The sequence below is a fragment of the Myotis nattereri genome (genome assembly GCF_964212035.1).
Source record: "Myotis nattereri genome assembly, chromosome: 3".
NCBI lineage: Eukaryota > Metazoa > Chordata > Mammalia > Chiroptera > Vespertilionidae > Myotis > Myotis nattereri.
The window spans coordinates 215,468,052-215,534,520 of record NC_138077.1 but is presented as its reverse complement, the minus strand read 5'-3'; the positions used below and the strand labels follow the sequence as shown (position 1 = coordinate 215,534,520).

Genomic DNA, 66,469 nt, shown 5'->3' with positions numbered 1-66,469 from the left:
GAAGGGTCCTGGCGCCGCAGGTGGGGCTGAGGGATGGGGGGGCCCTTGTGCCAGCGCCTCCCCTGGGGCTGAGTGTGCTGAGACTGAGCCTGCTGAGCCCGGGACGGGACCCCTGGGACGGGACCCCTGGGACGGGACCCCCGGAGATGGGACGGTCCCCCTGGCTGGGGGCGCAGGAGGGGCAGGGTCGGCCGGGCTTCAGGGAGGTGCCGTGGACACGCAGCAGCGCCTGGCTGGGCACGGTGTCTGGGCAGCAGGTGCCACTGCTGGCCTCAGGCCCGGCTCCGGCAGCACAGCGGGCAGGGGTTCCGGGGGCACTGAGGGCAGGCGGGACCCGGCCAGGCTGCAGGGTGCTGGCGGGGGCACCGCTCCCCGGGGCTCGGGCATCCTCTAGGGGACACGGGCACTCTGGACCTGGGAAGGGGAGACTCCATGGAAACAGGAGGCCGCCCCCCGCCCCCGGCCCAGTGACCCCTGGGGTGGACAGAGGGACCGCTGCCGCCCCTCCCAGGCTGGCCTTCCTCCTGTGGCCTCCCTACGTTTTGCCCGTGACGACGGGCCTGGGCTGTCTCCTCGAACCCTCGCTGCCCTGATGACTGAGGGTGACAATCAGCTGTCGGGCGCCTGGGCCATGGCACCCAGTGCTTCTGTCTCCAGGAGCCCACGGGCGCCCTGCCAGGCCCTCTGAGCCCACAGGCTCCATCAGAGCCAGGGGAGGGGCAGACCGGAGGTCGAAGGTCACTGTCCCCTCTCCGGGTTGACCAGTGGGCCTGTCTCTGGGCCGTAGCCCTGAGGTGACAGAGGGAACTGACGCTGAGGACCCCCAGCCGCCCCCATCCCATCGGACCCCGGCCCAGCCCTGTAGCCACGGCCTCTGCGCGGTCCGAGGGCAGGTGCTGGGGGCTCCCGGAAGGGTGGGGCGGCAGGCGTGCGGCAGGTGGGGTGTGTGCTTGTCCAGGTGTGGAGGGTCCCCACAGCCTCCTGCCCCTGAGGCCCGGGTGCCGGTGGCCCCGGCCCGTCTGCGCCCGGCCCCAGGAGGCGAGAGCTGGCCTGCCCCGGGCTCCCCAGGGCCTGGTCTGTGCCCTGACTTCTTGGATCCCGGCCCACCCAGGGCCTGCGGTGAGCAGGAGGCTAGAGCGGGGCGGGCAGGGGTCACGCCTGTCACCCAGCCAGCCCCCCCGACCCCCCGCACAGGAGGCTGTCCATCAGGCGGCAGTGGTCCCTCCTGTGGGTGACCAGGCAGGACCTACCCCCTCAGCTGGGTCCCCAGGAGCCAGAGGGGCTGGTGGGTGGGAGAGGACCCCCCCATAGGCCCTCCAGGGGGGCTTTGAGGGGCAGGAGGCCCTCGGGCCCGCGGCCGAGAGTTGGGGTTACGTAACCCTGCCCGGCACGCGGATTGCCGTCGTAAGCAGCGCAGCAGGCCCGACAATACGGGTTGTAATTGGATTTTAATGTTTAATGTCCGCAGCAGATGAAGAGCTGCGGCCGTTTGTACAGATTCTGTTACTCTGCGCGAACAGAACTCCTTCATTAGCTGGGAACCACCCCAGGAGGGGGCGTCGGGCCGGGAGGCCTGGGCTGCCTGCCCCCTGCTCCCCGGGGGGCCGGGCCAGGGGTGGGCTGCCAGCGGGCACTCCTGTTTCTGCCAGGCCAGCCGCCCCTCCCCCGCCCTCGCCCCTCGTCCACCCAGCCCCTGGCCCTGTGTGCGGGGGGCGGGAGGCCTGTGTCAGTGACCTCTGGGAGGGGCAGCATTGGGGACCGGGCCCCCTGAAAACCCAGCTTCCGTGGCTGCTGCTCTCGGGCCATTCAAGGCCCAGCCAGGACTTTTGACCCCGGGGCCACTGGGCACAGACGGCCCAGGACCTTCTGGGGCTCCACCCGCTGCTGCCCACCGCACGCCAGCCCCTGGGAGCCAGGCGGGATCAGGACTCCGCAGACCCGGCGTCCAGGTGCGGGAGGTGGCACCCGGGACCCTCTGCCTCTAGCTGGTCCCGGCCCAGGCAGGAGCAGGACGTGTGCGTGTGTGTGTGTGTGCGTGTGTGTGTGTGTGTGTGCGTGTGTGTGTGTGTGTGTGCGCCGCTGGCCCATTGCGCCTCCTCCCCGCCCCCCCTCGCCCCCCCCACCCAGCGCCAGGGCCCAGGAGGCAGGACGCCCGCTCCCCGCTGCCGCCCTCGGCTTATTCTTAGGTCTGTTGTGTAACACCCGCATCTCGCATCTCGCATCTCGCATCTCGCAGGGAGGAAGGGCTCCTGGAGACGTTCGTCTCCGCAGCTGCTGCCGGCGGGGCTTTGTCCCTCCCGCTGCCCAGCACAAAGGGACAAAGGAGGCCACCTGGTCACCCGCCCAGCCAAGCGCTGCCCGGCCCGGGCTGTGGAGGGGCCGGGGCCGGCGGGGCTCCTGGCACTGGCTCCCAGGGGCTGCGTCCAGCGGGGGCTCCTCCGGCCGCTGGCCCCTGCCGTGGGGTGTGTGTGTCCTCCCTCCTCCGGGCACGGCGGCCCTGTCCTGCCCCCCGCTGTGCTCCTTCCTGCGTCTCTGCTCCCTTCTGTGCTCCCAGCAGCCTCCGCACTGACTCAGGGGTCTCCACCCCCACAGATCGGCGCACACTCCTCACACCTGTTTTCTCAGCTCCTGCTGCGCCTCAGGCCCTGGGGTGTGGGGTGGGGGCCCCCGGGAGGCCGGGTGATGGCTAAGAAGCCAGGCCTGGGGCGGTCGGGCTGGCCATCCACTTTCCGGCGTCCACGGGTCAGCACCCACCTCACCGCCCCCCGGGACCCTGCAGGGGTGCGCGCGGGCTCCTGCCTTCCCCGAGATTCCAGATGCTCAGAGGGGCCGATGGGACCGGCAGCCGGGACAGTGTGAGGAGTCGGGAGGCGGCCAGGCCTGTGGCTCCAGGTGACGCGCCTCCATTTATGGCCCATGAGCGCCTGAGCCACCGACCTGGGGGCAGGAAGGCAGGTCTCTGCCCGGTCCCTCTGCTCAGCCCTGGCCTCTCAGGCAGGACGCAGGGAGCCTCCCAGCTGAGCTGGGCGCCTGGCTCTCCCCTCCCCTCCCCTCCCCTTTCCCCCAGCGGCTGTGGGACTTCCGCCGGTCAGCCGCCTGCTGCCCTCCCTGCCCTCCGGTCTGACCAGGTCACGGAGCGAAGTGGGGCTCCCTGCAGCCTGGGGAGGCTCCGGGCCATAGTCCTTCTCCCGGCCGCCCCTGGGCATCCAGCCCCGGGCACAGCACCACCTTTTCAGGAGGCGCCCCTCTTCCTGACCCCACGTGCCCACCGCCCAGCCCTGCCTCCCGGTGCTGGGGTGGCCGGGCCCACAGTCAGGGCCTCACAGTCCGGAGGCCAGCGCCCGAGGTGCCGGGGTGGGCAGGGCCGGCCCTCGCAGACTGCGGCGGGGAGCCTCCCGCAGCTCCAGCGGCTGGCGGCCCGTGGTCCCTGCCCACGGCGCCCGTGTGTCCCCGCCACCCCTCTTCCCGTGAGGACACTGGTCAGGCCCCTGAGTGGCCCCGGATGAGCTCCCCGCGGGACCCTTGGCGACATCTGCAAAGACCTGTTTCCAAGTGCGGTCGCATTTGCAAGCTCGGTGCGGAGGCACCTCCGGGGCAACCACGCGCCCCGACAATGGCCATGTCCCTGCCCACCTCACCCTCCGCCTCAGCCCCTGGGAGCCAGAGGCAGGGACCCCACCTCACACCGCAGGGCCCACGGTGACTGGTGATCGGCTGGTCTGCCTCCCCCCCCCCGCCCCCCGTCTCTCCTGGGACCAGGCAGGTCCCGGGGGTCCCCCCGCTCGGTGATGTCTGCTCCCAGATCCTGCAGCCGCTAGTGACCGCCCCCCCAGGAAGGCAGGCAGGGGTCTCCCTACCCCCCCCCCATGAAGCAGGCGCCTTGCTGGGGGGAGCGGGGCGGGGGGGGGGCGCAGGGGCAGACCAGCCGCAGCCTCGGAGCCGCAGGCCCTGGCCCGGCTCTGACGGTCCTTCCCACCCGGCCCGTGGCCCTGAGCAGCGCGGAGCTTGGCGCTGGCCGTGTCCGGGGCACGGAGAGCGAGCTGGGTGGAGGCTGGGCTGTTTGTAGAAACGGCCTTCCTGACAGGCCCCCGGGCAGAGCCGCTCTCCGGGGAGAGCCCCTTGGAGCGAAGTCAGGTTCAGCGTTTGGAGAGCGGACAGCTCAGGGCTCCAGACAGGCCCTGGGTGAGCCCGGAGCCAGCCCGGCACCCTGTCCTCGACCAGGGGCCTGAGCAGTCGGGTGGCACTGTGCGGGGCCGGGGTGTGGGGGGTGTGCAGGGCCGGGTGTGTGGGGGGTGTGCGGGGCCGGGGGGAGGGGGAGCCCAACAAGAGGCCTCCCTCCCTGAACACTGGGCCCATCCATCTGTTCTAAGCTGCACCCCCCCCCCCCAGTCCTGCATCCGGGCTGAGCAGGGGCTCCTGAGGGTCCGCCTCCCGGAGCCGACTCCCCCCCCCTCCCCCCCAGCAAGGAAGCCAGCCTCATGGGGCCCACGCCCTCCGCACGCGGCTCCCCGTCTCTGCTGTCACTCACTCTCTCACAACCACCATCACCCCTTCACAGATGAGGTCACTGACTCGGGGAGGCTGGTCTCTGGTCCAGGCCCCACGTCTGAGGCTCGCGGGGTGGGCAGCAGGGGGTGTGGGAGCCCAGGCCCCGCGGCTCAAGCTCAGGGCCCGCTGCAGAGGCCGCCCCGCCTCTCAGGCCGCTGGGACGTTCCGGAGAAGCAGGTGGCCGCTGGGAATGGGGCCTGATGGCCGACCCCAGGCTTCCTGGCCGGATGCTGGGGTATAGGGCCCAGCAGGACCCTGGGGCTCCCCTGTCCCACGACGCCCCTGGATTGGGGGAGGGAGGATGTGGGCGCCGTGGGCTTCTCCAGGGGTTCGGGGTCAGGCTGGCCTCGGCGGTGTCTGGACCCTGCCCGGCTGTTAGTCCCATTTCTTGGGCACCCGCTGCTGTGGGGGGCGGGGAGCAGCCCGGCCCCAGGGTCTCTGAGTGGAGCGAGGCCAGCGGGCACCTGGACCCGAGTTCAGGCCACTCTGCCCCATCCACCTGCCCTGGCCCGGACCCACGCCCCGGCCTGGGAGAGGCCCGAACTGGGGGACACGGGCTCCCACCACCCCTCCACCGAGCCCGACAGCCCCACCTGCCTCCCGGGGGGCGGGGGGGAGGGGTCCCCACGCTTCAGTAGTTCACAGGCTGTTTGCAGGGCTGGGCGGGAGCACAGGTGAGCAGGAGAGGGGGCCTGGGGGGGGGGGGGAGTGGGCAGGTGCAGCCTGGTGCCCCCCCTGCAGAGGCAGCTCCCCCGGCCCACCCACTGGGAGAACGCTCCTTTCTGAGGTCTGGGGGGATGGGGAGGAGGACTTCGCTGCAGAGGGGGTGCAATGCGAAGGGCAGAGGCCTGAGGGCTTTCGGGGCACCCGCCCCCCTCCCCCCCTGTGCCCCCTCCTCCACCCCACACCTGAGAACAGCTGGGTGGGGGCGGCCTGGTGGGCGGGGCTGTTTGTGTGCTTTTGAAGCGACTGCAGCTGTGCATGCCTGTTCCGCTCTCCGGTGGGTGCAGTGGGGCGCTGTGTGAGGCTGTTTGGACTTGGGGTGCTCTGTGTCTGTGAGAAAAGGCACCCCCCGATCAGCAGACTGAGTTGGGACAGCGGGGCCCAGAGGGGGGAGCCCGGGGCTCTCTCTCCCTGGGGCTGCCCCCCCCCCTGTCGCTGGCCTGACTTACAGGGGGTGCCCATAGAGACCTGGGGCTGGAGCTGGGGGCCCCCCAAGGAGCTGGGCCAGGACAGGCTCAGCAGTGCCTGCTCTTGGGGGCTTTCTCAGGAGAGCGCACGGGCAGACAGAGAATGGGGACTGATGGAGACCCAGGGAGAGTGAGGCACAGCCACTGGGGGCGTCGGGCACAGGGAGCCTCCACCCCCGCTCACTCCCCTTGGGGTCACCAGCCACCGGAGCAGAGCCTCGGGAAGCCCAGGTGGGGCTCAGCCATCACCACGGGCGGGCGCTGCGTCGGGGACCAGGGAGGCACTGGGTGGCGTGGCCGGGTGGGACCCAGCAGCCTGGCAGGGCCTCCCTGTGCTCACTCTGGCTTCTTGGGCCCCGTCAGTGGCTGAGTCTACTTGGCTGGGGGGTTGCCAGGGCAGCACCCCTCCCCGCGCTGGCCCTCCCTGCCACCTGGGTCTGGATCCCGGGGCCACTCAGTAAACGCAGAACAGAGCGAGCCGGGTGCGGGCGGGGCCTGGGCACCGGGTGGCAGTGACGGCTCGGCCCTGTCCCCAGAGGGGCCCCAGCCCCGACCTGAGCCCACAGACTGGCTGCAGGCCTGGTCCTGAGGCCGCGTTTAGCTCCCGTTGCCCGCCCTGCGCTCGAGTCTCGCTGGCTTTTAATATCTGCGCTTATGCAACCGGCGCTCCTCTGGCGCCAAAGTGATTAGATCCGACGTGGCGAGCGCGGTGTGTGCGCCTCTCCCGGCCGCTTGGCAGGACCACACGGCACCGGGTCCGGGGTGCGGGGAGCACCACCACCCCAGCGGCGGCCCCTTCGCCAAGTCAGCCTCACACTCCCTCCTGGGCTCCTGGTCCCTCCTGGTCCCTCCTGGGCTCCTGGTCCCTCCTGGGTGCACACGTTTGGAACCTCGCAGGTGCCGGCCGCTTAGAGCAGCCCCTTCACTGCCCAGACGTCCACTGGGGCTAAACCGTGGGCCGTGCCCCCATGGCCCGTCCCAGGGCGCCTGCCCCGCATGCGTCCTGGTGACAGAGTCTATGAAGCACAGCCCGTCTGATGCTGACCCCGTTCTGTTGTTGGAGACGCACGCACCCCGGGTCTGAAGGTGTTTTCCGTGTGAGCACCGTGTGAGTGGCAGCCAAGCCCAGTGCATTTAGGAGTAATTTTTACACAAAACTGCGTCGTCACGGGAGACCAGGCCGGCAGCGGGGGAGGACGGTGTCAGGTGGACACCATGGGCCATCCCGTTGTTACCGTGAGCGGGGCCGGTGCTGACATCCAGGGAGGGGTCTGGCGGACAGCCCCTGACCTTTGCCCTTCTCTCCTCCGGCTCCTTCCCAGGCCGGCAGATGGGCCCCAGCTGGCACGCTCCCACCCTGCCCGGGACCCTTGGTGCCCTCAGCCCCTCACCCCCTACCGGCCCAGCCTGAGGAAGGGGTCCGCACCCCAGGCCGAGGCCCCCAGCTCCCCAGCCCTGGTCTCCGGTGCAGTGGTCTGGTCTTTCCCGGGCTTTGCAGGTACTGGGACCCCCAGAACCCCGCCTCTGCCCACCCCCACCCAGGGCTCCCCAGAGCCAGCGGCAGGGGCTGATTGGGTACATCTGCATGCGCGCTTCTGGTGTCAGGATTTATGCATTTTAATCAGTGCAATGGCCCAGCGGCTTCCCACCCGGTGCCCGGGGGGCATAGCACGCAGGTCAGCGAGGCTGCTGTGGGCCCAGGCTGTGGGAAGGGGTGGGGCCAGGTCACGGGCAGCTCCCGACTGACCTTGCAGGGGGCGCTGAGGGGAGGGTGTCCCAGGCTGGGCGGGGCTGGTAGCTTGGGGCTGCGCTTGCCCTGGAATCGGGCCTGCCTGTCTCGGTGCCAGGCTGGCTGTGGTTCTGCCTGGCTGCTGCCCGTGGTGTGGAATCTAGGTCAGGCTGGCACAGGGCAGCGGGGCCAGGCGGTACAGGCAGGGCCTGCTCCCGAGGGCTCCCAGCAATGAGGTCAGAGCGGCCAGGGGCTGGGCCCTGATCCTGTGACCTGGCCAGGCCCCTTCGATGGAGCAGGGGCCTCAGGGCCGGGCTGTGGGGAGGGAGGAGGGAGGGGAGTGACGAGAGTTATGGCTGAGAGTTATGGCAGGGTCTGTCCCCATGGCGACCAGGCCCCTGGACACCAGGGGGAATGGACATGGGGGCTGTGACCATTCAGGCAGAACCTTCCAGAAGCCCGATCCCTCTGGCTGACTGTGGCCTCCATTCCCTGACCTTTGTTATCCGAATTGCCCCATTTTCCCGTCCTCCTCCCGTCCTCCTCTGGCCTCCTCTGGCCTCCTCTCAGCGGTCTGGCTGGGGCCTGGGTCTCTGGGACGAGTCAGTCACCACGGTGGGGCCTCAGCTCCCCTCTGCCCTGGGCCACCCTCAGGGCGATGACCATCCTGGCCAGTGGGACTCCACCTCCCCTGCTGCCCCCTGCCCCCCACTCCACGGACCCAAATCCAACCATTCCTTCTTCTTGTGTCTTCTTTTTAAAAATACTTTTATTGATTTCAGCGAGGAAGGGAGAGGGAGAGAGAGATAAAAACATCAGTGATGAGAGAGAATCATGGATCGGCTGCCTCCTGCACGCCCCCCACTGGGGATGGAGCCCGCAACCCGGGCCTGTGCCCTGACGGGAACCCAACGGTGACCTCCTGGTTCAAGGTCGACGCTCCACCCTGAGCCCCGCCCGCCGGGCCTTCTTACTTGTGTCTTGACTGCGTTCTCTGGGGAATTTAGCCATTTGTTTAAGCTGCTCTGTGGGGTGTGGGGACCCCGGGAGGCAGGTTCATGCGCCGTGTGAGGCTGGCCCGGGTCCTGGGGGTGGTCTGGGGTGAGAATGCCCCGAGCAGCACCCCTCCCGCCACCCGTGGCCTCCGTGTGGGGGGTCCCGCGGCCGTTCGCCCAGCGCCGTGTCTGTCCAGTATCTGGGGTTCGCTTCGGTCCCACTTTCCGAGGGGCAGGCCCGGCGGCTGGGGCGGTCAGGGGCCCCCGTGCTGCCACTGAGACCGGGCAGCCCCTGCCTCTCGGGGCCTCAGTCCCGCCTGTGGAGCAGGAAAGCCCCCCCCCCCCCCCGGCTGAGACAGAACCCGATGGACATGCTGGGGGGGCGGGGGGGGGCACAGCGGCGCCGGCGTGAGGCCAGCGTGGGCAACGAGGGAGGTTCCCGGAGAGGGACCCTCAGCTCAGCTCTGGGTGGGAGGTCTGGGTGGGGAGCTCTGGGTGGGAGCTCTGGGTGGGGAGGGACGTCTCGGCAGCCCACGTGGTCATGGCTGTTGGGAGCCGTGCTCCCATTGCACAGGCCAGCACATGAGGCAGGAGGGGGACAGGCTTTGCCCACTTGCAGGCCTGGCCAGGAACCCAGGGCTCTGGGCCCAAGGTCCAGGCTGGCCGCATGTCTTGGGGCACCGTCTCCTCTGGGCAATGCCCGGGCACCCAGGACCAGCCCCCACAGAGCTCAGGCCAGACGCGGCCCCAGGCTGGCCCTGCCCAGGCTCAGTTTAGACGTGGAGGGTGAGGGCTCAGGCCCAGGAAGGGGACCAGGGACCACAGCTCTGGGCGCCCTCTGCCTTGGGCACACCCATCCCGCTCACCCCGGTGTCCAGGCCTGAGCTCCGTCCCCAGGGGTGGGACGTCCCTTCCCTATAACCCGGGCTCTGCGCTGTCGCCCTGAGGCAGGAAACGGGTCTGGTCGGTGCAGAGGTGAGGGCACCTGGGAGGGAGGCAGGGGAGAGGTGGCCGCTGCGGAGGGGCAGCGCGCCTGGCGGACGGAGCAGGGCCTGGAGGGCAGCGCTGGGGCTCCAGGGCACGGGCACCCCCCCCCCCCCGCCCGCAGTGAGGGGCTCTCTCCCCCTGCACCTGGCAGGGTCTGTCATGCCTCTTCCAACAGGAAAAGCATCGACCCCCTGGGGCCCAGCACAGACGCGCGGCCCCGCCCACCGCCCGCGGCCCCGCCCACCGCCCGCGGCCCCGCCCACCGCCCGCCCCGCCAAATGCTCGCAAAGACAGAATTTTGCTTAAATGCCCAAAGAGGAGATTTAGGAGATGAGAGTCTTAAGCAAATTAACCGTGCGGCAGGCGGTTTTTAATCACCGCCTTTAATCGCCGCCGTGGTAACGGAAGTCCTCTCGCGGGGCCTCGGGCGGTGAGCGGGGCCGCGGGCGGTGGGCGGGGCCGCGGCCGGGGCGGTGGGCGGGGCCGCGGGCGGTGGGCGGGGCCGCGGGCGGTGGGCGGTGGCGGGGCCGCGGGCGGTGGGCGGGGCCGCGGCACATGGATTATTCATCGGAACTTGAACTCGAGTCTCACCGCGGAGGAATGTGGGGCTTCTGTCCACCCCGAGGACACGGGGCAGGGCCCACCATCCTCACTCTCCCCGTCCGTCTGGTTGCACCTCGCAGCTCCTCTCCCGCCTGGCTCCCTGCCTCAGTTTCCCTCTCCTGGCCCTTTCCCAGAGGGGCCTGCCCGAGGGGTCTCCCTGACCCCCGGCTCCCTCTCGGCCTGGCAGACCCCACCTCGGCCTCCCGCTCAGCAGGGAAGTCAGGCACACGGGGTGCCCTCCCTTCTAGGACTGAGCGGACAGGTGACCAGAGTGGACACGAGAGTCACAGGTCAGTCACGAGGGCAGGTCCCTGAGCCCGGGCAGTGGACGCTCTGACCCAGGGGCCAGGCCTCCGCTAGTGGCAGTGAAAGCCACCGACCAGAACAGCTGCCCCTTTAAGGGAGCTGGGCAGCAGGCGCTGGGCATTCCCAGGGCAGGACCCAGGTGTGGTGCTGACGGCTGACCCGGCCCCCTCCCTCTCCACACCTGGGGCCTCACCAGGTAGGAGGTGGTCATAACTCGGGGTGACACCGCCTTCCCACTCATCTCAAACTCTGACTCCGGGTCCCCACAAACCTCCTAGCTGCCCTCTGGCTGCAGGTCCGGCTCGTCGGCAGCTGTGGGCAGAGGTCGGCGCTCACAGTGGCCCCGGGGCGGCCATCTCTGCCTGGACCTGGGAGATGCTCTGACCCTTGGATACCAGAGCGGTAGGGCCGCCCAGAACAGCTCCCCGAGGAGGCCGGTGGGGCTGGGGGCTACTCAGCACACGCTCCCCCCACCGTTTGGCCAGACAGGGAGCTGGGCCAGGGGCTCCCCTGCACCCGTTGGGACCCCAGGACCTTGTGGGGGGACTGGAGGAAGCAGGGAGGGGGCACAGGAGGAATGTGGGCTCCTGGACCCTGCTTTCCTGCCCTGTGCACCCTGACAGGCAGCGGGGGGCTGTCGCCCTAACCACCTGACGTGCTGGGCTGGGGTGACTTGTCCTGGATCCAGCCCATGGGGTCTGGGGTGACTGTAAGGATAGAAGGGCCTGCGGTTGAGTGGGGGCTGCCAGCACGGGGGCCGGGGGGCATGCAGCTCTGGGGGGCCGTGCAGCAGGCAGGGAGACCCGGAAGGCAGGAGCGGGGGGCGGGGTTGTCCCAAGAGCCACAACAGGGACAGTGGCAAGGCCCCCAGGCTGTCCTCCTAGTGCCCCCCCAGCCCCCTTGGGCAGAGCACCGGAGCGGGCGGGGAAGGGTTAAGGAGGGCGGGGCTCCCGAGGGAGGGGCGGGCCCAGCCGCTCAGGCAGCCTGGGGAGTTGACGGGCATGGGCACAGGCAGGGCCAGCCTGCCGCCTGGGCCCCCTCGGGCAGTGCCAGCAGCGGCAGGGGTGGCACCCACAGGCCATGGGAGAGCCGGGGGACCCTGGTGGGTTCAGCCGGGACCAAGGTAAAGGGGAGGGGAGGGGCTCAAGGAAGGGGGCTGTGGCCACCCCTGCGGGGAGCCCGGGGCGGCCGCTGAGCTGCCCATGGTGACCCACTGAGCCCGCGGGCGGAGCTCGGCCCCTCCGCAGGGGCCTCGGGAGGACCCGTCCGCCTGTGCGGGCCTCTCCCTGTGACGGGCGGGGACAGTCCTGACGGGCAGCGGGAGGAGGTGCCCGAGGCCAGCTCACAAGGCGCCTGACCTCCAGCCGCCCCAGCGACACCAGCCTCAGCCGGGGGTCAGATATGGGGTGTCCTGACCTGGGGGACCCTGGGGGCTCGCCTGGTCCAACCTCCCCTCCCCCTAATTCCTGGCGGTGGAGGTGTGGTGGCTGAGCCCCGGTCAGCACCACGGACAGGGCAGCAGCCGCCCGTCCAGAGGGGACCGTGGGTGTCTGCCGAGGCTCAGGTCTGGCCCCGGCCCTTAGAGGGGCTTACTGCTCGGATCTGTCCTGCTGTCCTGGCCTGGGCCCAGCACCGCCCGGGAGGACAGCACAGACCAGCAGGGAGCCCGCTGAGCTGCCCAGGGCTGCCTGGCGCCAAGGAGCTCGGGCACTGGGAGGGCAATGGGTGGTGCCAGGCTGGTCCTGCAGGGACCCCATGGGACAGCTTCCCTGAGGCAGGGCCTCTGCCTGCCCTCGATGCCCGAGTGGGGGTGGGGGCGGTGAGGGCAGGGGCCAGCGTCGCGGCTGCAGCGGGAGTGACTTGGGCCAGACAGCGGAGGGCCCTCCTGGTTAAGGGCTGGGGTCCAGGCGAGCAGGAGCTGGCCTGGCGATTCGTGTGGATCCCGGTTGTCCTGGACCCGATTCTGATGCCCTCTGATTGGCGTGGCACGGGGAGGGGCTAGGAGGCTTGGGAGCGTGTGTAGGGCGCAGGGGCGGAGCGCCCAGGGGCGGTGTGGCCTCGAGCAAGGCACCGGCCCTCTCTGAGCCTGTCGTGGAGGAGAGGACAGCATGGGCAGCCCTCACGGGGGTGGGAGCCTTCAGAGCGAGCCCCTTGCCTGTGCGCTGACCCCTCCCCCCACCCCGGCTGAGCTGCCCTCTGTGACCGGGGCGGCGTGGCTGCTGGGGGTGGGCTGCCCGTGCAGACACCCCTGGCTCGGCTGGTGCCGGGAGGCGCGTCCGCCCGCTCCCGGGAGGGATGGTCTTGGCTGTGCGGCTGAGGACAAGCAGATGGCCCGAGTCCTGTCCGGCCTCCATCTGCCCAGCTAATGAGCTGATGACGACAGTCCCTGCTCCTGGCACCGTCTCCGGAGCCTGTGGACGGAAGCGCTGCTCTCCGGGGCTGGGCGTGTGTCCGGGGGCCGCAGGGGGCCGCCTGGGTGCCAGCGGCTCTGTGCACACGGCCCGCGGGGAGGGGCTCGGGAAGGGGCTGAGTAATCAGAGTGTTTCTCCCTGGGTCTGCGTGCCCAGCTGGCACACGTGGGCTCCCGCTGGCCGGACCGCTTCCTGTGTGGGCTTCCGTGGGCGTGGCCTCCGGCAGGGCAATGAGCACCCCCCAGCGGGCAGAGGAGGTCGCTGACTTGGACAGCCCCCCACGGGGCCCCCCGCCAGCAGTGCGTTGGGCTGGGAGGTGGGCAGAGGGAGAGGGAAGTCCACCTGCTCGAGCCGCCCAGTGGCCCGAGGACCCTCTGTGTCTCGAGGGTGGGGACCCAGGGGGCGCCCAAGGAAGGCTCCATCCGCGGGCGGGTCCTGGGCGCCACCCATCCTGTGGGTCCGTCAGGGCACCCAGCTCAGGGACCGACAGGCTCACCCCCAGGGACTCAGGGCCTGGCCCAAGGCCCAGCCGGCCGGCAGCTGTGCTGCTGTTCACGGAGATTCTCGCCGGCCTTCAGGCCCCGGGGTGCACACCTGAGCTCCCTCCGGGTCAGTGGTGGGCGTGGGGGGCGTGGCACAGAGGAGTCTCAAGTGAGACCCGAGGAGGCCCCCTGGGGGCAGGAGGTAGGGACGGCTGCAGGCCGGGGCCCTGCAGGGGGACGGGGTCAACAGGGAGTCAGACTTGGAGGCCTGGCCCATCCTCTCCCCGCGAGGCCCGGGCTCTCCAGGTAGCTGCTCTGCGGCCGCTGCCCTGGAGGGAGGAGCTGAGGCTGCGGACAGGGACGGAGGGTTCCGCCCTCTCCTGCTTTCTGTCTCCACGAGGCTCTACCGGCTCTGCCAGGCCAGCTGCTGCCCGAGGGCCCGGTGGGGTGCGGTGGGGGCAGGGCTGGCTCCCCCGGAGCCTGGAGGCCCCTCCCTGGCACTGCCCCTTCCCTCGCGGCGGGAGCTTCCTCTGCTCCCGACAGGCTCCATCTGGTGACTTTTCAGGAACGCGCCCCCGCCCTGGCCGCCGCTGAGCCTGGCTTCCTTTCCCGGGGCTCCTGGGGCTCCCTGGGCCGTTCCCACAGGGGGGCAGCTCCCTGAGGGGCTCTGGCCGAGGTGGGTGCCTGTGGGCCCTCCCAGCCTCTGAACCCACAGACCAGGGCACCTGCGAGGGCAGAGGCCGGGGAGCTGTTAATCATCCTCCCTGCAGGACTGTCACCTGTGATTAATGCCATGGGGGTAGTGGGGGGGGGCATGGAGGGGCCAGGGGGCCAGGCAGGGGCTCTGAGGGGGCCCTGCTGAGGCCAGCCTGCCCCTGGTGGGGTGCAGGGAGAGAGCCTGTGGGGAAGGCCAGGTGGGGGGCCTGCTCGCTGGGCCCCGGACCCCAAGGCACCCGCAGGCCTGGTGCCGGCACTGGGAGGGGCTTCTCCGGGGGAGGCCCGGGCACTGACCCTGCAGCCTTAGAGTGTCCCGGCCACTCGTGCCCACGGCCACGGGAGTCCAGACGCTGTGCACGGCCGTGCCCATCAGGAACACTTTCTTCCTCTCCGGGTGACGCCGGGACAGTCCCTCCCCCCTCCCTGGGGCTGATGGAGGCACCAGGAACCCCGCCCGGAGCACAGGTGCCCGGGGGGCTCTGTGGGGCTGGCCCGCTGGCCTGGGGACAGCGAGGTTGGCCATGGAGCCAGTTCCCACCCACGCACACTCCCTGCATCTGTGCTCAGGCCACGAAAGGGCAGGTGTCCCGGGAGCCTGAGGCCTGCCCCTCGGAGAGGCTCCCTGGAAGGCAGAGGGCAAGTCTGGGGCATCGAAGTGGCCAGGTGTCCTCTCTCCCAGCTGCCCCCCTCAGCCTTCCCCAGGCCGGGCTTTGCAGACCTGCCAATCTCCCCCAGGCCTCACTGCCCCTGGCCGGCTGGGCCGGATTAGCACAGGGATCCGACAGAGGCTGGGCGGGCCAATGGAGGCTCCCCATCCGCGGACCCTGAGTCTCAGCTCTTTTAAATCTGTCCATAGTCCTGGGCGGGGGGTCTGGCCTGGGGGCCTTCGGACAGCAGGTGACAGGCAGGCCAAGGCCGGAGAGGCTTAGGAGCAGCCCCACGAAGCCTCTGGGGGCGCTGACAGGAGAGAGGGGGGCCTCGGGGAACCCCTGACCTGCCGCTGAGGTGCGCTGGAGTGCCGGCCGGCCTGCCCTGGGCACCCACCCCTGGCCATCACCTGGGCATGTCCATCCCCGGTCATCAACCTCCAGCCAGATGACGGGAGCCTGGCCTGCCTGGCGGAGGCCGTCCTCTGGGCCGGAGGGAGCGTGGCCGTGTCCTCGCCGTGGCAGCTCGGCCCAGTAGATAAGGGGGCAGGGACCGCCTGCCCCGCCGTGGCCAGAGCCCCCCTCAGTCCAGGGCCAGCGGGGCCAGGAGGCGCTGACAGGCCTGGGCGTGCCCCCAGCCTTAGCCTCGTACCCTCAGGCTCCTCGGGGCCGGGCTCCAGCTGTGCCCCTTCTGCTGCCCCGGGGCCTGGAGGCTGAGTGCAGGCAGGTGGGGGGAAGGGGGGGCAGGGGACATGCTGGCCAGGCACTCGGGCAGCTCTGAAGCTTTGGCTCAGGGCGGCGGCGGCAGTGCCTGCAGCCTGGGTGCTGGTGCCGGAGCCATGGCCTTAGGGTGCCCCTCTCTTCCGGCCGCCTCCCAACCCCAGAGGCCGTGTCCAGGCAGCAACCCTGCCCTGGTCCTGGGAGGTGCAAGCAGCATCCGGGCGCGCAGGGGGAGGGTGCGCAAAGGTTTGGATCTGGAGCCGGACCTGTGCAGGCGGTGGCCTCCACGGGAGCAGCGACACCCACTCCACGCAGGAGAGCGGCTACACCCACTCCACGCAGGAGGGCGGCTTTCCTGAACATGCCAGGCAGGGCGCAGGCGGCGGGGAGCCAGCTGGGCGTCGGGAGGGGCGCCTGCCTGTGCCGGCACCGAGGCTCCTGCCGGGAGCTCAGCCACTGAGTCTGTGTGTCTCCTGCGCAGTAGCTTTGGGGAGGCCATGGCCGCTGGGGCCGGGCCAGGTGGTGGACGGGACGGGCAGGTCCTGTCTGAGGCCTCGCTGGGACCGCCGGGAGGGCAGCTGCTGCAGTACCGCCGTTTCTCCGAGGGCTCTGGCCGCTGAGCAGGGTCCCAGGTGGGATCGGCAACGGGCACCAGCCCCTGGGTCACAGCAGCCCTGGGCGTCGAGCTCGGCCCCTGGTGGGCAGGTGGGGGGTGGAGGGTGGTCTCGCACCCACCTGAGCGCGTGGGGGTGGGGACGGGCTGTGCGGGTGCTCATGGCGCCCTGTCCGTCCGTCTCCGCCCCGCCCGTCCGTCCCTGCGGCCGCGTCCAGTGGAGCGCTGCATGAGCGCCATGCAGGCCGGGACCCAGATGGTGAAGCTCCGTGGCAGCGCCAAGGGCCTCGTGCGCTTCTACTTCCTGGACGAGCACCGCTCCTGCATCCGCTGGCGGCCCTCGCGCAAGAACGAGAAGGCCAAGAGTGAGTGTTGGGGGCTCCCGGAGCAGCTGGGGGGGCGCCCGCCCGGGAGGCTGTGACGCCCGCCCGCAGTCTCCATCGACTCCATCCAGGAGGTGAGCGAGGGCCGGCAGTCGGAGATCTTCCAGCGCTACCCCGACGGCAGCTTCGACCCCAACTGCTGCTTCAGCATCTACCACGGCAGCCACCGCCAGTCGCTGGACCTGGTCTCGCCCAGCAGCGACGAGGCGCGCACCTGGGTCACGGGCCTGCGCTACCTCCTGGCCGGCATCAGCGACGAGGACAGCCTGGCCCGCCGCCAGCGCACCCGGGACCAATATCCTGGCAGGGCCGGCCGGGGGCGTCCATCTGCGTGGGGCCTCCCGCCCCGGCTGGGCCGCGCACGTGGGGGCGGGAGAGGGAGGGGTGCGGGGCTGGGGGCTGGGCCCTGAGAGACCGTGTTGCCCCCTAACTCGGCCCCAAAGTGGCTGAAGCAGACGTTCGACGAGGCCGACAAGAACGGGGACGGCAGCCTGAGCATCAGCGAGGTCCTGCAGCTGCTGCACAAGCTGAACGTGAACCTGCCCCGGCAGAGGGTGAAGCAGATGTTCAAGGTGAGGGCTCGGCCGGGGCTGTGGCCGAGGGAGGGCTGCAGGGCCGCAGCGGGTATCTGGGCAGGGGCGTGTCTGGGCAGGGGCATGTCTGGGCAGGGGCGTGTCTGGGGCAGGGGTGTGTCTGGGCAGGGGTGTGTCTGGGCAGAGGCGTGTCTGGGCAGGGGCGTGTCTGGGGCAGAGGCGTGTCTGGGGCAGGGGCGTGTCTGGGCAGGGGTGTGTCAGGGCAGGGGTGTGTCAAGGGCAGGGGCGTGTTGGGGGCAGGCCAGCTCTGGGGCTGCAGCAAATGGCAGAGGACACAGCTTGGCCAGCGGAGCTGGGCACTCGGGGCCGGGGCTGGTCAGTGAGGAGACCACCCATAGGAGGCTGCACCCCCTTTCCCACATGATGTGGTGCACTTTTCCTGCTGGGGTTCCGGTGCCACATGCCCCTGATGGGCAGCAGGCCTGGCCACCTGCCCTGCGCAGCCTCCTGGTCCCCAACCACCTGGTGAGAAGCTGGGAAAACACACCCTCAGCTGAGCAGAGCCTGTGCTGGCTAATTAGGGCCTCATCCTCACTGCAGCCGGGAGAGCCAACACAACCCACACGCAGACACACGTGCACACACATACCCACACAGAGACACATGCTTGCACACACAAGCATATATGCGCATGTGCGCACAGGCACACATATGTGCACACAGAGATGCACATGCATGCAGGTGCACATACACGTGTGCACACCTAGGCCCTTGCTGGCACATACATGCACACACATGTACACACGTAGACACACACATGCACACCCACTCACGCAGCCTGACCGCTCTGCCAGGTGCAGCCCCTGGCGCCCCTGCTGGGCTCTCATGACAGATGGTGGTCACGCTCAGCTGGAGCCAGGGGAGCAGCCGTCTCAGGGTCTGTGCGTGAATGGAGGGCGGAGAGCAGCATGCTCTCAGGCTGCTGGCTGGGACTGGGGGGCTTACAGGCCCCTCCTGGGGGCCCCGGCGGGGACAGAGCCGTAGGAGCGGGTGGACAGCTCAGGCCTCGGATCAGCCGCACCTGCTCCCTGCCTGCCCACTTCCAGGGGCAGCTCTATGGTCAGCAGGCCTCCCAGTACAGCGAGGCTATGTCGGGGCCAGCAGCAGCCTGGCTTAGGACGTGGGGTTCAGATCGGCCACTGAGGCAGGAGAGGAAGCCCCCTATGGATTGGGGTGCGAGTGAGCCCAGGCTCTAGCCCTAAAGGTGCAGCACAAAGTCCTGGCTTGAAAAGGCCCCTTGGGGGCTCCCAGCAGCCCATCCCTGTGTCCCCCCTGTAAGGACACCGGCAACCGAGGGGCTCCCCTCGGCTCACCCCAGGCCTGGATGCGTCCAGGCTTCCACTGGTCACCCGAGGAAGCCCTGAGCGTGGGGACCCTGCGGCCTGGGTCTGATTCTGGAGAGAAGTGAGTGGGGGCTGTGGCCTGGACCTCAGACCCCAGACCCTGGGCAGCTCAGACCCAAGTGGCCACGGTCCACGGTGGTCGGGCCGTGGAGACAGCCCGGATTCCTGAGTGGCAGGGCCTCCTGCCCATCGGCCAGCTGCCCTCAGCCGCCTGGAGCCGGGGAGGGAGGCCGAGCTCCGCCAGCCCGGGCAGCTCTGCTTGGCAGTGTCGGCATTGCAATGCCCCGTCCGCCCCGCAGCCGCCCGATCAGAGGGGAGACCATGCGGAGGGCTCAGAGTGGCTGGGACGTCATGTCACTGTGTCTGAGGCGACCGTGGGCGAGGGCCAGCGAGCCCTCAGGCCTCAGGGCCTAAGAAGCACCAGCCAGCTCCGGGCGGGTCCTGGGCAGCTCCCAGCCCGGCTGCTGGCCCGTTTGTGGGAAGCAAAGCAGCTGCCTGACCCCGTGGGGGTGGGGGCTCTTTCTGGGGCTGGGGAGTCGCTCTGCCCTTTCAGGTCTTGCGGAGCATTTTTATTTAAAAAAAAGTGTTTTTATTGACTTTTTAGAGAAAGAGGAAGGGAGAGGGATAGAGAGAGAAAAACATGAGTGAGAGAGAAGCATCATTGACCAGCTGCCTCCTGCACGCCCCCAGTGGGGATCGAGCCCACAACCCCAGGCCTGTGCCCTGATGGGGAATTGAGCCGTGACCTCCTGGTTCATACGTCGATGCTCAACCACTGAGCCACACGGGCCGGGCTCGTAGAGCGTTTGTATTCACTGCCGGGGGCAGCAGCTGGGTGGCGAGCAGGCAGCTGCCCACCCCCTCCCCCATATCCGGCCGTGCTGCTCAGTCAGAGCCCAGTGGACACACGGCCGCCCTGTGCCCCAGACAGACGGGCCCCTGTGCTCAGCTCCAGCCGCCCCTGGAGGGCTACCAGACCGGCCCTGCCCGGAGCGGCCTCTGACCTGCTCTGAGTGTCCTGGCCCCGCCTGTCCTGGCAGCTCTCAGACACCGGGCTGCCCTCAAACCCACGCCAGGCCCTTGGCATCTGCTGGGCCCCATCGCACGTGGCTCTGGCCCGTCCCAGCCTTGGCATGGGCGCCCGGCCTGGGCACTCGGGTCCTGGAGTGAGACCCTGGGGCCCTGCCGGGCGCCCGCCTCAGTGCCAAGCCACAGTGCCAGGGAGGCAGCCGCCAGGAGCACTGGCCGGGACCCAGCTTTCCCGGGAGCCAGACTCTCTTTGGGGGCGGGATGTGGGGGTGGCTGTGAGCTCCGGGCTCATCGGTGGTGCTCTTGATTCAGAGAGGCCTCGGGGACCTGGCCCCACCCGGCCACCCCGCCCGCCTGTGCGGCCACATAAGGCAGCACCAGCCAGCGGGTCGGGCCTGGCGAGCGCCGCTGTCCATGGTGCTGCCGCCCCTCCTGACTGGTCACCTCCGGCCGGTCATGTTCCCGTCTGTCCCCACTGCACCCCCGGGGGGCAAAGCATCATTTTCAGGACTCAGGGTATTTTAAAAAATATATTTTTATTGATTTCAGGGAGGAAGGGAAAGGGGAGGGAGGGTGTGATAGAATCATCAATGATGAGAGGGAATCATTGATCGGCTGCCTCCTGCACGCCACTTACCGGGTCGAGCCCAGGACCCGGGCATGTGCTCTGAGCGCGAACCGAACTGTGACCTCCTGGTTCATAGGTCGATGCTCAAACACTGAGCCCCGCGGCCGGCAGCTCTCAGGGTCTGAGCAGCACCTTCTAAGGGTCCAGTTCTCGCCCACAGCAGGGACTCCCAGCCTCGCAGCACCTCAGGTCCGGGCAGCCCGGCCTGTCGCTGGGCACCCTTGTCCTCTGGTCTGTCCCTGGCCTTGAGCCCTGGGGCAGGGCAGCACCTGGGCCCCGGCGTCCCCAGGGCCTGGCACCTCAGAGATGCCCCCTGAGCCCGTGCCTTCATGAGGGGCCCACGGGCTTGCTGAGGTCCCGGTGGCCTTGCCCCTGGGGGTTCCCATGGGGGCTGTGTGAGCCAGTCTCTGCGAAAGGCCAACAGTGGCCAAGACCAGCGGCCTCTGGCCTCTGCTGTGGAGCCGGGAACTGTGCATGCCATGGCCTGGTGCCCATCTGCTGGGCGGGCATCCATCGTCAGGACAGGTGCCCACGCCAGGGTGGGTGCTGACCTGGGGGCTGCTGGCTGTCAGCGTGGGTCCTGAGCTGGCTCAGCTGCAGGTTCACCTTGAAAGGCTGGAGGCGGGAGGGTGAGAGGCGCACTCAGTGGTCTCGGTGCTGAGTCAGAGGGGAGCTGGGGAGCAATCACGGCCGTGACATGGGCAGTGGTGTTGGAGTGCGGAGGGTGGATTTGCGGGGACAACGGAGAAGTGGGGGTGGGGCCCTGGCTGGTTGGCTCGGTGGACAGAGCGTTGGCCTGCGGACTGAAGGGACCTGGGTTCGATTCTGGTCAAGGACACGGACCTCAGTTGCAGGCTCCTCCCTGGCCCGGGACCGGTCGGGGCGCGTGCAGGAGGCAACCCATCAATGTGTGTCTCTCACATGGATGTTTCTGCCTTTCCCTCTCTCTCTTCCTCTCTCTCTAAAAATCGATGGAAAGGTCCTCAGGGGAGGATTAAAAGAAAAGAAGTGGGGTGGGGCCGGGGGAGCCCTGTGGGTGGGGCCGGGGGAGCCCTGTGGGTGGGGCCCGGGAAGTCCTGTGGGTGGGCCCGGGGGAGCCCTGTGGGTGGGCCCGGGGGAGCCCTGTGGGTGGGGCTGGGGTGGGCGCCGCGACCCGCAGGCCTCGCATTGCAGGAGGCGGACACGGACGACCAGCAGGGCACACTGGGCTTCGAGGAGTTCTGCGCCTTCTACAAGATGATGTCCACCCGCCGGGACCTCTACCTGCTCCTGCTGGCCTACAGCGGCCACAAGGACCACCTGGCCGCCGCCGACCTGCAGCGCTTCCTGGAGGTGGAGCAGAAGGTGGGGCCCGCGGGGGGGGGGGGGTCCTGGCAGCGGGCACCCCGGCTTCCAGAGGGAGCCCCCGTGACCACGGCACGGTCTCCAGTGTGGGGCCCCATGGGACTGGGCTTCCCTGTCCAGCCTTCCCACCTGGTCCTGTTCCCGCCACAGGGGTCTGGCTGGCTCTGGGAGGACTTGGGTAGCAGCAGGGGGGCAGGGGAAGGGCAGGATCCTTGGGCCCCGGGCTCCTCCCAGTGGGGTGTGGGCAGGCTCTGCTGGACCTTCTCACCCTCGTGTCCTGCCCGCAGCCAAGCCCACCCCGTCCACAGCACTCAGGGCCCCCAACGCGGCCATGGGGGTGGCCATGGGGGTGGCCCAGCCGAGGGGGCCCAAGAGCCCTTCTCTGCTTGAAGGATCCTCAGAGCCAAAGCCACGTGACCACCTGGTCTGCTGGCCACAGTCCCGTCATGTGATGCTGGAGGTGGCCAGAGCCCCGGGCAGAGGAGCCCAGGGCAGGGCCCGAGCCACGCCCGCTGCGGGCAGCCCTGACCTGGCGTCAGTTCCAGGCGGGAGGCGGAGGCCCAGAGAGTGACAGGCTGGCCCGGCTCTGCCCTTTCTCTGGCCCAGATGACGGGGGTGACGCTCGAAAGCTGCCAGGACATCATCGAGCAGTTCGAGCCCTGCCCCGAGAACAAGAGTAAGGGGGTGCTGGGCATCGACGGTGAGTGGGCGCCCCTGTCCCTCGGCCACCCCAGGCGGCCATGGGTGTGGGGGCGCCGAGGGCAGCCCGTGGGCCCGGCCGGCAGCCTGAGCAGCTGCTCCCTGCTCTCGGAGGGGGGGGGGGACTGGGGGGCCGGGGGATCCCGAGACGGCCCAGCACCAGGGCTGAGCCCCCCCACATCCCCAGGCTTCACCAACTACACGCGCAGCCCGGCCGGCGACATCTTCAACCCCGAGCACCACCGCGTGCACCAGGACATGACGCGGCCCCTGAGCCACTACTTCATCACCTCCTCCCACAACACCTACCTCGTGGGCGACCAGCTCATGTCCCAGTCGCGGGCGGACATGTACGCCTGGGTGCTGCAGGCCGGCTGCCGCTGCGTGGAGGGTGCGTGCGGGGCTCGGGGTGCCCCAGGTTGGGGTGCACACCCAGCGGAGGGGTGTTCGTGTGGGGGTGGCCCCAGGAGCCCTGGGGTCTGGGCAGGGTGTCTGCCCTCGGCCCCGCAGGCGCCGGGGAAGGCTCGGCAGGTCGGTGACGGAGCCAGGGGCCCCCTCTGTCGGAGTTCACGGCCGCGGGGCTCGGGCAGGGCGGCCGGGAGCTGACCGGGTCTCCTGCCCGCAGTGGACTGCTGGGACGGGCCCGACGGGGAGCCCATCGTGCACCACGGCTACACCCTGACCTCCAAGATCCTCTTCAAAGACGTCATCGAGACCATCAACAGATACGCCTTCGCCAAGAACGAGTGAGTGGCCCCGGCCGGCGTGGCTCGGTGGGTAGAGCGTCGGCCTGCGGACTGAAGGGTCCCGGGTTCGATTCCGGTCAAGGGCACGTACCTGGGGCGCAGGCTCCTTCCCGGCTCAGGCCCTGGACGAGGCTCTGGCGGGAGGCAGCCCATCGATGTGTTTCTCTCACATCCGTGTTTCTCTGTCTTTCCCTCTCTCTTCCACTCTCTCTAAAATCAATGGAAAAATATCCTCGGGTGAGGATTAACCAAAAATAATAATAATAACAAGAAGAAGAAGGAGTGAGTGGCAGAGACTGGCCCCGGGGGTAGGCCTCGAGGGCTCCCCCGCCCCTGCCCTGCCCTGCCCACCCCTTTCCGGGCTGAGGTTGGAATAGCTGAGCAGCTGCTCCAGGGTCTCTGGCTGAGGATGGGCTGGGCCGGGAGTGGCCCCGGAGAGAGGCCTGTGTGCGGGTGGGGCTGTGTGGGTAGTGCACACGCACACATACATGCACACACACGCACACACACATACACGGGGACTGTCAGCGCCCACAGCCGCCTGTCTCCGCACTAATTAGCCCAGCCCTGTGTCCAGACTCCATTCGCTGTCACTCAGCGGCAGCCACAGACACTGTTGACAAAATCCCATTTCATTTCTGGAATAGCGGCCGCCTCCCGGTGCCCTTAGCGTTACCTCTGAGTCTAGGCCACGGAGGCTGACAGCGGGGGGAGGAGGGGTGGCCCCTGGATTGCAGGGAAGGGCGTCTCAGGCGGAGATGGACACTCAGGGGCCCTGAGGCTGCCCAGGAGCCGGTGCCGTGGGGTCTCAGGACCGAGCTCGCTCCCCACGGGCCGGCAGCCTCTTTGCAGACACAGGTTCTCCCCCTGCCCCGGGTGCAGCCCCCTCCTGGCCTGAGAAACGGGGCGATGCGCACCTTCCCCTCAAGACCTGTGGCCGTCTCCACATCGCAGGGCCGGCCCACCTCCCGCTCTGCCTCGCGTCCTCCCGGTCTGCGTGACCTACATTTTCTGAAAGGACTGTGTTGTTTTTCTGGCAAAAATCCAAGTAGAATGTGTGCTTGGTTTAAAAAAAAAATCAAACAACGGAAGAACAGAACGAGCAGCCTGCTGCGCCCGCAGCCCGTGTTCTCCCAGACGCTGCTCTAAGGGGGCCAGTGGGTCCGTCTCCCCGCGGCCGCCCTCGCCCGGCGCCCTTGCCTCCTCCGCTCCGTGTAGAGCCCGACGGCGACCTGGGGCACCGCGGCCTCCTGCTTCCTGGAGTCCCAGCGCCTTCGTCTTCTCCTGGGGCAGGAGCGCGTGCCTTCTCTTTTCTTCCTTATTTTAAAACGTATTTTTATTGATTTCAGAGAAGAAGAGAGAGAGAGAGAGAGAGAGAGAGAGAGAGAGAGAGAGAGAGAGAGAATCACCAATGATGAGAGAGAATCATGGACCGGCTGCCTCCTGCACACCCCCTACTGGGGAGGGAGCCCGCAACCCGGGCCTGTGCCCTGACGGGAATCGGACCCCGACCTCCTGGTTCGTAGGTCGGCGCTCAACCCCTGAGCCTCGAGGGCCGGGCCAGTGTGCCTTCTCCACCCTCAGGCCTCCCAGGTCCTCTCACACCTGCCAGGTGCTTTTCAGAGCTGCCGGTGGGCCTCCCGGAGCTGCCGGTGGGCCTCCCGGAGCTGCCGGTGGGCCTCCCGGAGCTGCCGGTGGGCCTCCCTGAGCTGCCGGTGGGCCTCCCGGAGCTGCCAGCAGCCCCGCGCAGCCCGGGCTCCCGGGGAGACCCCCTCACTCCGCGCAGCAGGGCCCCTGGGTCTGCATGGGGGGCCCGGTGCTCCCGCCTCACCTGCCCCTCCCGCCTGGGCCGCAGGTACCCGGTGATCCTGTCCATCGAGAACCACTGCAGCGTGGCCCAGCAGAAGAAGATGGCCCAGTACCTGACCGACATCCTCGGGGACAAGCTGGACTTGTCGTCCGTGAGCAGCGAGGACGCCTCCCTGCTGCCCTCACCACAGGCGCTCAAGGGCAAGGTCCTGGTGAAGGTGAGCCCCGCCTGCCTCCTGGGCGGGGGGGGGGGGGGGGGGGGGGTGCATCTTGCTGGGCCGACTCAGGGCAGGGGGGCAGGGTGGGGGCAGGGCGGGGGCAGGGCGGGGACAGGGCGGGGACAGGGCGAGGGAAGGGCAGGGGGGCAGGGCGAGGGCGGGGCCTCACTCCACGGGCTGGGGCTCTGTGCACCTGCCCCTGGCCTGGCTCACTCTCCCCATGGTGGCCACACCGTCTGCTCCGCATGCACACACAGGCGTCCCCTCCCACATGGCTGCCCGGCCGGCCCAGCCCCACTGCCTGGGGCCCCGCACACGCTTGCGAAGCCCTCCCCGTGCCCCTGCGGCTGAACCAGCCCCCACGACCCCCCTCCCCCAGGGCAAGAAGCTGCCCCCCAACATCAGCGAGGACGCGGAGGAGGGCGAGGTGTCGGACGAGGACAGCGCGGACGAGATGGACGAGGACTGCAAGCTCCTCAATGGGGATGTGAGTGGGGGGTGGGCGGCCAGGAGAGAGGTGCTGGGCAGGTGCCCAGGGGCGTGTGCTGGCCACTGGCTGCTGGGCACACGCACGGCCGAGGCCTCGGAGGCCCCTCCAACCGCACTGGAGCCGGGCCCCCAGCCTGTGACCGCTGGGCTGGCCGCGCCGTGGCCTGACCTGGTTCCCGTTTCTGAGCCACGTCTGAGGCGCTGTCCGCGCAGCCTGCGCCCTCGGGCTGCCCTCAGCAGGTGGGGGTGGGGCGCTGGGAGCACCCATCCCCTCACCGCTCCCCCCCGCACCTGCACCTGCCTGGGCTCCGCCCCGGACGCCCCTCCTCGCCTCTCTCCAGCCAACCGCAGCGCCCGCCTGGGTGCCCGGGGTCCTGCCCGCCTCCGGGCAGCGCCAGCCCCAGTGCTGAGAACTGAGCGGGAAGAGCCAGTCCACCCAGCGGGCGCCGGCGGTCACCCCCACGGGCGCTGCCCCTCCTCACGGCAGTGCCGCCGCCGGCTCAGGGCAGCGCTGGGCGGGGTTGGGCCGAGAGGCGGGGGCTGAGGAGCCCGGAGGCTGTGCTGTGCCCTCCCGCCCCCCAGCCTCTAATGAGCACCTCCTGTCCCTGGGCCCTTCCAGGCCACTCAGGGCTCCCAGCGGCCACCGCGGGTGTGAGGTCGGCCTGGCATCCAGCCCACCTGTGCCCAGAGGCCCACAGCCCAGGCCCTGCCCTGGGGGTCAGAGCTCATCAGGGCCCCTGGGGACTGCCGGCCCCGGGCTCCGTCATCGCTGCTGCCCGAGGGGCTGGGCTGATGCCAGGCTGGCCTCTGGCTGCTGCAGGCCTCCCCCAACCGGAAGCGGGTGGAGCACATGGCCAAGCGGAAGCTGGACTCCCTGATCAAGGAGTCGCGGATCCGGGACCGCGAGGACCTGAACGACTTCGCGGTCTCCGCGCTGCCACTGCCAGGGAGGCCCGGGCACAGGGCCGCGCGCAAGAAGGTGAGCGCCTGCCGGTGTCAGCGGCACGTGCAGACACCGTGTGTATCCGTGCACACCTGCACACACGTGTGTATACACACACACACACACACACACACACTGTGCACACCTGCACACACCTGCACATCACCGCACTCACACCTGCACACACACACACTGTGCACACCTGCACACACCTGCACACACCTGCACATCACCGCACTCACACCTGCACACTCACACACATGCACACATGCTCACCTGCATAGGACCACAGCCTTCCCCATGTTACAGTGGGTAGCTGAGTGCCAGTTTGCCCCGTTTGTGTGGCTGCTCTGTCCCCCTGCCCCCTGCCCCCTGCCCCCGGCCGCTCCTGGGGGAGCCATTTGAGCGTCGCCTGGGGCTGGGGGCAGGCCCTCCCACTGAAGGGCCTCCTGAGTGACAGGGAGGGACCGGCCAATCTCAGGGCCCAGCCCATCCCGGGGGGCAGGGCTGCCCAGACCCCCACAGCCTCGTGGGAAGGGCAGCTGGGCTCGGAGGAGTATCCTCGGTGACAAAACAGGGGAGGGCTGTCACAGCAGGCACGCGGTGCGGGGGTGCCAGCCTGGGTCAGTGAGGCTGAGCCGTCGGGGTCCCTGGGGGGTGCGAGCACTGAAGCAGCAGCGAGCCCCTCCGGCCCTGTGGGCAGGGCGCTGGCCTCGGGCAGGTGGGGTGCAGACCTGTCTCAGGGAGCCCTGCCCACCCCGTCTCAGACCCCACTGCCCTGCAAGCCCGGCAGGGAGGGAAGGCAGCTCCCCGCCACGGTGAGGAGGGCCGGCCCCTTGGGAATGTTCAGATGCGGGTGCGCATCCCACCCCCAGGTGCAGGGGGCTGAAGGTGGCACCTACCGACTTGAGGGCGCCCCATGCTGGGGGCTGACAGGTGGCATCTATTTTCAGTCTCAAGATGCCCAGGCAGAGGAGACAGTGCCTGAGATCCAGGGGGCGGCGGGCAGTGAGCCCAGCTGGGCAGTGATGTGAGGTCCCTGCCGTTCCTCAGCTGGGCAGCCCCTGGGGGTACCGGGGGGCACAGGAGGGCACAGGAGGGCAGGGGCCCTGGGGCCTTGGTCTGAGCAGCTTCCCCGTGGGGGGAGGGGAGGCATTCAGGGAAGGCTTCCTGGAGGAGGCGAGGGGAAGCTCAGGCTGAGCCTCCAGGTGTGAGGATGGGGGGCGGCAGCACCTGCTCTCTCCTGCTGGGGTGACCAGGTAGAGCCACAGAGAATCAGGGGGACCCAGGTGGTGGGTGGGCATCTGGCCAGTGGGTCACGGACACGCCTCCATGTGCTTGTCCATCACGGACCCCTTGGCCTCAGGTGCACCCCCACCTGGACGCAGATGAGTCAGGATGGGGTCCCGCGGCCCGAGCAGAGCTGGACCCGTCTGTCAGCCTCTGGAGGGGCTGAGGGCGGGGCCGGGGGGCCGGCAGAGGCTCCCAGGAGCGCTGGGCCTGTGCGTGAGCTTCGGGAGGGAAGGGCCGGCTGTGCCTGGGGCGGGGGCCTGGCAGGGAGGGGGCCCTGTCAACGGTGCGGCTCAGTCCTGCGGAGCCGGGTTCACGGCCGAGGCGAGCAGAGCAGCTGTGGGGAGCGGGGCCGGCAGCACCAGAGGCGCGGGGCTGCCCTGGGGGTCGCATAAGCCGGCTTCCCCGAGGGCTGTCCCCCCACAGATGGCATTGGTTACGCGGCCGCCACCTGCGAACGGGGGACGTAATGAGTGTCAGGCAGCCCCCCAGGAAGGGGCCAGCCAGCTCACCTGCTACCCCCTCCCTCAGCCCCCTCCTCCAGGAAGGCCGCCTGGCTCCCTGGAGAAGCTGCCTGCCCACCCGCCTGCCTGGTGCTGGGCTCACCTGTCCCCTGTCTGTCCCCCCCCCCCCCACCCCCACCACCAGGCTGAGGAGGACGTGGAGACCGGGGAGGATGCTGGGGCCAGCAGACGGAACAGCCGGCTGCTCATGCACAGCCTCTCCAAGCGCAAGGTGGGGGGGTGCGGGCTGGGGTCCTCCCTGCCCCCCTGTGCCCGGCTGTCCCTCCTCCAGCCCCCGGGGCCCCCAGCTCACCTCCCAGCACCTCCCTTTAGCTCTTGGCGGCCTCACCCGCGGCAGGTGTTGGGCCCGGACCCCTGGCCAGGGCTGATGGAGCAGGGGCCTCCGTGGCCGTCCCCTGACCCCCAGTGGCCAGTGGCCCGAGCTCGGGTCACCCTGCCCCGGCTGACAGGGCCCTGCAGGGGCGGAGCAGGCCCAGCACGCCCTCCCGCACCTCCCGCAGGGCCCGGCCCGGCCCTGACTCTGCCTCCCTCCACAGAAGAGCAGCAAGCTGAAGAAGGTGGCCAGCGTGGAAGAGGCGGACGAGGACCTGGACCCGCAGGGCGCCCAGAACCGAGGGTCAGGGCCCGCCCCCAGACCCTCGAATAGACAGTGGCCCTTGTCCTGGCCACGGCCAAAGGCAGATGTGCAGCCAGGGAGGGCTCAGGGCAGGCAGAGGGGCGGGCAGTGGGGCCCGGGTGTGGCCGGGAGGAAGGGGGGCTGGCCAGGCAGGCCCGGCGCTTGCTCCAGGAGCGCCATCCGGGTCAGAGGTCAGAGAGGTGTCCTCTGGGGGCCCAGTGCTGCCCTCCCCCAATGTCGCCTCCCAGCGTGTCTGCTGTGTGTCCACTGCACGTCCTGGCGCCTGGAACCGGGCCGAACGGACGCTGGGTGGACCTTCTCCGTGAACCAGTGAACCTGGCGGAACCTCAGGTCCTGACCGCCCCCCCCCCCGTCCCCCGCAGGGCCGCCCGGCAGAAGAAGACCATGCAGCTGTCGCGGGCCCTGTCGGACCTGGTGAAGTACACGAAGTCCGTGGGCTCCCACGACGTGGACACGGAGGGTGAGGGGCGCCCGGGCTCGGGGCCGGGGGTGGGGGGCCGGGCCGACAGGGCCCTGACGCCGCCGTGGCGCCCGCAGTGGCGTCCAGCTGGCAGGTGTCGTCTTTCAGCGAGACGAGGGCGCAGCAGGTCCTGCAGCAGAAGCCGGAGCAGTACCTGCGCTTCAACCAGCGCCAGCTGTCCCGCATCTACCCCTCCTCCTACCGCATGGACTCCAGCAACTACAACCCGCAGCCCTTCTGGAACGCCGGCTGCCAGATGGGTGGGTGCGCAGAGCCGCCCGGGGTGCGGAGGCCAAGGGGCGCCGAGGTCAGGGGGCAGGGAGGCCAAGGGCGCCGAGGTCAGGGGGCAGGGAGGCCAAGGGTGCCGAGGTCAGGGGGCAGGGAGGCCGGGGGGCATGGAGGCCGAAGGGGTGCGGCCTGGGCTCTGAGGTCCTCTGCTTGCCTTTCTCTGCGGCTCTGAACCTGCGCAGTCTCCTGCCAACTTCCCCCGCCAGGCGAGGGGATGGGGTCCTTGTCCTCGGGCGCCTGAGGGCTGGGGGGCCGTCTGCCTGGACGGATGGGACACGTGGCCCTGGCTGTGTGCACCTGTGAGCCCCAGGGCCCCCGCTGTGTCAGCGACCGCCGGGCTCAGGGGCACCGTGCAGGGCCGGGGGAGATCATGGCAAAGACCCGCCCGCTCTCGTCCTGCCTGCAGTTGCCCTGAACTACCAGACGGAGGGGCGGATGCTGCAGCTGAACCGGGCCAAGTTCAGCGCCAACGGCAACTGCGGCTACGTGCTCAAGCCCCAGTGCATGTGCCAGGGTGAGGGACCGGGCACCCGGGGGGGACGGGCTGCAGGGCAGGGGTCCCGCTGGCACCTGCGCCCCGGCCTTCGCAGGAGCCGCCCTCCTCCGACACCTCGGCATTCTCCCGACTTCCTCCGTGCGACCCTCGCCACCCCCACACCCTCCTGGCGCCTCTCGCACCCACATTCTCAGCCGGCCCAGGCCTCACTGCCCTGTCACCGGGACCCCCCCCCCCCGCCCCCCCCACTCCCCTGCAGAGGCGGGTGGCCTTGCCCACATGCTCAGCCCTTCACTCACTGATGCGAGGGGACGGCACCAGGCGGCACAGGGCCCGGCGTGCAGGTGCCAGGGCGGGCGCTGCGAGGCTGACCCTCCCTCCTGGGCTGGGCGCCTCCCGTAGGTGGGGGGGGCGGGGCGCCGTGCAGCCCGTGCTGGGGGGTCTGCCCTGCCGGTCAGCCTCCTGCCCCCCCTCAGGCATCTTCAACCCCAACTCGGAGGACCCCCTGCCCGGGCAGCTCAAGAAGCAGCTGGTGCTTCGCATCATCAGCGGGCAGCAGCTCCCCAAGCCGCGCGACTCCATGCTGGGGGACCGCGGGGAGGTAGGACGGCGCCGGGCGCGGGGCGGGGGCGGGCTGGCCCGGCCCGGCGTCACCCGGTCCTCCGCGCAGATCATCGACCCCTTCGTGGAGGTGGAGGTCATCGGGCTCCCGGTGGACTGCAGCAAGGAGCAGACCCGCGTGGTGGACGACAACGGTGAGGGCATGCGGCCCCCGTGCAGGTGCCCGGCCGCACACAGCTGCCACGCTGGCAAGGCCGGGCTGACTGGGAACGCAGGGCCAGGGCCGCCTCCTGTCACCTAAGTAACCATCCAGCCGGGCCCCCAGCCCCCGGCCCCAGTGTTGCTCCCCTCAGCAAGCGGCCCAGTCCAGGAGGAAGGTGTGGGCCCAGGTGGCCTCCGGGCTGGAGCTGGGGCCGAGGTGACACCTCCTCCCGGTGGCCTCCAGGGTTCAACCCCATGTGGGAGGAGACCCTGGTGTTCGTGGTGCACATGCCCGACATCGCACTGGTGCGCTTCCTCGTCTGGGATCACGACCCCATCGGGCGCGACTTCATCGGCCAGAGGACGCTGGCCTTCAGCAGCATGATGCCAGGTGGGCAAGGGTGCCAGGAGGGCGGGGGAGGGCAGAGCCCGGCCCAGGTCCCCACGGAGACCAGCGTCCTCCACGGAGACCAGCGTCCCTGCAGCCGCGGAGGGACTGGGCCGGGTGGGGCTCAGCTGCCCCCGCGAGTTGGCTTCGGCCACGGGTGGGCCTGGCCAGAGGGCGCCGTGGGAAAGGCCGCGGGAGCTTTGCGGACAGGGTCGAGGAGGAAGAGGCCCCTGTGGGCGGGCCATTCCCAGCGGCTTCCCCAGGAGCCGGAGCCCAGGACCGGGCTGGGGGTTGTAGCCAGGACCTCGGGGCCTGGAGTGGAGTGTTGGGGCGGGGCCAGCCTGACCCGGCCGTTTCAGGCTATCGGCACGTGTACCTGGAGGGCATGGAGGAGGCCTCCATCTTTGTCCACGTGGCCATCAGCGACGTCAGTGGTAAGGTGAGTCCCACCGCAGGGCCGCCCGCGCACCCCAGCAGGGACCGGCCCTGAGGTCGAGGAGTGACCTGCGGGGCCGTTCCTCCACCTGTGACGGGGGATGAGGGCACCTGAGCTCCGGGCCCCGGCGGCCACGGGCACCAGGAGAGGGACGTCCTGGCCCTCCGAGGGCCCCGCCACCCTCCCTCTGTCTCCTGAGCCCCCACTCCTCCTCGGGGTCCCGGCTCTTCACCCCCCCAGAGGGCGTGGCCTGGCTCTGCCCCCTCCCCCAGCACACCGCCTCTGCCGGCGGCCTGGCTTCACTTTCCCAGTCATCAGGGCCCGGCAGCTCCCGCACTAACCATCTCTCTCCCACCACGCTCCATGGGCGAGCTGCCGGCCGGACGTGGGCTCCGCAGGCCTCCCAGCGCTCCGCCGTCTGTCGTCCGTCCGTCCGTCCGTCCATCCGTGTGTCGTGTGTCCGCGGCCCACGCCCGCTGTCCGTGCCTCACCGCTGCCGCTCTGTCTCTTGGTCTTGCAGTGCGCTCTCTAGGCCCCAGCCCACCGTTAGGAGCAAAGCCCCTTAGAAGCTCGCAGGTACCCGGCGTGGGGCGCGGGGCGCAGCGCCCACCCGCATGCTCGGGCGGCCATTAGCATCCGCGACTCCTGGCAGCCTGTGGGGACTGCCCGCTCATGTGACATGGATCGTGGTGGGGACTGGGTTCCAGGTGCCTCGGGCCATCGTCAGCCGCAGAGCAGCATTTAGAAGCAGGTCCAGGACTGGCCAGGCCTCCCGTGGGCCCCTCCGCTCGCCCGTGTCCCGTCATAGCTGCAAGCTCTCCCCGCACCGCACCCTCTCCGCCTCCCCGCTCCGCACCCCTCATGTGTCCCCCGTGTGCTCCTGACTCCTGGTGTCGGGTGGGGCGGTCCCAGGGACCAGTGCTCCGAGCTCGAATCCTGGACCTTCTTCTAAATGGCTTCCCAGCCGCCGTGGACCCACTGCTTTGCGTTTGGAACCTTGAATCCGGAAGCTGATTCAAGTGCTGGCCGCTCCAGCGCCGCTGCCCGAGGGGCCCGTGTCCTGGGTCTGCATGTGAGGACCCTCCGGCCTCTGTGCCCGCGAGCTGCAGCCGCTGGCCTCGCTGGCACTCGCCCGCCGGTCCCGGGGGCCCCGCTGCCCTCCTCAGGCGGGGAGGCTGCTGGGAGAGGCCTTGCCCTGACCCTCCGGGCTGGCTGTCCAGGGCACCGAGCTGGTGTGAGCCCTGCCCTTGGGCCATGTGCGTAGGGGGCAGGGTGAGGCTGGGAAAGGCTGCCTGGCGGCGGCAGCACCCCCAGGCGGGTGGGCGGGGCCCGGTGAGCTGGGCCGGGCCTGCTTCACCTGGGTCTCAGCCCGTCTTCTCTCCACATCAGCACCGCCCTGTGGGCACCCCCCGGGCAGTCGGGGTCGGGGGCCTGAGGCAGGTGCACCGCGAGGTGGCAGGTGTCCCGGTTCCGAGGCCTTTGCTTGGGGGAGCCCTGGGGTCCTGTCTGCCCTCAGACCTGCGGACCCCACCAGCGCCAGCTGGCTCACCGGTGCCGGCCTGGTCAGCGCCGAGCCACAGCAGCCTCAGTCCCCGGTGGAGGCGCCCGGAGACCCCTCCCTGCGCAGCCTGAGCGGCCCGAGGCTGGCCTGCCCACGGGGCCTGCGAGCTGACCCTCCGCCTGCCCGAGGGCAGCTGGGCTGGCGGGGCGTCCCTGCCCAGGGCCTGGCCGCCGGCTACGTGGGCTCCTTCTCTTGCAGGTCAAGCAGGCTCTGGGCCTAAAAGGTCTGTTCCTCCGAGGCCCAAAGCCCGGCTCCCTGGACAGTCATGCTGCTGGGCGGCCCGCGCCCCGGCCCTCCGTCAGCCAGCGGCTCCTGCGGCGCACGGCCAGCGCCCCCGCCAAGAGCCAGAAGCCCGGCCACAGGGCCTTCCCTGAGCTGGTCCTGGGCACGCAGGACGCGGGCTCCGAGGGGGAGGCCCTGGATGTGGCCCCGCCCAGCCCCGGCCTGGCCCCCGGGGCCCTGGCCCGGGAGGAGCCTGGTGGCCCCAGCCCCCGAGGTAAGGCGCCCGCCGAGAGGAGCCCTGGGCAGGGGCGGCCGCTGCGTGGCCCCGAGGGCCCCGGGCCCGCCGGGATGGCCGCCTCCTGCATGAAGTGCGTGGTGGGCTCCTGCGCCGGCGAGGACTCCGAGAGCCTGCGGAGGGGGCGGGCCCCCAGCCCGGGGCCCCAGGACGGGCACCAGGCCATCGACCAGCAGCCCCGTGGCCGGGTGGACTTGCTGGGGGCCCCCCATGCGGCCCCAGGCAGAGGCGGCAGAGGGTCCCCCCCGGGGCCGGGGGGCGGCTGCTCGGTGTCGGGCTCAGGCAGCCCCGGCAGCCCCGAGGGGGCCCCCCGCTGGCCCGAGGGCGCCCGCAGGCAGCCGGGGGCCCTGCAGAGGGAGATGAATGCCCTGTTCGTTCAAAAGCTGGAGGAGATTAGGAGTAAATCCCCCATGTTCTCCACCGGTAAGACCAGGAGCGCCCCGGCTTCCCCGTGGGGTGCCCTCCGCATGGCCTGGCCGGACCCCGCCCGCTGTGCTTCCTGTCCGACTGCCGCGCACGCCCCCTGCTCCGCTGGCTTCCCCGCGGCCCCACCCCCACTCCTGCCTGACCCAGCCTGACCCCAGGCCTCTTGCTCTTGGGGGCTCCCCACCCCCGAGGGCCCAGGGGAGAGAGAGCAGGTGCAGCCCCGGCGCCCTCACCCCGGAATGTCCCCTGGGTGGGGACTGAAGCCAGGCTGTGCCCACGGAGGCCTGCAGCCGGAGCAATGCCGCTGGGGCCGGCCCTGTGCCCCTGCTGCTCCCCTCCCTGGCCTGGGGCCTTCCTAGGAGTTGGGCAGCGTCCAGCCACACACCCGCCCCAGCCCCGGCCTCCCTCCAGGGAAGGCTGAGGTGTCCTGCCCCTGCCCCTGCCCCACAGTCCTCTGGGGAGTGGGCCCAATGCCCCTGACTCCTGGCCGGGCTCCGAGCCCCAGGTCGCAGCTTCCACGCGCACCCGGCCCCGGGGTGCATTCAGGCCTGGAGCCCCTCCCGCCGGCTGGCGACTGGGGAGGGGGAAGCTGAGCCGTCCTGCTCCCCGCCCTGCACCCCGCCCTGCTGTCCCTCTGCCCACTGGCCAGCCCCGCCCCTACGCTGACCACCCTATTCTTTCTGTTCCCACGCGGCCTCCGTAGTTAGGAACTGAGAGCAGCCAAGTGCCAGGTAACGGGGCAGCCCCCGTGTGCCCTGTGCGGCCCCCGTGTGCCCTGTGCGGCCCCGTGTGCCCTGTGTGGCCCCCGTGTGCCCTGTGTGGCCCCCGTGTGCCCTGTGCGGGCCCCCGTGTGCCCTGTGCGGGCCCCCGTGTGCCCTGTGTGGCCCCCGTGTGCCCTGTGTGGCCCCCGTGTGCCCTGTGCGGGCCCCCGTGTGCCCTGTGTGGCCCCCGTGTGCCCTGTGCGGGCCCCCGTGTGCCCTGTGCGGCCCCCGTGTGCCCTGTGCGGGCCCCCGTGTGCCCTGTGCGGGCCCCCGTGTGCCCTGTGCGGGCCCCCGTGTGCCCTGTGTGGGCCCCCGTGTGCCCTGTGCGGCCCCGTGTGCCCTGTGCGGCCCCCGTGTGCCCTGTGCGGCCCCCGTGTGCCCTGTGCGGGCCCCGTGTGCCCTGTGTGGCCCCCGTGTGCCCTGTGCGGCCCCCGTGTGCCCTGTGCGGGCCCCGTGTGCCCTGTGTGGCCCCCGTGTGCCCTGTACGGCCCCCGTGTGCCCTGTGCGGCCCCCGTGTGCCCTGTGCGGGCCCCCGTGTGCCCTGTGCGGGCCCCCGTGTGCCCTGTGTGGCCCCCGTGTGCCCTGTGTGGGCCCCCGTGTGCCCTGTGCGGCCCCGTGTGCCCTGTGTGGCCCCCGTGTGCCCTGTGCGGCCCCCGTGTGCCCTGTGCGGGCCCCGTGTGCCCTGTGCGGGCCCCGTGTGCCCTGTGTGGCCCCCGTGTGCCCTGTGCGGGCCCCGTGTGCCCTGTGCGGGCCCCGTGTGCCCTGTGCGGCCCCCGTGTGCCCTGTGCGGGCCCCGTGTGCCCTGTGTGGCCCCCGTGTGCCCTGTGCGGCCCCGTGTGCCCTGTGTGGCCCCCGTGTGCCCTGTGTGGCCCCCGTGTGCCCTGTACGGCCCCTGCCTGGAGGGCCCAGCGGCAGCGGAGTGGAGGGCAGGGTGCAGCCCCCGTGTGGCCTGGAGGGGCCTGGTCACTGGGGCCTGGGGCACAGGCTGCGCCCGACACCCTCCTCTCCCTCTCTCCGCAGATCCCCGCCCCTTCTCCATGCAGAGGTCGGTCTCCTCGCTGTGCAGCCTGGAGACCATAGCTGAGGAGCCAGCGCTGGGCCCCGGGCCCCCGCCTCCGCCAGCCACCCCACCCCGCCCCGCCCAGGGGGGACCCTGGTGCACCACGGGCCCCGCAGTCCAGGCTGAGCGCCCCCCAGCGGTGCCCCACCAGCTCAGGACCGGGAGCCAGGGGGACACAGGACTAGCTCCCCACAGCAGGTGGCAGGCGTGCCATGGTGGGGGCCCCAGTGGAGCATGTGAGGGGGCACCCGGCAGCCAGACGGACAGCAGGGGCCACCCCCGGGCCCTGGGCCATCTGCCCTTGGTCAGAAGGGCCAAGAGTGAGGGGCAGGTGCCCTCGGAGCCCCTGAGTGGACGCCGGTCCCTGGCTGGGCCCTCCCCGGCCCTGTACTCGGACGCCACGGCCGGAGACCGGCTCTGGCAGCGGCTGGAGCCCGGCAGCCACCGAGACAGCGTGTCCTCGTCCTCCAGCCTGTCGTCCGGCGACACCGTCATCGACCTCTCGCTGCCGGGCCTGGGCCTGGGGCGGGAGAGCCTCCTGGGGGCCCCGGCTGGACGCCTGCCCCTACGGCCCTGCTCAGCCTCGGCCGCCCGCCTGGACTTCCTCTCGGTGACCAAGAGCAAATCCAACCCCAACCTGCGGGCTGCGGGCCAGTTCCCTGTGGCCCCCGACGAGCTGCGGCCCCGGCCCCTGGCCCCCCGGGCCCGCCTCCCCACGGCCGGCCTCAGGGACGGCCCCACGTCCACCAAGTCCAAGAGCCTGGGGGACCTGACCGCCGACGACTTCGCCCCCCGCGTCGAGGGCCGGGGCAGAAGCCTGGGCCACAGCCTGGGCCCAGCCGGGGAGGGGCCAGCGGGGCGGGCGGCCCAGCGGGACCCCCTGACGCAGCAGCTGCTCTGGCTGACGGGCTTCCAGCAGGCGGGGGACATCACCTCGCCCACCAGCCTGGGCCCGGCCGGGGAGGGGGCGGCGAGTGGCCCCGGCTTCCAGCGCCGCTCCTCCCGCAGCCAGAGCCGCGTGCGCGCCATCGCCAGCCGGGCACGCCAGGCCCAGGAGCGGCAGCAGCGGCTGCAGGGCCCGCGGGGACTCCCCGAGGAGGAGCGGGGTGCCCCAGAGGGCGCCTGCTCTGCGGGCCAAGAGGGCTGCGGGGACTTGCCCGCCCCCAAGGGCGCCGCTGGCCTGCTCAGGCTGTGACCAGCCCCCGCGCGGACTCCTGCCCTCCCGCGCCCAGTGGCCACCAGCCAGCGGCCAGGCAGGGTCCCGTGTTTGCTCAGGACACGGCGCGTGCTGGCCCCGGAGCTGTGTGCCCCTTGGCGCTCGTCCTCTGCCCAGGCCTCTCCTCCGGGGGAGGGAAGGCAGCCCCACCCCTGGCACCGTTGTCACGGCGCTTTGCGATGTGCACAGAGAGATTTACATTTTGAGACAAAGCTTCTACGACATTAAAATGGGGCTGAGTCCTTCCTGTTTCCCAGGTCTTTGCCGTGTGTGTGTGTGTGTGTGTGTGTGCGCGCGTATGTGTGTGTGTGTGCGTGTGTGCCCAGCCCCTGTGAGTGCTGAGCCGCCTGCCTGGCATGCTCTGCAGGGTCCCTGCTCTGTGCGGACATTCTAGACCAGCGGTTCTCAGCCTGTGGGTCGCGACCCCTTTGGGGGTCAAACGACCCTTTCACCGGGGTCACCTAAATACATCCTGCATATCAGATATTTACGTTATGATTCATAACAGTAGCAACATTACCGTTATGAAGTAGCAACGACAATAATTTTATGGTTGGGGGTCACCACAGCATGAGGAGCTGCATTAAAGGGTCGCGGCGTGAGGAAGGTTGAGAACCACCGTTCTAGCCTGTAAATTCCCAAACACGACTCAACCAGCACGTTCCCTCACGGTGGGGCTGCCCGCCGCAGCCTCTGTGGCCTCCGCTAAGCGTCCGGGTGTGCAGCGTCCGGGTGTGCAGCGTCCGGAGCAGCCTGACCTCTGCTCCCGGGCTGAGCTGACTGGCTGCGCCCTGTGCCCTGGGGCCGTGCAGGAGCCAGACTGCCCAGCAGAGCCACCTGTAGGGCCCAGGGCCCCGGCCTCGGTGCGGGGCAGGGACTGGGGGTCTCAGTGGACAGGAGAGGGTGGGCAGAAAGGTGGACACACTCATGGCCCTGCAGGAACCGCCAGGTGACCTTGCCCCATGCCCACCCAGCCCGTGTGTCTGGTTCCTCCAGGGTTGGGGGGCCCAGGGACCACGGTGACAGGCCCCCAGCAGCCGTCTGGCAGGCTCCCCGCCATCCTAGGGAACACGCTGTAGGCTCAGCCCTCCTGCCTGCCGCACACGCAGGCCTTGTGGGTCCCTCCAAAGGGAGTCGTGCGTGATGGCTCCAGCCTGCACCCCAAGGACACGTCCCGTCGGGGGAGCAGCCAGGGCTGGGCCCAGGGAGCCCCCACCCGCCCCGGGAGGGCTGTGGGCACAGGCTCAGGCCACGGCGACAAAACCCACAGGTCTGATCGGCTCTGAAGAGCACACTGCTGCCCCGAGAGCCCTCAAGGGTCCTCGAGCCTCCGCTCGGCCTGCTCTCGAGCAGGAGCCCTGCCGGCGCCCCGTCTGTCCCTCCCCGCACAGCAGGCCTGGACGGAGCCGTGTGTGTGTGGGGGGGGTGGGGGGGGCAGCCACGCCCACAGGCCCAGGGGCCCTAGAGCTGGGACCGAGGGAGGAGCGTTGGCAGCACCCTGGTGGGAGGGCCGCAGGGCTCCGGCGACCGCGCAGCGAAGGCACAGGCCCCAGTCTCGCTCTAGAAATTCTATTTGGTGCGTGCCTCGCGCCTGCGCCCTGTCAGACACAGGCATATAGATATTTAACATATATAAAAGGTTATTTAACAGTTAAATACATTCCAATACGAACGTCCCGGGCGGGCAGCGCCTCCCAGCACGGACACCGCAGCGTGAGGAACGGCCCGCCGCCGGAACAGGCCCGCCGCGCCCGCCTGAGTCACAGAAGCACAACATAAATATCGGACGCGGCGTCCCTGTCGCCGTCCCCGTCCATCCCTGACGCCTGTCGGCCGCGGCCGGGCCTCACTCGGCCGGGACCTCGAACTTGAAGATGACGCTGAAGAGCCGGCCGCCCAGGCGCGCGGCCAGCCAGGGGTTCTTGAGCACGGCCAGCTTCAGGCTCTCGCAGCGCAGCGCCGCGTGGTAGTTGGTGTGCACGGCCCGGCCCATGCCCTCGATCACCACCAGGTCCGTCCCGCGCTCCCGCACCAGCACGGCCAGCCCCTCGTCCAGGCGGCTGTGGGAGGAGGGCAGTGAGGCGGGCTCGGCTGCCCCGCCTGCCCCGGGGCACAGAGACCCCCTCGGACTGGGCTCGTCCACCAGCGGGCAGCCCGTCTGGAAGCGGCCGCAGCAACGCCTCCTACTCTGAACTTTGAAGGACCTGGTCCCACCCCGGCCGGTGTGCTCAGTGGGTAGAGCGTCGGCCTGCAGCCTGAAGCATCCTGGGTTCGATTTCCATCAAGGGCATGTGCCTGGGTTACAGGCTCCATCCCCAGTGTGGGGGGCAGGCAGGGGGCAGCCGATCAATGATTCTCATCATTGATATTTCCATCTCTCTCTCCCTTCCCCTCTGACATTAATAAAAATATATTAAAAAGAAAGATTATAAAGGACCTGGACCCACTGTGCATCTGCCCTCCTGCCCTGCGGTCAGCAGTGGCCTGGGCCACGGCTCGGTGACACCGGCTGGGGGACCACCAGGCAGACAGACGGACAGTCCGGGCCGCAGCCGGCTCAGCGGGGTCTCTATGCTCAGACCCTGGGCGGGGCCTGAGTGAGGACCAGCAGCCGAGGGGATGCGGCAACAGGCGGGGCAGCCCCTCTCGGCCTCTGAGCAGTGCTCAGTGTCCGCGTCTCCCGCCCACACGAGCCAGAGCGCTCGCGATGCCGTGATGGGGCCCCAAGGACAGAGGGCGGACTGCACGGGCGGGAAGGGGGCCGGGGCCAGGGGAGCGGAGCGGCCGGTACCTGAGGTCCAGGCAGGGGGAGCTGGAGCCCGTCTGCATGAGCAGCAGCCTCTCTTCTCTGAGCGCCGAGCTGTGGGCACAGGGGCGGTGCGTGAGGTGGGCCCTGGACACTCCCACGGCCCCGCACCGCCCAGCGCAGGCCCCACCCCCGCCCAGCTTACTGGACAACGGGGTCCATGGCCGCGATGTGCTCGGCCACGAGGAGGGCCTCGCCGTAGGTCACGTCGTTGAGGGCGGGGCCCGAGTTGCACGCCAGGATGACCTGCAGCAGACACCCCGGCGCTTGAGGGACCCGCCGCCGCCGCCCCAGCCCAGCGGCGCCCTGCCCGCCCCCAGAGCCGCGGGTAGTGCTGGCTGGGACCCCTGGCACCGCCACGGCCTGTGGAGCGGCCCCGGGTCCCCTGCAGACGCCCAGACACGGTCGCTGCTCGCCCGCCCGCCCCGCTCTGCACCTACCTGCCGGCTCAGAGCAGCCGGGCCAGCCCCGCGTGCAGCCCACACTCACCTCCGTCCCTCTAGACAGAAGCTCCCTGACAAAGGGGAAGACTCCCAAAATGACGTCTACTCCACTGTTATCTGCGAAAATTAAGGCACATTTGTGAGGGGGCCCCTGCAAGACAAAACCAGGACGTTCAGTTGGGCACAGGCGTGGCCAAGCGTGTCAGCCCCTCCGCGCGCCCCACCCACCCCGCGCGCCCCGCCCCGCCTGCCCGCCTGCCCGCCCGCCACTCCAGGCCGCTGCCACCCGTGGGCGCTGGGCGGGTGGCCTGGGCTTCTTCCAGAGCCGCTGCCCCCAACGACCTCTGCACTGAGGTCAGCGACCTCCTCAGTGGTCCCGTGGGCGTCAGGCTTGGGACAGGGAATGGTCACCTTGGACTTGCAGGTGGGGTGGTGGCGAGACTCGGGGGCCCCGGGCAGCCAAGGCCCCCCAGACCCCCTCCTGTGACCCCAGCTGGCCCCGCGCATGTGGCCTGGGGCGGGGCGGCTGCATGTACCTTCAGTCTCTGCAGCCACGTGTCGTAGGAGTCCACCAGCCAGGGCCGCTCTGGGGGGCACAGGGGTGCGGTCAGCCTGGCGCAGTCACCTCACACCCCACCCCCGCGGCTCCAGGAAGCGGTCCTCCCACCTCCACAGGCCCCCCCATCCCCCAGCACCGGCTGGGACCCGGTCCGGAGGCGCCCTGGGCGACCTACCTTCCAGCTTCTTCTTCGCCTCCTCAAACCCAAACTGGGGGTCAGACTCGAGGACCCTGCACGGGGAGGAAAGAGCAAGTCTCACACCCAGGACTCGGCCTCACAGCTCGCTGTCCACTCAGCATCAGCTGCTGCCGCTGCTGCGACACAGACGCTGGGGCCCAACTCCACGAGGCAACCAGCTCCTGGACGTGGTCCGTGGGAACGTCAGCCCCACGTCCACACCCCCAGCCCACAGGCATCATCTGGGGACGGGAGGGGCTGCCCCGCTCCCCCAGCAGCCGAGCCCACCAGGACCCCGCCCCCTCACTGCTGCCTCCTTGTGGCTGGGCCGGGGGCTGGGCTGCTCCGTGACCCCCCCAGGCAGCAGCGGGGACTGGAGCCGAGGGCTGTGGGGTGAGGGGACCCGGAGGGGGGCGGGCACCTACTCGGACACGGCCTTGGCTCCCCAGTCGAAGACATTCCCGGCCAGCAGGCCCCGCACCAGCGCCAGCTGCCGCTCCTCCCAGCCCAGCGCGTCCAGCGCCCGCACCACGCTCTGGAAGCCCCGCAGCGCGACGCCGTTCTCCTTCTGCTTCACCTGCGGGCGGGCGGAGCCGACAGTGGGCCGCGCCCCAGGCTGCCGGCGCCCCTCCGGGGGGCAGGTGCTCGCCGTGACCTCACGCTCGCGCTTCCACACCCAAGGCTGGCCGGTTAGGGGTGCTGCCGCGGCTCGAGGCACCACGTGAGAGCAGGCGCCCGGGCACATTCAACCGGCGCACAGCGGCTCAGGTGGCTCAGCCCGTGGCCGAGGGCAGGCCGAGAAGGCCAGGACGCTCATGGCACCGCTGCCCTGATGGGGAGCTCCTGGCACACACGCCTCCCCCCCCCCAGACGCTCCCGTGCGAAGGGCAGGGCACGGGATGGCTGCCGAGTGGTGCCTGGACCCTGCCCACCACCCCGCTCCCGCCTCTGACCGTAGGTCACTCCTGAGAGCAGGACAGACGTCCACAAACACGGACCGTGAGGCTCCGGCGGCCTCGGGAGCGGGGGAGGCGGGCACACCGAGAACCCGCTCCCTGGGAGGCCGCACCTCCTGGGCAAACGCAGGTGGCTGATCCCTCACGTCCATGACCCCCCTCACCTCCCCCCACTGGCCGAGGGCGAGAGCCCCAGGAAAGCTCTCTGCCCAGGGTCCCCACAGGGCCCCGACCTGCGGCTCTTCAGCGGGTGCTGCTCCAGGTGCAGCCCACCCCCAGCGCCGGGGCTGGGTGGCTACCAACCCGCCTGCTGGGCAGGACGCCCCGCCCCCGCCCCCGCCCCGGGCACGCACCTGGGAGTAGGGGTCTGGGAAGTTGAACTCATTCAAACAGTGCTCCCTCGTGTCCAGAAGGCTGCGCACCGTCAGGGTCCCGTAAGCGCTGGGGACAGAGCCAGGCAGGAGGCGCTGAGCGGGTGGACGCCCTTGCCCGGGCCACCCTCACAGCACCCGCACCCACAGCAGCAGGGAGGGGACAGCGGGCAGGGGAGGGGGGAAGGGGGGCGGCGCTCACAACGGCTGGTGTCGCAGCGTCTGCAGCTTGTCCCGGTACTTGTGGCGGAACTTCTCCGCCCTCTCGGCCGCGTCCACAGACCCCGGCTGGCTGGCCACGGCTCGCTTCACCACCTGCCGAGGTCAGGGGTCAGCAGCGCCCGCGGCCCCGCACGTGGACGGGGTGTGGACAGAGCGCCGGGGGCCAGGCCTGTCTGCCTGGCAGGTCCCCCCACTGGGTCTCAGCCAGGTGGGAACGGGTCACGGTGGGCTCGGACCCACATCATCCGGCTCCGCCTGAGAGGCCAGGAGGCTTGGCCCGTCTTCAGAGCCCATGTGGGGCCCGGGTAGGAGGGGACCCTCCCCTGAAACAGGCCCCAGGGGCCCCCGAGGGGCTGAGGGAGCCATTGTTCCCACGGGACCCCGATCCCTGAGCCATGGCCTCGGGCAGCCCAGCGACCAGCCCCACTGGGCCTCGTCCCGCTCACCATCCCCACGGACCCCAGGAGCCACGCCCCCAGGAAGCATGGCGGCCCTGCCCTCAGGGGACCAGCTCCCGGGACGCCTCCCCCTCACCGGGGTCACTGCCTGGGACCTGAGCCGCGGCCCCTCACCCCGTCCAGGGCCTCCTCGAAGCAGCTGAGCCAGTACTTGCGGGCCAGGGCGTCGTCCGTGAGGTCCACCGTGTCGGGCACGTAGGACGCCGGGTCCAGGAGCAGCGGCAGGTTGACCAGCGGCCTCTCCAGCCGGTCCATCTCCAGGAGGTCGAACTGGGGATGGGAAGCGGGGACACGTCAGCTCACAAGCTGCCCTGTGCGGGGTGAGGCCGGCGCGAGTGTACACCCTGCCTCCCATCTCGGGTCCCACCCACCCGCCCAGGGCCCGCGGTGCCATCCGTCCGCTGCATCCGTCTGCTCGCCAGTGACGCCCAGGGCCTGCGAGCCCCGCCCCGGCCTCTCCTGCACCCACTGCCGTCTTCTCTGCACCCGCGGCCCCCGACTGGCCGTGCTCCCCTGGCCTCATTTCCCTGCGCAGGGCCCCGGCCACTCAACCTCTGTCAGTGCCAGACCCAGGGCAAGGCCACAGGGCCCCGTGGGGACAGGCAGCCCGGCTCCTTTCTCCCCACAGCTTGTCTGCGGACCACACACCGGGTCCAAAGCTGCTCCCCCAGCTACGCCCCCGAGGGCCGGGCCACTGTGCCCGGTGCCACCTGCGCCTGCTGGCCTCTAAGTCACGCTGAGGAGCGAAGCTGACGCGTGCGCAGTGGCCGGTCCTCGAGGTGAGCTGCGGGGGACAGCCCTGCCAGGGCTGCGGGGGGCCGGCCCGCACAGGGGAGCAGCTGCGCTTGGCGCCGCCTGAGACCACACAGACACGGCCCAGGGAACCGCGCGGTCAGCATCTGGGCGCTAACCCGACCCTGCTGTGGACGGCCCAGCGGGAAAGGCCCTCCTCCCGCAATCCCGGGGGACGGCAGGCTCCGGGCGCCTGCCGATGTCTGCGGACGTGAGAGCAGGAAAGGCGGGGAGGAAAGCCGGCCCGTCTGCCTCCTGCCCTCGGCGCCACGCCCCCCTGAGCTCAGACCCAGACAGGCAGACCCCCACTCACGGTGCCGCTCTTCGCCCCCTGCGTGGGGCCGAGCTCGGGGGACGAGCTCATCAGCCCGGAGCTGCCCGCGTAGTTCTCGCCCCAGCTGTACTGGTCGGGGTCTGGGAAGGAGGAACGGTGTTACCGGGCCCAGCGGCTGAGAGGCTCGACCCTCAGACACCACCACCCAGGGAAGGAGGCGCCAGGGAAGGACCTGCCCAGGGAAGGACCCTCCCAGGGAAGGAGGCGCCCAGGTCTTGGCGATGAGGGGCCGGTGGTCCGTGTTCCTGCCTCTCGCTCCCACTGGCAGCGAGACCCACTGAGACCCACTGAGCGGCCACTGAGAGCTTGTAAGCGTCTCCAGAAACCCTGCCCTCGGTTCCTCAGACGAGCGGAGGGAGCAGCGGGGTTGGTGCGTCCCGGCCCGGCAGGGCCACACCTGGACCCCAGTCCCTTTGTTTTTACTTATTTATTTAATCCTCATCCGAGGGCGTGTTCTCATTGATTTTAGAGAGAAACAAAGGGGAGAGACAAACGTCGCTGTTGCGAGAAGCATCAATCGTTGTCTCCCGCACGCGCCATGCCCGGGACCGAACCCGAAACCTAGGCACGGGCCTGCTGGGAGGAGCCTGCAGCCCTAGGTCTGCGGGACGCGGTCCGACCTGCCGAGCCACCGGCCAGGGCCCTTCTGGTTTCCTCAAAAAGGACAGAGGCCGGCCCTGGACCGACAGAGAGGTGGGAGGAGGGGCGCCCGCCTCGAGCCCCGTGTCCCTCACTGGGACCCTGATTGTCACACGCAGGCCCACGTCGCTTTCCACCCCCTCGGGGCAGTCACAGCCAAGGGCTAGCCAGGTCCCAGCGCAGATGGGACGAGGGAGGGCCACCTGGTGCCACGCAGGCCACCACGTCAACAGGGGCGGCCAGACGCGCACGGACCCACCCGCAGCCGCCCCCCGTCCCGTCGCGCACCTGCGCCCACGACCCCCTGGCCCGGCACCCCACTCACTGTCCTGCTCGGCTCCTCTGAGAAACGCCCCGATGGCGCCCAGGTAGCCTTCGTGCCTCAGGAACAGCGCCTGGACTTCCCCCTGCAATGCAGACCCCTGAGGCGCCTCACCCGACGGCTCACCCGCCCGCTTCCCCGACGGCCCAGCGGCTGACGGGCTCGGAGCTCGTCTGACGCTCTCATAGGGGAGACGCTCCCTGGAACGCGTGCCACTAGTCACATGCCCGGCTCCGACTCTGCAGGTGCCCGGGCTCAGGACCCGGGTGTCACCGAGGGCAGGGGCGGGAGGCCAGGCGGTGGGCACGGCGGCTCATTGTGCAGGCCCTGGGGGTGCGCAGTCGGGGCGGGGGAGCGCCAGGGGGCTACCTTGGAGAAGAAGCTGATGCTGTAGGTGATGGTGCGCATGGTGACGGGGTGGCCACGGATGAAGAAGCCGCCGAAGTACACGCGGTCCAGGCCGTGCAGCCTGGCGTAGAGGCAGGCGAGCTGCCCGATGTCGTTGCTGATCATGTGCAGCAGGCTCTTGGCCATGTCCTCCGGGGAGAACTCTGGGGCAGGACAGAGACAGCGCCGCTGGGCAGGAAGCCCCGTGGCACCGGCGGGCGGGCGGGCGGGCGGGCGAGCAGACGGTACCTTGGTCGGTGGTGGCCGACTTCCCAAAGCTGCTGGCGATGAGGTTGCCGCTGAGCCCCAGCGTCTGGTGGGCGCCGCCATAGATGTCCTGCACCAGCATGTCCACGTTGGCGTGCTGCCCCCTGGAGGCCAAATGCAGCAGCTCATCGAACTTCTGCGGGGACCGAGCAGAGGGGAGCAGTGAGCTGTGGGAGAGGGGAGGACCCCTGGGGCCCAAAGCCAAGCCTATGGAGCGAGGGAGACAGGCAGGCCCCAGGGACCCGCAGCTGAGCTGTGCGCTGGCCGAGGGGATGCATGCCCTTCAGGGACCAGGACAGTCGGGGCGAGGCCGAGGAAGGAGGCCCATTTGTAACAGCCCAGCCGAGCCCAGCCGAGCCCAGCCGAGCCCAGCCGAGCCCAGCCGAGCCCAGCCTCCGTCCTGCAGGAGCCAGCCCCGCCCCGAGGAGGGGAAGCCCGCAGCCCGAGCCCCTGCCCGGGACCCAGTACCTGTGTCTTGGTGAGCAGGGCCCCGAGCCCCCAGAAGGTGCCGCCGCCAATGGAGCTGCCGCCGATCCACTCGAATCTGTCCTCCGTCTCCACCTGGGCCAAGGGGGGCAGGTGCTAGCGAGCGGGCCCAGCCACCCCGCAGGTCCCGGGGACGCGGCGGCCAGGTGCCCCCAGAAACGGGGGCCCAGGTCTTGACGGCTGCGTCTGGGAGGGCTCAGGGGTACCGATGCTGGAAGCGTCCTGCACGGGGCTCGTGCCCGAGTCACTCGCCTGTCTGCGTCCCCGGCCCTGGCTCAGACACCCGGCGAGTGCAGGACAAACCCGCCGCAGCCACGGAGCCCAGCTCACCTTCACTATGGAGACGCCGGAACCGATGTTGACCAGGAGATACGGGAAAATGTGGGGGTGGTTTGTCTGAAATCGGAACTCGGGGTCGGCGTCTTTCTGGTACACGAAGGCCTCCTGGGGGATGTTCTTCAGCACGAAGTTGCACCCCTTTATCAAGCACGTCATCACGTCCTCCTTGGCCACCCTGCGAGGGAAGGCGGCCCTGAGCAGCCAGGCCACAGGGACCCACAGCCGCGCCGTGTCCCCTGGACACGCTCCTGCTGCCGGGTGCAGCTCCTCGCCCCAAAGACACAGGGGTCCTCGACAGAGCAGCCCGGACAGTCAGCGGCCCTCGGTCCTGACCGCATGCAGGCGGCGGCCCCTGAGCCCTGAGTGCGCCTGCAGCCCCGCCCCCACCAATGGCTCCGCCTCCGCAGCCTCGGGAGCCTCTGCCCAGCAGGACAGGCCGTGTCCTGCACCCTCTGTCCTCCTGGGGCTCTGCAGCCTGGCCGGGAGCCCTGCCCCAGGCCCCCTCCTGCTCCCACGACCCGGGGCGGGTGCAGAGGCGGCTACCTCGGCGACCGCCACTTCAGAGCCCCACCCCCCACGCCCCGGCGCCTGCGGTCCCCTTACCGCAGCCCCAGCTTCTGCTCGATGAGGTCCTTGAACTTGTAGGCCCCGCCCCCGGTCGCGTGGATGACCTTGGTCTCCGTGTTGACCAGGTGGTCGCGGACGAAGTCCAGGCAGGCCTCGATGTAGCTGTTCTCGAACTTGACGAAGTGCAGCCGGGCCGTCACCTCCTCCTGGACGGAGATCTCATAGGGCGACTCGCGGTCCTGCTCCGCATCCTGGGGCAGAGAGGGGGTCTGTGTGCGCCGCGGGAGGGGAAGACCCCGAGAGGAGGCCGCCAAGCGCCCACCTGGCAGCGCCAACCGTTTCCGTCATCCCAGAAACGGCAGAACTCTGGCTGCCAACCTCGGGCAGGGGCGGCTGCATGGAGAGGAGGCGGGCAGGGGCACCGGCACCAGAAAGCCCCTGGGAGCCTCCGGAGCCCAGCTGACCTGGGGGAGCCGCGTGGGAACAGCAGCCAGGAGGCCAGCGGGTGCCAGGCCCCGCCACAGCCGGGAGGCGCCTCCGCCCGGGGCTGGCGCCAGAGCCCGCCCACTGGGACCCCGGCTCACCTGGCCCGCGTGGTCGAAGGACCGCACCCTGGCGACTTTGTGCTGGACCGTGGAGTAGTAGGCCAGCTTGGTCAGCGACCCCCCTGCGGGCGAGACAAACACGGGCGTTTGGAAGCGGACGGAGGGACCGGAGCTCAGCCCTCCAGGCGCTCTCTTTCCCGGACTTGGGTTGTGGGCACAGGCGTCTGCTGCCACTTGAACTGGAAGACCCTGCGGGCACCACACCGAGGATGGGCTCCAGGACCCACCTCTGCTCCTCCCAGGCCCGGCCAGCCCGGCGGGCGCTGCCCCTAGCTCCCTGCGTACCGGGCCCCGGGGAAGGAAACTGCCCCATTTCTGGGCAACCGTGTTGCTTATTAGCCGCCTCGAGCTCTGATCTGGAAAGTGCCCCATAGAAAGGAGCTGGCAAACCCAATGTTTCCACTGAATAGCACACGTGTGGCTGCCGTGGAGAAAGTGGGGAAGGAGGCGAAAGGAGTCGTCCCAGCAGCAGGCTCTCGCCAGGAACGCCCGAGGCCTGGGGCCGGAGAGCAGCGTCCTGCCCCTCACTGGCTCGGGCTGGGGCAGCCTGAGGCCCAGAGTGACCACGGGAGGCCACCGAGGGCAGCAAGGTCCTGTCCCCACGGCCAGGCCCTGGCGACATGGCCAGAGACCAAGTCTCAGGAAGCAGGAGGGGCCTGCGTGTGCCTGACACACAGTCAGGGCAGGTGGGAAGGGCCTGGGGCACCGGTTTCAAGGCTGTGCCCTGGGGAGCGCTCAGGGCAGACGGGTGGCACAGGGAGGCCCAGGTCCTGCCGCCCCAGCCTCGGCCGCATGCGGAGGGGCAGACAGGAGGGGAGTGGCCCCCCGGAGCCATGAAAGGCCTCTGAGGCAGAGGGTTCTTATGGGGCCACGAAAGCAAGGCAGGCCTGCAAGCCAGCAGCTCTTCCCGGTCCAAAGCTCACGCTGCCTACCCCGTCCCGGCCGCCACGACGGGCCTCTGGTGCTGCTGGGACTGCCTCTGCTCCCCCCAGGAGAGAACAGCAGGGGCCAGGGCGCAAGTGGGGAGTGCAGGCTGTCAGTCTGGAGCAGCGGCGCTCAGAGCCTTCAGGGAGCAGCTCAGCTGAGCCCAGGATCCCCCACAATTAGAGCGAATGCCAACCCTGCCGGGGCCATCACACCGACCATCATTCCACACGGACGGAGAGGACTTCCGTTCACCAGCCTGCGGGCCGGGTACTGCTGTCCTCCCTGCCCCTGACCTGTCCTGGCTGGGGCCCCGGGAGCTGGCTGCACACCGCACACACAGACCGCCCCGCGGGCCCGGCCACCTCACCCCTGTGTGGCGACAGGTGAAACGTGCTGGTGCTCTCACAGGGAACCTGCCCGCTGACCCGGGTGCCCAGGGAGGGCCGGCCGGAGCAGAGCCCGGAGCTTTCCTGGCGGGGCTCAGCGAGGGCAGAGCAGACAGACAAGCCGGTCTGTGAGCCAACTGGTCACACGCGGGCAGGGGCTCCGGGCCGAGGACCGGCCTGTGCTGCGCTGACCAACACGAGGTCTGTCCTTGCTGACGAGGAGCATGGCACCGGCGCCCGAGGGGACATGCCCACGGCCCTAAGCACATCCCGAGGTCCTCCGCCAAGGAGCCCACGGGCTGGCCCTGAGCAATTCCTCCTCCCAGGGCCACCAGCTGGGAGGTCCGCGGTGAGCCGCGTGGCAAGTCCATTTGCAGAAACGGGAAGGGCTGACTCGTTCCCTCGGAGCAGAACCCCCCCCTCCCGCCCAGGGAGGCAAAGTCAGAACCTCAGAGCTCCCGCCCGCCGGGACCACGGCCACTCCCAGGGTGGGCAGCACTCCCCTGAGGGGCGGACCGGGCCCTGGAGGCCTGATGGTGGATGACCCCCTGGGCTGGGCTTCCAGCCGCATCTCCAGCCCCCCATGCAGGTGGGCACCGAGTTCTGGTCTGCGCTAGCCACCCCATCACCCACCTGGCCTCCAGCCATCTCACACCTGCCTCCGCCCAGCCCCCCAGCCCCCCAGCCCCTGGGAAGCCCACCCTGGTGTGCAAGGTGGGGACTCGGGCCCTCCCCACGTTTCCACTCCCCACTCCCCTGGAGGACCGCCGCCCCAGGCCCGTGACCCAGCTGAGCTCCAAGAGCAGGGCGGTGGGGACGCAGTAAATGCAAAGGCCCACCCAGTGGCCCAGCCTCTCTGGGAGAAAAGGTCCAGTCCAGCTCCTACTGAGCGGCAACCGTAGGGCAGGTGCGGGTGCTGGGGGCGGCGGACACGGCGCGCTCGCGCTCGAAGGTGGACAATCACAGACAAACCCAGGCGGCTGCCCAGATCTCGCCGAGCGGGAGGTGCGGAGCCGCTGTGCCCTCCACACCGGGCCTGACCCGGGGAAGCTGCCCCCAGAAGCCCTCTGTCCTGATACGTGGGCTGAGCAGCAGCCTGGCAGGCCGAGGGCTGGCTGCCTACCAGCGAGGTGACCTCCCGCTTAGTGTCCAGTGACAGCGGGTTGCGGGGCGGGAGCACGGGGCCTGGTGCAGGGAGCGGGGCAGGGCCTGGGAGAGGCGGGGGCGACTGCGGGCCTGGGGCTCCCCTGCAGCCCGCGGGGGACTCGGAGGCTCTGGCCAGAGGCCGGCAGAGGTTCCGAGCTCCCACGTCCAGGTCATCGAAACTCCCGCCAAACGGCCACCGGCTGAGATCAGGGCCTGCAGGTTTGGGCTCCGGGCGGCCGTCAAGGCTTCCCGTGGCCAAAGCTGGTGTTCACGCCCGTCCACATCCCAGCCCAGACATCAGGCTTCCGACCTGCCGCGGGCCGGGACAGCTACCCCAGGCGGCCGAAGAGGCCCCACCGCGCTGCTGACCCTCCCCAGGCCGGACTACAAGGCCCGGCATGTCCCGCTCCTGCCGCGCGGAGCCTGCCGGGAGCTGTAGTCCGGCCTCCGTGACGAGCGTGCACGCACCGGCGGCCCGCTGACTACAAGAACCGTCAAGCCGTGCGCGCCGGCAGCCCGCTGACTACGAGGCCCGGCAGGCCTTGCGCGCCCACGGCCCGCGCCCCGCCCTTCGTCCTTGCCACCGCCCCCGGCCCGCCAACCCCGCCGCCCGCGCCCACGCCCGCTGCGCGCCGCCCGGCTCCCCGCGCCCGCCCGCGGCTACCGATATCTATGGCGAAGCGCTTGGCGTTCTCCAGATTGCGGAAGATCTCGTCGGGGGGCAGCGTGATGCTCTTGTCCAGGCCGTCCCCGCTGCTCCCGCTGCCGCTCGCTCCACACTCCGCCATTTTGAATGTGCCCGGCCAGCCTCATCAGCCATGGAGATATATGCGCATATATTTGACTGCTAAACGCCTCCCGTGCATATATTATGCTAATGAGGCTCCGGGCCGGCCCCCGGCCGGCTCGCCTCTGTAGTCTGGGCCGCTGGAGGACTGACTCCGGGCGGCCCGGGCAGGGGTCCCAGAGGCCCGGGCCGGAAGGGAGCCCCACACATAACGTCTGCACTGCTGTCTGCTGGCCTCGGGGCTCCGAGCCAGGGCAGCGGGGCGCTGGGCCTTGCAGGCCCCCGGAGACCTGGCTCCCCGCCAGTGGTGCTGAAAGCCTGGCACCGGCGCGGGAAGGCGCCTGTGACCCGTCGCCTGGGCCTCCAGGGATGCTGGGCTATCAGGGCTACACGCCGGACGGGTACTGGGGACCCTGCCCTCGAGGGCAGAGCAGACAGACATGCCGGACTGTGAGCCAGAGAGTGAAGGGCTCACAACTGGGCGGGCTGTGTGCTCTGATGGCCCCACCCGCAGAGAGCGCCCGGGAGCCTGCCTGGAGGAGGCTGCCCTCCGCCCAGAGGGGAACCAATGAGCGTTTGCAAGGGACAAGCTGAGAAAGCTCCCAAAGCCGGGACAGGAGCACAGGCGGGGTAGCTCGGGGACCGGCTCAGATGTGTCCCCTGCAGAGACGCTGGGGTGCTTTGGGAAAGAGCCCAGCATTGGGAGCAGACAGAGGGCCCCTAAGTGGCTTTGGCACCCGCCTGCCAAGTGAAGTGACCCTAGGCTGGTAACTTCATTTCTCGGGGCCTCGGCCACCTCCTAGCATGCCCGATGCCTGGCAGGGCGGCCGGCCGGCCGGAGCCCAGGCCTGCGGAGCAGCGAGCTCCAGGCTGATTCACAGGAGGGGCCGTGCCGGGCATCGGGCATCAGGCCAGGGGGAGGCAGCCTGGCAGGTGTCCTCCTGGGGGTGGGGGTGCGGCTCTAGGTGGGGAGGCCTGGGTGGAAGGGTGCAGGGGTCTGCTCCCAAGAGGCTCTCAGGCATCCAGGAGCCTGGGCAGGGGGGTGCCTGCAGTAAATGCTTCAAGTGGAGGAGGCGGCTCCCTGTTCCTGGCTCGCTCTCCCAAGGCCTGAGCAAGGGACCCCAGAGACCACCCGCAGGCACTGGGCTGGCCGGGAGGGGGCGCCATTGGACATTCCCTGCAGAGTAGATGGAAAGGGATGGACGATGGCGGGGAGGGAAGTGCTGAGCAGGAAGGAGGCGGGCCGGGCGCCCGCATCTGTGAAAATAATGCCTCTGGTCCCACAGCCAGCTCATCCCCACAGCATGGATATGCCCCTTGGCAATTCAGGAGCCTCTAGATTCCTGCAGACTCATCAACCCCCCGGTTGCCTGCACTGCCTGTTCCTCCAGCAGGGAGGGCAGGTGCCCCCGGGGGCCGGGCCAGGGGTGGGGGCTGCTGGCCACCCGGGAAGGTCCAGGGGGGACAAACATCTTTTCCTGTGTGTTTGGCCGGCTAAACCCCTTTCGTGGCAGCAAACGCTCCAGTGCAGGCCGTGGCCTTCGGGGAGAGCTGGGAGGTCCCAGATATCACTGTGCTCTCAGGGAGCTGGTGAGAGGCTGGCCCAGAGGTCCAGGTCTCCGGCCTGTCCCCTCCTCCTGCACTGGGTGGTGTGCCCCGGCCTCCCAGCTTCTCCCTTGCCTCCCCTCCTCCCTCCCAGCTTCTCCCCTGCCTCCCTCCCAGCTTCTCCCCTGCCTCCCCTCCTCCCTCCCAGCTTCTCCCCTGCCTCCTCTCCTCCCTCCCAGCTTCTCCCCTGCCTCCCCTCCTCCCTCCCAGCTTCTCCCCTGCCTCCTCTCCTCCCTCCCAGCTTCTCCCCTGCCTCCCCTCCTCCCTCCCAGCTTCTCCCCTGCCTCCCCTCCTCCCTCCCAGCTTCTCCCCTGCCTCCCCTCCTCCCTCCCAGCACCCAGCCCTTCTTCCTGTGACCCGAGGGTCCCACCACGGTTGCACTCATGATAGTGTGTGTGTGTGTCCCCCCCCCCCCCCCCCAGGAACGCAGGAGAAGGACAGCGAGGACCAGAGAGCCACATTTTATTGAAGTCCGAAGAACAGGCCCGTGGCTCCCACGTGACTGAGTTCAGATTCTGAGTACAGAGTCAAGCCCACGAGCACCCACCCACCCAGGGATCCTTTAAGGATCACGGTGGAGACCCGCACTCGGCCCACTGCGAGCCCCGACCCGGCAGCGGCCCGGCCCGCGGCCCCTCCGCCCCTCGGGGCTGACACTCTTCCTATGAGGACGCACCTAGAGTTCCGCCTTCACAAAAGGCAAATGTGCCGCGGCGGCCCGGCAGGACGAGCGCGGAGAAAGTCCTCCGCCGGCAGGACGGTCCCGCCTACAAACGTCCTGGAACCCGAGCGGGGACTTCCCAGAAGCCACTTGCGGAAACGCAAACGCAACGACCCGTGGGGTCGGACGCAGAGGGACCCGCCGGCCCGGCCCAGGGAGCGAGGGGGGCGCCCAGCCGGCGGGACCGGCGGCGGGAGAGGCTCCGCCCCGCGCGCCAGGCTGGCCCTCGGGTTCCGGCGGCAGCCCGCACGCCCGCGGGGTCACCAGGGCCGCCAGAGGCCGCGGGAGGGCGGGTGCGCCGCGGTGCCGGCCTTGGCCGCCGGGGGTGCCGCCGCCTTGGGCTCGGGGGCGGGGGCGCCGGGCGCGGCGGGCGGGCGCTGGAAGTGGTAGAGCAGCTTCATCTGCGCGTCGCCGGCCGCGTGCAGCGTGAGGAACTGCACGGCCTCCTGCAGGCACCACGCGTAGCCCTCGCTGAAGTCCTGGTGCCGGCTCTTGGGGCCCGCGGCGGCGAAGGCTGCGGGGGACAGTGGGCGGTGAGCGCCGGGCGCGGGCCGGAGGGGCGCGGGGCGGGCGGGCGGGCGGGCGGGGCGCGGCTCACCCTTGCTGTGCTTCAGGTAGCTCACGGCCATCTCCAGGATGTCCGCCTTCTCCAGCTTGGAGTTGGGCTGGTGCCGCGCGAACTCCTGCTCCAGCAGCAGCTTCAGCTGCTCGATGCTGCTGTTGATGCGGTCGCGGCGCATCTTCTCCACCACGGGCTTCCGCAGCTGCGGGGGGGAGGCGTCAGGGCGCGGGAACGGGGGCGCGGGAAGGGAGCGCGGGGCGTGGGGCCGGCGGGGGCGCGGGAAGGGAGCGCGGGGTTCGGGGCCGGCGGGGGCGCGGGAAGGGAGCGCGGGGTTCGGGGCCGGCGGGGGCGCGGGAAGGGAGTGCGGGGTGTGGGGCCGGCGGGGGCGCGGGAAGGGAGTGCGGGGTGTGGGGCCGGCGGGGGCGCGGGAAGGGAGTGCGGGGTGTGGGGCCGGCGGGGGCGCGGGAAGGGAGCGCGGGGTGTGGGGCCGGCGGGGGCGCGGGAAGGGAGCGCGGGGTGTGGGGCCGGCGGGGGCGCGGGAAGGGAGTGCGGGGTTCGGGGCCGGCGTGGGCGCGGGGTGCAGGAAGCTTGGCGCGGGAAGGGGAGTGCGGGGTTCGGGGCCGGCGTGGGCGCGGGGTGCAGGAAGCTTGGCGCGGGAAGGGGAGTGCGGGGTTCGGGGCCGGCGTGGGCGCGGGGTGCAGGAAGCTTGGCGCGGGAAGGGGAGTGCGGGGTTCGGGGCCGGCGGGGGCGCGGGAAGGGAGTGCGGGGTTCGGGGCCGGCGGGGGCGCGGGGTGCAGGAAGCTTGGCGCGGGAAGGGGAGTGCGGGGCCGGCGGGCGGCGCACTTACTCGGTTTTTCTCTTTGGGGCTCAGCAGCTCCACGGCCGCGGTGCTGGGGGCCATGCTGCGCGGAGAGCGGCGAGCGGACGGGGAGCGGGAGCGGCGGGCGGCCAGGCGCGTCCGGGCGGCGCGGACCGACCCCTTTATAGGCGCGCGCGGCGGGCTGGCGCCTGGGGCCCGGGCGCCGCGGCCGTTCCCACACTCGGCGGCCAATGGCGCGCGGGCCGCACAAAGGCGCCGGCCCATTAGCGCACGCTGATTGCCTGTGAATGGGCGCGGGCACAATGCGCTCCCCGAGGAGCAGGTGGGCCGCGGGCACAATGTCGGGGCTGTGGGAACGCGCTCGCCCTCATTAGCATCCGGCCTGATGCTGGGAGCCCGCGCCTCAATGTGCTGCCTTTTCCCAGGCGGGGGGGGGGCGGGGGGGTTGGGGGGGCGCAGGAAGGAGCGACCTCTCCCCTCCCCCCTCCCCAGCGACTCCCCGCTGCTGGCTGGCAGATAAGGGACATGCGTTCTGACGAACAAATGCAGTGGCTTCCAGGGCTGCGGGCACCCTCCCTACAGGGACCTGCTGACCCCGGGGGGGCGGGCACCCCCCCCCCATGCACAGGTGGAAGAGGGGCCCAAACTCAGAGCCGCACGCCTGCCTCTGTGGCAGGTCCCAGGGTGTCACCTGGGACGCAGGACTTCTCCAGCCTGGAACATGGGCCGCCTGGGTCCCTGGCTGGCTTTAGGGAGCTTCAGGGAGCCAGGGGAGGTGACGTGCCCAGCACAGAGCCTAGCCCAGCCAGTGCCCCAGGAGCACCCTATCATGCCCTGGCATCTCGGGTGCTGTGAACGCACAGGTGCCCCCCCCCCCCCGACACACACACCATGTGGCCAGATTCCTGCCCGGGCTCACGGTCTGGCGGTCACTGCTAGGGCTGGCTTTGCCTGGATGTTTTGAGGCTGGGGGTGCCAGGTGGCAGGCATGAGGGTCAGAGCAGGGCAGCCTGGAGTCACCACGAAGGCGGTACCAGCTCAGACAGGCCCCCGGGACCCACGGGTAAAACTGATCATCCTGGTACCGACCAGCTGAGGCCTAGGAGAGGGCCTGCCGGGAGTGCCCCTCTGCCCAGACCACCTCCCTCTGGTTCTCCACAGCCAGGAACCAGCTGTCCCGCAGGGACTGGGGAGGGGCCCGGGAGGAGGCTGGCCTCCGCTCGCTCGGGCAGCCATGGCCAGCATCGGGCACGGTAGCCCCATTTTAAACCAGGGGCACAGTTGGACAGCAGCCGCCGGAGTGTGGCTGGAACTCCAGAGCCTCACAAGGGGCCGATCAGACCCTCCCCGCTGGGGTCCTGGCAGCCACCAGGGCTCCGAGCAGAAGTCCAGTCCCCGCTGCGCAAGGGGCCTTTGGTGACCCCAGAGGACCCACGGGGAAGCAGGAGACGGTGTCAGGGCTGTGGGGCCGGCTTGGCGGGAGCCAGCACAGCAGGGCCCACGGGCAGCTGGTCGCCCCTGGGATGAGCTGGGCTGGGGGTTCCGGGGGTGGAACCCTTGGGTGGCTCTGGAGGAGGAGGAGAGGCAGCCCCTATCCACCCTCTGGTCGCTGGTCCCCCCCACACACCTCCCCTCGTGAAGGGGACCCAGTTCCAGCGGCTGTGGGGAGGCGGGTGACGCTGAGGGGCCTCGCTGTGAGCGGTTCTTCCCGAGCAGATGGGGCCCCACCGCAGGGATCGGCTCTGGTTTGACGCCAAAGGGCAGAGGCACCGGGTGAGCTGTGATGGGCTGCTGAGCCGCATGCTCACCCCCTGCTCACAGCCGGGCACCGGCAGGGGCTGGCACCGTGGGTGTGAGCGGGCAGGTGCTGCAGGCTCTGCGGGTGCCCAGTGGAGCCCTTCTGCAGCCAGAGTGAGGCTTGTGCTGGGTGTGTCCCTGGGGGTGAGGGCCAGCCCCGGAGCGGGTGGGGGGTGCGGGAACAGGGGCCCTGGCCGCAGCCTCCACAAGCTGAGCCTCCTGTGGCCTGGCTGCCTGGCTGCTGGCGGGGAGGGGGGACCTCAGGGCTCTCCCTAAAGGGGGGGGCTGCACCCGGGTGGGGCCCCCCACCCCCAGCTTCGGAGGGGCAGTTGGCTGGGGCTGTGTCCTGCCCGGGCTCCCTCTTCCGAGCCAGCTCTCAGCCCGAGTGAGACACACGTGCCAGGAGTCACGGTCCAGCCCCCGCTCTGCCCAAGTGTGCGCCCACCCGCAGTGGCAGGGTGGCTGGCCCAAGGCCAGGGAGGGCCATGGGGCGCCCCCCTCCCCCCGCCCCTCTTCCCCAACCAGGGCAACTTTGATCCAATTTTCGGTTGTGGGAAATGCGGGATGAATGGTGTTAAGTCCCCGCCGGGATGAAAGGCCGCCCCTCCCCGTGTAGGCCAGATGGCAGCTCGGGCCTCCAGGCACACGCCGGCTTTGTGGGCCGTTTAGCCCTGTGAATGGGCCAAAGTGTGGGAAACTCCCCGGCTCCCGGCTCACGCCGTCCAAGGTGAGTGGCCGCACAGCTGGGGGGAGGGGCCGAGAGGGGGGGGCGAGGGGGAGGGGGAGGGGGCAAGGGCTGGCGGCTGGCGGGCTTGGCACCCGGAATGTGTGGGGGGTTGGATCCTCTGCCTGGGCCGCCCCCAGCAGCTGGAGTGGGGTCCTTCCTCCAGCTGAGGCTCTGAGCACGAGGGGTGTCTGTCCTGCCCCCGCCCCCCGGCTCTCAGCAGGCCCCGGTGGGGTGAGGGGGTTCCAGAGTTAATGCTCCCCAGAAACAGCCGTGGGTTTTTTCAGGCAGGGCCCCTGCTGTGGACCCCTCAGCCGGGGTCCAGGGCCCGCCCCATCTCTCAGTCACCACCCCCCCCTCGCCCAGGGTGATTGCGAAGTGAAGGGCACACAGGGGCAGGCATCTGTCCCGAGCACCAAAGGGGCCCTCGGGAAGCCAGTGGGAGGCCCCTCAAAAATTAAACATGGAACCCGGCCAGCGTGGCTCAGCGGTTGAGCATCAACCTATGAACCAGGAGGTGAGGGCACAGGCCCGGGTTGCGGGCTCCATCCCCCGTGTGGGGCGTGCAGGCGGCAGCTGATCAATGATTCTCTCTCATCATGGATGTTTCTCTCTCCTCCTCTCCCTTCCTCTCTGAAATCAATAAAAATGTGTTTACAAACAAAATTTAAACGCGAGTGACGGGGTTCGGCAACCCCACCCCCGGCGTCTCCCCAAAGGAATCAAGAGCATCAAAAGTAGGGTCTGGGAGGGATGCCTGTGTCCTGTCTCCCCGCCCCCGCCCCCCTCCCCACCAGCGTCACTCACACTCGCCCGAGGGGCAGCAGCGGGCGGATGGAGGGACTAACGGGCGGTCGGGCGGTCGCGCAGGAATCTCCCTGCGCCCTGAACGGACCGGAGCTCCAACGTTACAACGCGGATGGGCCCGGGGACGTCATGCCCTTGACAGGAGCCCGGCTCAGAAGGCAGAGGCCGTGATCCCGCCCCCAGCGGCCCTGGAGGCTCAGGTCCCGGGACAGAGGAGACGCTGGTGCGGGGGGTGGGGGGTGGGGGTGTTTAATGGGGACGGAGTTCGTTGGGAAGATGGAAAGTTCTGGAAAGGATGGCGGTGCCGGCTGCAGAGCGCTGTGAATGTGCTTGTCCCTGAGCTGTGCGCGCAGAGACGGTGAACACGGCACATTTTATGTTCTGTGTCTTGCACCACAATAATAATAATTTAAAAAGGGAGGGCAGCCCTGGCCCGTGGCGGCGGTGGGAGCGCCGTCCTGGGCCGGAGTGGAGGGTTTGCTCCCGGTCCGGGTCCGGGCACATGCCTGGGTTTCTGGCTCCATCCCTGTCTGTCAGGGTGGGCCTGGCGCGTCACCGGAGGCAACCGATCAGTGTATCTCATCGATAGTCTCCCTCCCTCTCTCTCCTCTGAAAATCCACCTAAAGCCCTCACCGGTGTGGCTCAGTGGATAGAGCGTCGGCCTGCGGACTGAAGTGTCCCGGGTTCGATCCCGGTCAAGGGCATGTACCTGGGTTGCGGGCACATCCCCAGTGGGGGGTGTGCAGGAGGCAGCTGATCGATGTTTCTCTCTCATCGATGTTTCCAACTCTCTATCCCTCTCCCTTCCTCTCTGTAAAAAATCAATAAGATATATTTAATAAATAAATACATAAATAAAAATCCACCTAAAAATTAGTATTTTTGTTAAAAAAAAAAGAGGATTTCTTGGAGACCAGCCACACCCTCCTCCCCAGCCAGGCAGCCCCAGCCTCCAGCTGCCATTGGCACCGCGGCTGCCCAGCGCCCTGCAGGCAGGTTGGTCGGAGGGACTGCGGTGCCCAGCCTGCCTCTGCCCAGATCTGGGACACGATTCTCTGGACAAGGTTGTGCCCTCAGCGGGGTCCCCAGAAGCCCCAGCCACCCCAGGAGTGGGGAGGAGGGGAGGAGGCAGGGGGTGGGGGGGTGGGAGGAGGCAGGCTGGGGGGGGTGGGAGGAGGCAGGCTGGGGGGGTGGGAGGAGGCAGGCTGGGGGGGGGTAGGAGGAGGCAGGCTGGGGTGGGGGGTGGGGGGGTAGGAGGAGGCAGGCTGGGGGTCGGGTCGGGAGCGAGGCTGCCTCTGGGAAGAGGAGTGGGGATAACACACAGTGCACGTGGCCTCAGGTCCAGGGCCACCATGCAGACCCCTGGCCGCGTGGCACAGGGGTGGTGCCCCTGCAGCTGTTGGCGCCTGGGCCCCCCAAGTGCAATGCTGCCCCCCTGGCCTCAGTGACTCCCGGGGGGGGCGCCCAGCCCATCCCTCCACCAGCCAGGCCCCTGCTGTGGGCTGCGGAGACCCTGGCCTGTGAGCCGGGACCAGACACAGGGAGCGAAAGGGACCGGGGCAGACCACTGCTGCTCAGCCTCTGCCCAGCAGCCAGGACCCCAGGCATCGGAGGGGAGGCTTGGCTGCCCGAGGGGAGGGCCTGTGAAGGCGCTGGGTCTGCCTGGGATGGGGGGTGGGTCTCCTTGGGGACCCGGCGGGAGCTGTGGGGTGCGAGTCCCGTGTCCAAGCAGGTACGCAGCCCAGGTGGGGCCAGCAGTCTGACTTCTTAGCACCAGTTGGTGAGGGAGCGTCCGTGCGCCCGCTGACGGGCAGGAGCCGGGCCACCGCGGCAGGCAGCCTGCCCAGGGGTGTGCCCTGGCCAGCGGGCACCACGGCAATGACAGCGGCCCACGGTTTTGAGCGCGTGCACAATGTGGGTCAGGGCGGAGCCGGGAGCGGCAGGCACAGGCCTCCTACCCCTGGCGCCTGGGCACAGGGAGGAGGGGAGGGTCGGAGCTGGGCCTCGAACCCGAACCCACGGAGGCTGCCTTTCTCCTTCCTGAGCGGCGGCAGAGGGAGGCTGAGCCCAGGCGGGGAGGGGGGCGGTGTCTGGGGTGCTCACTGAGTGGGGTGCATGGAGGGCGGGGTTCCCGGGAGAGCTGGGCACCTGGGGACACCTGACTGCCTCTCCCCAGCAGGCTCGAACCCGGGCAGCGCACAGGGAGGGGCACAGCGAGGGCCAGGCCCAGCTGCAGACGGAGAGGGCGGGGGGGGGGGGGACACAATGGCCAGCAGCTTCACGGGGTTGGAGGCCGCGCTGCCTAGGGCGGAGCCGCTGAGCAGAGTGGGAAAGGCCGGGCTCAGCTCCACGCTGGTGGGGGTGCTGGGGGGCCGCCCGCGGAGAGGCCAGGAGGAAGCCCGCCTCCACCCCCAGCCCAGCTTCACCTCAGCTCCCTGCACCCCAAGCAGACCTGGGCTGCGATACCTCCCTGTGCCCCCCGTGGGACCCCGTCCCCTGCAGCAGACGCCGGGCCGAGAGGGGCTGGGCGATGGGGCTGGGGACCCTGCCTGTGGGGAACTGGGTGTGGATGGGCCCCTCTGCCCAGGGCGCCCACCTGAGCGGGAGAGGGGTGAGCGGCCCACATGCCAACAGTCTTGGGGACGTCGGTTTGGTTGGTGTTCCTTCTGGCTGCTCTCCAGAGGGGCCGGCGTGGTTTCTGGGGGCGCAGTTCTGGGGGCCCCGGGCCAGGCTGACAGCTCGGGGGCTGGCGGCACTGCTGGACGGGGTGAAGGGAAGGGGCTGCCAGGGAGGCTTCCTGGAGGAGGTGCAGGTGGGGGGGGACACAGAGGAAGGGCGGGTGTGGCTCAGAGAGGGCGTCCGAGGGGCTTTCCCCGCGGAGAGAGTGTCCGCCCCGGGGCCGGGGTTGAGCTGAAGCAGGGACCGCGGGTCTCCGGGTCCAGCTGAGAGGCTCCTGTGTGTGTGTGTGCCTGTGTGCATCCATCCCTGTGTCCATGCCCGTGTGCCCGTGCGTGTGTGCCTGTGTGCTTGTGTGAGCCAGTGTACGCCTGTGTGTGTCTGCATGTATGACCATGTGTGTGCCTGTGTGCATCCATCCCTGTGTCCATGCACATGTACCCGTGTGTGTGCGCCTGTGTGCATCCATCCCTGTGTCCATGCACATGTACCCGTGTGTGCGCGCCTGTGTGCATCCATCCCTGTGTCCATGCACATGTGCCCGTGTGTGTGTGCCCGTGCGTGTGTGCCTGTGCGTGTGCCCATGTGTGTGCCTGTGTGCTTGTGTGAGCCAGTATATGTGTGTGTATGCCTGTGTGTGTCTGCATGTATGACCATGTGTGTGCCTGTGCGTGTGCCTGTGTGCATCCATCATGTGTCTGTGCCCATGTGCCCATGTAAGTGCCTGTGCGTGTGTCCATGTGTGTGTGCATGTGTGCTTGTGCGAGCCAGTGTATGCCTGTGTGTACCTGGGTGTCTCTGTGTATGCCTGTGTGTGTGTCTGCGTGTATGACCATGTGTGCATGTGTGTGCCTGTGAGTGTCTCTGTGTGAACTTGTGCGTCTGTGACATGGCGGGCACCCTGGGCTCTGAAATACAGGGCAGCCGAGCTGGGCACCCCAGTGCATGCGCCTAGGCGTCCTCAGCAGGGGGCCCACGGGGGGCGGGGGAGGGCTGGGTCCTGGGCCCGGGTGAGCAGGGGAGACCGGAGCAGCCCCTCTCCAGCGGACACGGCTCACCAGGCCTCCCCAACCCCGAGGCAGGCGGGGTCCTCCCCGTGTCCCAGGAGCGGACGGAGGTGCTGAGGGGGAGCAGGTGCCACAGCCTGCGGCGCTGCCTCCACAGGGAGCGGCCTGGGCCGGTCACCCCGCTGGCCGGTCAGCAGCAGGGCCCGGAGGGGACGGGCCTTTAGGGCTGTAAGGACCCCAGACCTGGACTCAGGGTGGGGGGCCGCTGGATCCGGTGGGTGAACCTCAGAAACGGAGCACTTGGGTCCGGCCCTGTGATTCAGGGGGGCCTGGACCCTGCCCCGAGGCGGCCCCTGGATGGTGGCCCAGCTTTGCACCCCAGCCCACCTCCTACTCGCGGGACCGGGCGGCCAGGCAGGTGGGAGGCGGGCTGTGTCCCCAGCTTCCCTCCTCTCACCGCGAGGAGCCCCTCCCCCCGGCGCCGGGCTGTGGGGTGTAGCAGGGTGTCCCACAGCCCAGAGCTCCTGCCCTCTGAGCGGGGTGACCCCTGGGCACGTTCCCCCCAGCCCCGCGGGGTCCCCTTTAGCGGCTCCCACCAGGCCCCGCGTTCCCAAAGGGGCGCCGGCCCGGGAGCAGCAGGCACGGGCCCTGGGCTCCAGCAGCCGGGCCTCGGGGCTCAGCTTCCCCAGTGGCCGGGGAGGCGCGGGCTGGGCGGTGGGAAAGCGCGGGCCGCAGGTCCCACCGCCCCGTCGGAGGCCTCCCGCCCACGTGGCCGCCCCGCCCCCTCCCCTCCCCTCCCCCTCCCCCTCCCCTGCCCCTCCCCCTCCCCCGCCCCCTCCCCCGCCCGGAGCTGGTTAAACCCCGGAGTCAGGGAGCAGCGAGTTCCCAGCCGGGCGAGGCCCTCCAGATGGCCCTTGGGGAGCGGCCCCCGCCCCCGCCGCCCTCCGCCTTTCAGGGGCACCGCCCGGCACTAATGCCGCCCGCACGCTCCGCCCGCCGGCGTGGGAACCGCGCCCCGCCCAGCGCCCCCCCAGCGCGGCCCGGGCGGAGGGGAGGCTGGGGGGCCTGGGGCAGGGCAGTCACCCCCCCCTCTGTGCCTCAGCTTCCTCATCTGTGAACCGGGCGGCGCTCTGCCCACCTGCCAGGCTTGGGGGGTGGAAGGCGCCCACAGAATGTGCTCAGAACAGGGGCGAGCGTGGCCCGTCTGTGCCCCGAGATCGGCTTTCACATCTTCTTTCATTATTGTTGTTGTTGTTATTGTTATTAATAATAATTTTACATTTTTAAAATATATTTTATTGATTTTTTTTACAGAGAGGAAGGGAGAGGGATAGAGAGTTAAAAACATCGATGAGAGAGAAACATCGATCAGCTGCCTCCTGCACACCACCCACTGGGGATGCGCCCGCACCAAGGGACATGCCCTTGACCGGAATCGAACCTGGGACCCTTGAGTCCGCAGGCCGACGCTCTAGCCACTGAGCCAAACCAGTCAGGGCAGTAATAATTTTAATCCTCGCCCGCGGCTTTCAAATTTTCTTTTATTATTATTATTATTGTTATTATTATTAATAATAATTTTAATCCTCGCTGGCGGCTATTTCCCATTGATGTTTAGGGAGAGGGAGAGAAACATCGATGTGAGGAGGCACGCGCCCTGATCAGGGTTGGGGAGGAGCCTGCACCGAGGTCTGCGCCCTTGACTGGAATCGAACCCAGACCCTCTGTCCGCAGCCGACGCTCTACCCACTGAGCCACCCCGGCCAGGGTGGTTTTCACATTCTCAAAGAAACCAATATGCAAAGGAAACGCTCCTGTGAGTCCTGGGAATGGGATGAAGTTCGCATTCAGCTCCAGAGACAACACGCAAGGAGGACCAGCCAACCATAGCTTCCCCACGTGGCCGGCTGCCTTCCGACACCAGGGGAAGGGCGGTGGGCCGGGCCCTCGGGTCCTAGCGTATTGACTGTGGGGACCTTTTCGGAAACCCCACCTGCAGCTGGGGCAGGCGGACCAGCCCGCTGTCGGCTGCGTTGACTGCAGTCTTTGCCGCCGCCAGGCGCGTGCCCCAGCCCCCCTCTCATTGCGGGGGCTGCGGTGGAAGAGGCCTCCTTGCCCAGGTGGAGCGGCCCGTGCCCACTGTACAGGTGAGCAAAGTGAGGCCCCATTGTACCCAAGCCCAGCTGCAGGCTGGGGGCTGAGCCCAGACCACACCCTGGGCTCGGGCAGAGGAGGCCGCTGCCCCTCCCCCCAGAAAGCCGGTCACTCCACCCCACGCTGGCCACCTGTGCTTCTCCCGGGCCTGGGGGCCTTCTCTTTCACACCCACAGGGCTCCGCACCCCCAGAGAATAGCGGGCCTGGCTGCTCTGCACCTGGAAAGACTGGTTTTGTCCTAAAAGCACCCAGCTCCTCCTGCTACCCTCTAAGTTCAGCTCCTGGGGGTGCCCAGCCTGGCTGGTCCAACCCCTGCTCCCCCAGAACTGTGCCTGCTTCCGCCCCACAGGCCCGCCCTGAGCTGTCTCCCAGCTGGTTGCTCAGGGCTTGGCCTGGCTGATCTTGGTTTGCTTGTTAATTCCCCTCCCTCCCCCTCTCCACACCAGGACATTTTTCCATTGATTTTTAGGTGGAAGGAGGGGGAGAGACAGAGAGAGAAACTCATGTGAGAGAGACACACATAGAAGGGTTGCCTCCCGCACATGCCCTGGGGCTCAAGCCTGCAAGGAGATGGGGGAGGGGGGGTGCGTGCCCTTAACCAGAATGGAACCCACGGCCAGGGTGACGCTCTGTCCACTGAGCCAGACGGGCTGGGGCCCGGCTGATCTTTAAGGAGCTCCCTTGCTGTCGGGTCAGGTTGCTGGCAGCTCTGCAAATCAGCATGGGGGTGAGGGCACCCCTTCTTGAGGGGTGATAGATAAGGGAAAGCAGCGCCCACGGCAGGGGTGGGGGAGGGGGCTGATTAGACAGGAGCCTGGGAGCAGGACAGGGCCAGTGCCCGCGTGGGCCACCCACGGGGATGACGGGGAGGCCTGGCGGTGGTGGGGGGCCGGGCAGCTCTGGGCGCCGCGTCCTTTCTGTGACCCACGGTGCTGACCGAGTGTTTGAGTCGCCCCCACTCCTGGGCTCATTGGACCCCCATCCTGTGATGGCTGAAAGGAGGGGGCACCAGCCCTGGGGAGACCCTGTCACCCAGGCTCTGTGGGTCCTGGATCACCGTGAGGGGCTCCGCCCCCATCACCGCTCCTCCTGGATCCTGGAGTCCCCCCACCTCTGCAGACGACTGCCCCCCGGAGAGAACCAGCGCCGGGGGCGCCGTGGGCACCCCTCCGTGAGGCTCGGCGCTGGCCAGCGGGAAGCATCCTGCCCACGGCCTGGGCACAGCGGGTGCTCCCACAACCACCCCGACCCACGCTGAGGTGCAGGGACACGGCACCCCCTTAGACCAAGCCAGCTCTGGGGCCCCGGGCAGCCACAGCGTAGGGAACAGGCAAGTCAGGCTGCCTGTCGCCGGCTGGGCAGTCACTGGTCACTGTAAGCGGCTGCCAGGCGCCAGGGGGAGGGCCCGGGCCTGGCTGTGAGGTGGGGGTGGCGGGGAGGGGGTTGCGGGGGGGGGTGGCGAGTCTATGCAAGAGGGCACAGGACTCCGGAATGGGGCCCTTCCCACCTGGGTGCCCCCAGGTCTGGCAGCGACCTTAACTTCAGCCTCTCTCTCCCTCTCTCTTTTTTTAGAAGAAATGGGCGGGAGAGACAGATAGGAACATCAATGATGAGAGAATCATGGATCGGCTGCCTCCTGCACACCCCACACTGGGGATCGAGCCCGCAACCCAGCATCTGCCCTGACCGGGAATCGAACCCTGACCTCCTGGCTCACAGGTCGATGCTCAGCCCCTGAGCCAGCCACATCCTCAGCCTCTGGCCCCCCACCTCTGAGGACTGAGATGGCTCTCGGCCTCGGCGCGGGCTCTGTGGGTGACCCCCGGCCTCAGGGAGAGTGAGCCCCTGTCAGCCCCGCGGGCCTCTGCGTCCTGGGTGTGGACGGGAGGAGGGAGCCTCCTGGTCTCCCGGGACCCCGGCCCTCAGTCGGAGGCCACACAGGGTGGCCGGGGGGTGCAGGGCGAGGCTGTGGGGCTCTTCCCAGCAGTGGCCTGGGAGCCCTGTCCCCCACCCAGCCCAGGGGGGGATTTGGGCCACTCCAGTGCCCCCCCCGCCCCCCAACATTCATTCTGCACAAAAGGCGCGTGCTGCAACAGACTCATTGCCAGGGCTGCCTGTCATTGTGTGGAGCTGCGCCCAGCGGCCATCTGGGAAGCAGTGGTCCCAGCGGGCGGGGCTTCCGGCAGCCTGGAAAGGTGGGGGACACGCCTCGGCGATGCTGGAAGCCTCACATCTGGCCCCACTAGCACCTTCCTGCTTCCGAGGCCCCCGGTGTCCCCTGCGAGCCCTCCCCTGGTGGCCGCCTCCCCCCTGTCCCCGGATTTCAGTCCCCGCGCGCTGGCACCAGAGAGCCTCTGGCCTAGCGGGTAGGGCTGTGGCTCCGCGTTGGAATTCAGACATCGCCACGGAGTGGCTGGGCTCTCCGGGCCTCACTTTCTTGGCCTGTGAAATAGGCTGGTAGCAGTTCCTCCCTGGCCTGTGCTGATGACAAAGGGAGTGACTAGGGGCAGAGCATCCCGGCCGCCTCAGCCTGCAGCTGCCGGCATCACCTTCTCCGTCATCTGCAGGCTCCGCCCGGGCTCTGCCCGCCCCCTGCCCCAGGCTCCTCACCCCCCATGCATCG

General features: G+C 69.6%; 3 protein-coding genes across 4 annotated transcripts; 1 reads left to right on the top strand and 2 right to left on the bottom strand.

Annotated features, from left to right (window-relative positions):
* Positions 1-16,171: 16,171 nt before the first annotated feature.
* PLCH2 (phospholipase C eta 2) lies at positions 16,172-37,252 on the top strand (the record flags this gene model as incomplete). Of its 2 annotated transcripts, none has more annotated exons than XM_081086996.1 (21): positions 16,172-16,313; positions 16,383-16,627; positions 16,775-16,903; positions 21,098-21,268; positions 21,875-21,968; positions 22,155-22,358; positions 22,593-22,713; positions 24,569-24,740; positions 25,120-25,227; positions 26,050-26,208; positions 28,111-28,197; positions 28,523-28,602; positions 28,986-29,083; positions 29,161-29,343; positions 29,778-29,885; positions 30,344-30,468; positions 30,538-30,622; positions 30,874-31,020; positions 31,377-31,456; positions 33,213-33,510; positions 35,739-37,252. In XM_081086996.1, the coding sequence occupies 21 exons, from the start codon at positions 16,178-16,180 to the stop codon at positions 36,971-36,973; spliced, it is 4,065 nt and encodes a 1,354-aa protein (XP_080943122.1). In that variant the 3' UTR covers positions 36,974-37,252. The 2 variants fall into 2 exon arrangements, with proteins under 2 accessions (XP_080943122.1, XP_080943121.1); XM_081086995.1 differs by having other exon boundaries at positions 16,178-16,313; positions 33,213-33,954.
* A 1,295-nt stretch (positions 37,253-38,547) lies between these two features.
* PANK4 (pantothenate kinase 4 (inactive)) lies at positions 38,548-51,004 on the bottom strand. The gene is made up of 19 exons (XM_081085560.1): positions 50,849-51,004; positions 47,705-47,787; positions 47,157-47,371; positions 46,545-46,728; positions 46,197-46,289; positions 45,711-45,864; positions 45,444-45,625; positions 45,078-45,159; positions 44,093-44,193; positions 43,102-43,257; positions 42,510-42,622; positions 42,290-42,377; positions 41,406-41,557; positions 40,978-41,033; positions 40,780-40,829; positions 40,290-40,394; positions 39,946-40,046; positions 39,786-39,854; positions 38,548-39,054 (listed from the first exon to the last, which is right to left on the bottom strand). Exons 1-19 carry the CDS (start codon positions 50,970-50,972, stop codon positions 38,841-38,843), a joined length of 2,322 nt encoding a protein of 773 aa, XP_080941686.1. The 5' UTR covers positions 50,973-51,004; the 3' UTR covers positions 38,548-38,840.
* Positions 51,005-53,468: 2,464 nt separating this feature from the next.
* On the bottom strand, positions 53,469-54,760 carry HES5 (hes family bHLH transcription factor 5; the record flags this gene model as incomplete). Its single annotated transcript, XM_081088377.1, has 3 exons — positions 53,469-53,811; positions 53,896-54,061; positions 54,707-54,760. The coding sequence occupies 3 exons, from the start codon at positions 54,758-54,760 to the stop codon at positions 53,558-53,560; spliced, it is 474 nt and encodes a 157-aa protein (XP_080944503.1). The 3' UTR covers positions 53,469-53,557.
* Positions 54,761-66,469: the final 11,709 nt, after the last annotated feature.

Bases quoted from the DNA above. Each gene is read 5' to 3' on its own strand.
- PANK4 (XM_081085560.1), bottom strand. From the start codon at position 50,972: ATGGCGGAGTGTGGAGCGAGCGGCAGCGGGAGCAGCGGGGACGGCCTG. The intron at 45,865-46,196 runs GTACTGGGTCCC...CGGTCCCCGCAG, and splicing joins CCCTGCTCACCAAGACACAG to AAGTTCGATGAGCTGCTGCA. The intron at 44,194-45,077 runs GTGAGTGGGGTG...CCTCCTTCCCAG, and splicing joins CAGAGGAGCCGAGCAGGACA to ACCCCGACCAGTACAGCTGG.